General features: G+C 37.9%; 3 protein-coding genes and 1 long non-coding RNA gene across 8 annotated transcripts in view; 2 read left to right on the top strand and 2 right to left on the bottom strand.

The window, feature by feature from the left end:
• rnf114 (ring finger protein 114) overlaps window positions 1–684 on the bottom strand; it is a 9,425-nt gene extending 8,741 nt beyond the window's left edge. Inside the window, exon 1 of one of the 2 annotated variants that reach the window (XM_015364916.2) lies at window positions 438–684. In XM_015364916.2, the coding sequence (XP_015220402.1) occupies window positions 438–574 (137 nt within the window). In that variant the 5' untranslated portion in view covers window positions 575–684. The remainder of the gene's footprint in view (window positions 1–437) is intronic. The other variant, XM_006639525.3, reaches the window with a different exon arrangement.
• Window positions 685–1,560: 876 nt separating this feature from the next.
• spata2 (spermatogenesis associated 2) lies at window positions 1,561–10,963 on the top strand. Of its 3 annotated transcripts, none has more exons than XM_015364900.2 (3): window positions 1,561–1,646; window positions 4,173–4,881; window positions 5,498–10,963. In XM_015364900.2, the coding sequence occupies exons 2-3, from the start codon at window positions 4,564–4,566 to the stop codon at window positions 6,734–6,736; spliced, it is 1,557 nt and encodes a 518-aa protein (XP_015220386.1). In that variant the 5' UTR covers window positions 1,561–1,646; window positions 4,173–4,563; the 3' UTR covers window positions 6,737–10,963. The 3 variants fall into 3 exon arrangements, with proteins under 3 accessions (XP_015220386.1, XP_006639647.1, XP_015220387.1); XM_006639584.3 differs by lacking the exon at window positions 1,561–1,646 and adding an exon at window positions 1,657–2,925; XM_015364901.2 differs by lacking the exon at window positions 1,561–1,646 and adding an exon at window positions 1,657–2,929.
• Window positions 10,964–21,967: 11,004 nt separating this feature from the next.
• LOC138223286 (uncharacterized) lies at window positions 21,968–23,315 on the top strand. Its single transcript, XR_011181702.1, has 3 exons — window positions 21,968–22,193; window positions 22,928–23,022; window positions 23,151–23,315. It is a non-coding gene; the product is annotated as an uncharacterized lncRNA (long non-coding RNA).
• Window positions 23,316–37,259: 13,944 nt separating this feature from the next.
• Window positions 37,260–71,685, bottom strand: LOC102685475 (opsin-5-like). Of its 2 annotated transcripts, XM_015364771.2 has the most exons (7): window positions 71,109–71,685; window positions 70,293–70,336; window positions 47,470–47,557; window positions 46,786–46,948; window positions 46,179–46,306; window positions 41,713–42,047; window positions 37,260–41,550 (listed from the first exon to the last, which is right to left on the bottom strand). In XM_015364771.2, the coding sequence occupies exons 2-7, from the start codon at window positions 70,323–70,325 to the stop codon at window positions 41,071–41,073; spliced, it is 1,227 nt and encodes a 408-aa protein (XP_015220257.1). In that variant the 5' UTR covers window positions 70,326–70,336; window positions 71,109–71,685; the 3' UTR covers window positions 37,260–41,070. The 2 variants fall into 2 exon arrangements, with proteins under 2 accessions (XP_015220257.1, XP_006639589.1); XM_006639526.3 differs by lacking the exon at window positions 70,293–70,336.
• Window positions 71,686–72,089: the final 404 nt, after the last annotated feature.

Raw genomic sequence — 72,089 nt, 5'->3', positions numbered from 1 at the left:
TTTTAGGACGAAATCTAAAAATAAATTACCCTAAAGTAACGGGGGTTTCTGTGATTTGTAGTCCGACTGCAAATACAACACCCTAACATTTAAACCATTGACAGCGCTACAAAAAATACATATCCCACAATGCAGCACACTCCTTAGATGTAAACAAAAGTGAAAGTACAAGCGTTCATCATTCTAACATACAGCCTGAAAATACTAAATAAAATGACAATTGAGCATGTTAAAGCTTTGAATCCTGTTTCAAAACATGAAAACTAATGTTAGATGTATATATACATTTACTTTGCAGGCACTGTTTTATTATCACGGTTAGGAGACTAAAGCAAATGACAGAACTAAAACTAAAAACAGAAAAAAATGGGCTGTGGATATATCTCCACCCATATAAACAAATATTTTTAAAAAAACGACCATGTATTGAGACTCACGTATGCCCACACTGTGTTGTAACAGGCCGGTCAAAAATCTCTAGACACACTGGGCACACGAATTCTGGCATATCTCTCTCGCCATCCTCCGTGGTTTTCTTCTTAAGAACAGTATCTAAGCCCCCAAACATCGCCATTTCTCGCACAGCCGCTCCTGTTCCTGTCTTTTCCGTGTAAGATGCCACGAATATCGCGTCAGCTCTGAACCTGCTGTAGGAGGGGCGAATACAGCAAACTACATAGCGGCTGCCTAGGACATGGGCGAAGTGAAGACAAAGCGGAAATTGTAGCTCTTGACCATACCTGGCCAGGGTTAACACCTCGATTAAGGTTCATTTCTGGGCATATACATATTTTGCCATTTCATGAAAATAGTTGTTTTCAAGGAGATACTGCAGGAGTAATTACTGTATATCTTAAGGAGAACACATGATCTTATTTAGAATTTTCATTTTTTTTATGGATGGCCTTTTAAACTCAAAACCGTCAGCCAGTACTTCTGTTCTAGGGAAATTCTCAACATCTAGATACTGTATATATAAGACAGTTTCCCTGAAACTCTCATTGACGGCTTTTGAAAGTTAATATCACTTTGAACATGCATGCTCAATGCTTCCTAAAATGTTAACGTTCTGTTTTTATCTTAATTGATAAATGTTTGGGAGGCATCATGGTGTGGAGATACAGTAACTAAGTGTGGTTTCCTTCCATTGGGAATCACACATTTATGACCTACTGTAGGTTTCTGTCTCTGTGGAGTTTGAATGTTCAATGTCTTTGTGGGTTTCCTTGGCTGGGTTAACTACTGTCTCTAAATCAGGGGTCTTCAGCCCTGGTCCTGGAAAGACCCAATCCAATTATTCATATAGATCAGCCAAAAGTACCTGTTATTTAAAGATTAGGCACTCTTTTTAAGCAAATGCTCAATACCAGGTAATGTTTATAATGAAACACTATGCTTTGAGGGATGAAGGATATTCTAATCTCGGGATCCGGGTTGGGGACCAGAGGAAGCAGACCTCTTTTTCTGTGATAGATCCCGGGTTGCCGCGACCCTTGTCGGGGTGTATATAAACATTTTATTTAGAAAGTTGTTCTGTATAGCGCGCATACCCGGCGCCTGGTTTTGAGTTCACGCGCACGTGGAGTGGCGTAAGCTACGTAACGCATGCGCAGAGAGACGGTGGGGATTTCCAGCAGAATGCGAAGGTAAGGAGTGGGGAGAGTATGGTGGCGTCTTTTAAAAACAGCTCGGCTGGTTTAAAATGAAGCATTTCTCAGTGCGTCTGTTTGACTTGTGACTGCCAAAACGCAGTTCTGCCCATGCGGGCGCAGGGACTGGTTGCTGGTTGTACGCATTAGGGTTTCAAGGCGTTGTTTTATAATCTGTGTATGTAGATTCACTGAGGCGGCTGTAACCACTCTGTTGATGGGGGCCGAGTCCGAGTAACTGACAAGTCAAGAAATGATCTTTGCCTCCGTGTAAAAATGATGTTTGATGGGTCAGGCGTCATCATTCTAGACGACAGTAAGGAAGAGGGTGTGCGTGTAGTGGAAAACCGGAACCAGTCTTATTGGCTTCCTTGAATAGAAAAAAACATGTATAAAATAAATCAGATTTTTTTTTCGTGTTCGGGAATTATCTAAAGGTGACGTTTTTCTCCCCCAAGATGTTTCGTTTTACATCTGTTAGCTATGAATTTTTCTGCATTTTTTAGCGTTACTGTGCTCCGCTCGTTGGGCGAGTGAGAAAGTCATATCCGCGATTCAGTGGGCTGGGGGTGTGTACTCGCTCCGTGGACGGATTGCATGCACATCCACTGACGCTCGCCAGAATTGGAGACATTTCCACACACACACACACGCAGTATCGCACATCTTGGATGAGATTTTCAACGGCCTAAAAATATTAATAAAATGTGCCAGGTTGATGGGCTCAGATAATTATCTCGGCTCCCTGAAACCGATCCAGTTAAACAGCGACAGCCTGCAATTGCAGAATCGTATCTGCTTGATTGTTAAGGCGATAGGCTAGTTTCATACACCCCAAATTTTCTAGTAAAGGTTTGGACTGTTTCAACCAATAAGCGAGGCTGAAGTAAATTTTGAAAATTCACGCGTAGAAACTAGATATTTGGAATCAAACACCCATGCAAAGGACATGATTAGTGTGGAGCCTTATACAGCCCTAGTAAAGTCTGACACGAGGGAAATGCTCAGTTCTTCCGCCCGTGGCCTTTACAGAAGGCGTCTCCGACGCCTACACGTTGTGTGGTGGAGAGGCGATGCACGTATTGCGACCAGCCTCCAGGTCCTGCACACAATCCTTTGCTTTTTTTGGACTTAAGAATGTGCAGGGAGTCCGAAACAGCAGAGGTCCCCTTTTTGAAGAATTTCAATGTGAACGGTCTTTTTATGGACAAGGGTCCTTAGCTTACCCAGCCCTGGCAGTGGGCAGCCCAGTTGGAGTGAAACCTGGAGCATCACAGTAGGTATCACACAACCCTTACTGACCTTTTGTGGATGTTTCTCGGATTGCCCTTTCAAATTCATCCCGCAAAGCCCCGTTTTGTTATGTGCAAGGATACAGCACTAAACGTTAGCAAAAAACAGCCGTAGTGGCTGATGTGATGCTCGCAGTCATTCAAACGATTTCTGCCTTGCTCGCTATAGTACTGGGATGCATCCTGAAACATTGACATCAGTTGTAGTTTGAGGTTTGTTGTGCATGTCTTAAAAGAAGCAGGAGATATTTGCACATTGGTTATGTGTTTATGTTTTAAAGACAATATGTTCCTTGGGATTCAAAATATTGTGATGGCTTTTGTAAATTATTCTAGCACTTAAGGTGACATCAGGGGGTTTATAGTTAGAAAAGTGAAAAACACTTTATGCTTAAGGAGATGGTTATAAATACATTGTGCTTTAATACAATGGTACCAATGGACTTTTTATCTGAAAAAGATTAAAAGTTTTAACTTTATTATACCACTTCATGTTTTCAGTAACAGTGCTCATCAGGAACACCTCTATGAGGTGTATTTTAAATCCACAAAATCTGGAAACAGCAGATTTAAAAAGCCATGAGTCTTTCAACAAAAAAACAAGTTCCATGTTTTTCCTGTCCTGTAATTGTTGTTCTGTATCTGCCAACGTTTACAAAATGTGCCTCTATAAAATCTTTGTAAGATTTTTCCTTGCTCTGTAATGTCGCTGACCTATTCTAAGATTTACAGTACTTTCCAGAAAATGTGTTGTCGTGGGCTCTTATCTAGGCTTGATTTACACAGTGTACACACACTTTCACACCTGCGGAACCATTTAGATTTGCCTCCTCCATTACAGAGTTTCTGCCAGTAACAAATTCTCAGTGTGAAAGGCGGACATGTTGCAGATCTGCATTAATCCCAGGTGTTGGGTTTTTTTTTTTTAATATTGCTGCGGTGGAACCCTTGAAAAAATGTGTGTTCAAGATATTCTATAAACAAAAATACTAGCCGAAATGTGTCCATCCTTGCCGTTACCAGTGTGTGTATTCAACAGTGTGCAGGGAATGCTTGCTTGTAAATAAATCAGTACTTTCATGTATAGTCAAGCAGTTTATAGCAGCTGAGTAAAATGTGCTTGAGATCAGGCAGAACCTGACATGTTGATTGAATCCTAACTGGCTGTTACATTAATAAAAAAAATCTCTTTAAGTAGTTTCTTTAGGCATGTTTTTCTTCTGTCTTGCAGCCCGGGGAATCGTGCGGATGGTTAGCCTGGTCGGTCATCCCTCAGCGGCCTGTTATTCCCATACTTTGCACTGAAGACGGGGTTTACTTGGCATAGCCTCCGGAGCTTGGATTTCTGGATTCAGATAACCTGCTTCACACAATGTGAACGTGCACTCCGCTTCCCGTTTCACTGCTTATTCATGAGTGAAACAGCCCGGGACGTTCCAAGTCCAAGATCCCCATGGGAAATTCAAGGTGCAGCATCTCCTGCTGAACAGAAGAAATGTGGCTACCATGCAACTTGTGACGCAGCAGCGTGTCTGAGCAGGCCTTCTCCCAGCTGTCTTGGAGAGTCTTTGAAGCAGGGGGTGATTATGCGAGTCAGGCAGTGACCCAGCCTGCTGCTCCAAATGGATCCCAAGCTGCGAGAGGACCTGTTCAAGAGGTATGTGCAGTGCCTGGAGTCCAGACTGGAGGAAGGAGGCGATGGGCAGCAGGTGGCGGTTGAGACTGGGCTCCATGCGGCTGCCACGGCTCTACTCAGTGTCTACCAAGTGGATCCAGCTCAGCGGTTCCGGCTCGTTCGGTTCTATGAGGTGGCGGAAAACGCCCTACGCACCCTGAGGAGCTCCAGCCTGCAGGCCTTAGAGACGGCTTTTGCCACCCTGGAGACCATCTGTACCAACCTGCTGCTGTACCCCTGGAAAAAAGAGTTCCGCAGCATTAAGGTACGTGATGCCAGAAGACAAGGTGCCCAGCAGCATGGCGAGTGAACGGATAGTGATGCTTTTCTAGTTTTCTGTTATATAGTTCAGGCTTCATTTCTGGATGAAGCCATTTAGAAACCTACAAATCATCATTGAACCCCAAAGTTAGCAACTGTCAGTCTCTTGCTTGTTTTTATTCTAGCTTAATGAGATCAGGTTGGACAGCTGTGGTTAGATCATGGAATTGTAGAACAAATCAAATACATAGTAGAAAAAGTTTCACTGAAGCAAATTTGCTTAATAAAATTAAGATCAAGATCAAGGCTTTATAGCTTTAAAGCCAGATTTTTAGATGTTTTGAGCAATTGAAATTGTTTAAAACCATTTAGATGGTTTAAAGCGGTTACAAAATGTGCATGCATGAATTGTAGGTTTCAAACAGTATCTTATCTAAAACGAAATTGAATGCATATTCAGGTTAGCAAAGTAAAACTATCTGTGAAGAAATTATATTTTAGTTAATAGTAGCAGTTAGTCTGTCAGCAAAGCAGTACAGTAAGTTGAAGCTGTATAATCTAGAACTAGAAGAACCCATAGGCATGTCATGTAACGCTTTCTCTCACCGTGTTTATTATAGACCTTCACAGGCCCCTACATCTACTACCTGCAGTCAGCACTGTGCGACTCGGACCTGCGCTCCCTGCTGCGCTCCATAGGCTACACCCGAGATCAGGAGATGCACTTTCACGCTCGTGAGCACCCAGGAGGAGCGCCTCACCTCCGCCAGCTGGCCTTCGAGCTGTTTCTGGCCCGGGCAGAATGCCGTCTTCTGAGAGAAGTGGCCGTGCTGGCGGGCGGGGGCACGTCGGAAGTGGAAGCCGTGGAAATGCGACGGATGAGCCGCGACGACGCCGCGGGCTGCGCGGAGGCCCTGCGGAGGCGCGAGGTCCTGGCGGGAGAGGTGTCCCGGCTCTCGGTGCGGCAGCCCGAAGCGGAGCGCGCCTACCTGAAACGAGCCAACCGGACCTCGAAATCGGTGGACGTGACTGACGGCGCGGGTCACTGGCAGCAGGTCAGTAAGCCGGTCTTAAAGGCCTCGCTCAGCCTTCGGAAGGAGCCTCTCTTTGTGGACGCGGAGGAAGACCTGCAGGACGAAATCATCCGGCCCAACAGCTCGCTGCTGTCTGTGGCGGGGCCACACTACAGTCCTGTGGCAGATTTCTTTCCTGCTCAATCTCCCCTTCCTGAGCTTAGCCAGACCTACTCCTACCACCTCTCCTCCCTTGACGGGGTTGACCTCTACACAGATCGGGTCGGCTATCGCCCACCATCTTCCAGGCAGCAGAGTCGAGACGGCAGGGAGGGCTGGGGGACAAAGAGCCCTGCTGGGCCCTCCATGGGTATGAAATGCCAGGGCTGTGGTGTGGGATACACCAGCAGCCTCACCTCTTGTCAGAAGTGCGACATGATCTTGTGTCCCAACTGCCACGCGGAAGAGCCGTCCCCTTGCTGTGGATTGCAGGATTTCCCCAAAACCTCCCGCTCCAGTGACGGATACCTGCCCACTAAAGAGAAATTATCCGTCTATTCAAATGCTCACTCCCAGCTCTCAGAGAAGCCGCTGTCATCCTCCAAGCCTTTTACCGGTAAGCCAAGTTCCACCAGCAGCAGTGCCATCAGTGGGTCACGGTGTGGGTTCTGTAACAAGCCAAGCGCTACTCACACCTGTATGAATTGCTCCAAGGTGTCCTGTGACAGTTGCATGAACCTTTATTCTAAAGATGTATGTACCCGCAAGAATGCATACCATAACTTTGTGCCCAACCACCAGCTTAACTATAAATCCAGCTCCATATCACACTTGGTGTACCGGTAAATTGTATAGTCCTTCTCCTGGCAGCTCGTGACTCTTCAAGCAGAAGTTCGATGTTTAGATCATCCTGGAATGCCAAACTTGCGTCTTCGTGTTCAGTTTCATTTCTCTGCCTTGTGGAACTTTAGACCGAAATAAAGAGCTTTATTCTGTCTTTATGGGACCGACCTGCTGAGCGCTTTGCATCTATCCTGCAGCTCATACCCACATCTACTGTCACACCTATAGACTGCACAGAAAAACCAAGATCAGAGCTACATTAAAATCTGTCCAGTGAAATGAGAAGATCTGTCTGTTATCTTAGTCACACATAATGTGATTGCTCTGTGCATGTGGGAGTGGGCAGTCGTATATTCGCTCCTGTCACAAAATGAAATGGTGTGGCATCCTCCTCACAGTCGATGGCCTCAATCATCTCTGAAACATCGTATTGGTTAGCCTCCTGTCTGCAACACTTTGAGCCAAGTTCATCTAAACTCATTACACTGGATTTTTGTTTACTGCCTGTTATTCTCACTGATTCGGGACTGTCAAAAGGTTTGCCAGATGCACCGCTTCTCTGCTGTAATGTGAATTGCAGACTAAACAAAGTCTTTGACTCCATAGACAGTGTTGCACTGAAGACTTAAGAAATTTACTTTTTATTTTGTATTGCTAATTGAACAAAAAAGGCTGAAAGCCCCAAATGAGCTTCACTAGTACTGTGGTAAAAACCTGTAAATTGTAGAACACCTGGTATTCTTTAAGTACAAATATAAAGACTGTGTTGATCTCACTGTTTTACTACCCTTTTGTTTCCATTTTAACCTCATTGATACAAAAACAACATTTTTTTTAGTCTTGACAGTAATTTAAATGTAAAAGGGATAATGGGAACTGTAGTTTTAGTCAGAATTTCTCTGTGGAGAGTGGGCCATATGAGTGAAATTAATTTAAACAAGTCACTTTGCACTGACAGAAAGTACTTAATTTGCCAATGACCCAGCTGAATAATCGGTCTTTGGACATGGGTAAAGCTGGTCATTCACTGGAAGGACAACACACATTTGTTGGTTCGTAACACATTGAAGAGATTTGTAATTGTTGTATTCTGATCTTGCTGAAAATTGTATGTATAAATTCTGTCAGTGCTCCATGTTCAAACTTTGACTGAAGCAGAATTAATAAAACTGCAGTGCAGTCATTAGTTAGCACTAGAAATTTCCAAGAGCAGTGAGTGTACAAATATACAGTCTTTGCTTTTTTCTCGGCCTATCTAAAAAGTAAAAATATTATAATAATATTCTGTCAGAGTGAATAAGATAGTATTGCTGTGGAAATAACAGCTCTATATAACATTTAAGAGCTAATCCTACATACTGAGAGCTTGCAGTTTGTAACATTTCCTTCTTCTGTGGTTCTGAACCTCTCGTTGTTTTTAAAATAACCCCAATAAGTGAAAGGTTACAGTCTGTGATTCTTTATCTTTAACATATACATACACAGAGAGTCTGCCTGAAGCTTTATAAGAAGATGTCAGGAGCTTTCTGCAAAGCGAATGGTTCTGGGCTTTGGCAAAATTGTTCACTCTTGTCTTCTGAAGCTACGGTTTCCATTGCCTTCTGATGTGAGGTACACCATTTGTCTGGTTTTCTCCCCAGCACAGACTGCTGTAGTGTTTACAGTCTCCAGGGTTTTCTATAGTTACATGTTTTCCAGACAAGCTTGGACTTGATGTCACTGTTGAAACTGCAGTATTTCACATGCAAAGGGGCACAAAAATGTTTGGTGGCTGCAATTTGTGCAGGTGAGCTGTGGCATTATCAGTGTCACAAAGTGTCACAAAACAGCCACCTGCTGTGTTCTCCAGCACAATTGGCACCTTCTAACACTATAAGGGTCCGAACTCTGTAATGTCCTGTTTTACTCCAAAGCTCTGTGCACAGTTACAGTAAACACTTTAAGTTAACTTTTCCTTTAGCTTTTCCCTTTAGTGTTCTGAACACATAAGGCTGTTGCACTAAGTAACTACAAAGTCTCTAGGTGGCCAGGTTAAAGGGAAGAGCACTTTTAGTACTTAAAGCATGTAATCAAAGCTAAAGAAAGCCCTGGAGATCTTTAGCTGTAGAAGCTGGGAGAAGATCAGTCCAACTTTCACCTCTAGGAAAACATGCCTGTGTAATGTTTTCTTTAAAGAAATATAGTGAAAAATGGTGGCAGCTGTAACAGCGTGCCAGCCCACTTTAACTTCACAAAGCTTCTTCACTGAGCTTTTTTTTTTGTAACTGAGCTTTAATTACTGGCTGTGTTTACGGCGTGGCACCTGATACTGGATGTTTTTACAAAGCTGGACCTCTTAAGTCCTATTTACAGCGAATTCTGCATCACACCATTGAATTTTCATTCCTCTATGGCGTTTGTTTGCATACAGCCAGTTTCGTGGGGTCCGTTTGGTTGGAGGAGGCTGGCATGCATGGAGAATCATGTTGCAGGGGTGCACAAATAAAAAAAAAACTATGCAATGATGAACATTTTCAAGGCTGCTGAAAGCAGTGGCGTGTCGTTGAGCAGGAACTTTTGAAGGACTTTTAAATACTTTTCTGTTATCTGTTGTTAGTCTCTTTTCTTTTGTGTACTTTCACAGGGCTGTCAAGTCACAAGTTCTCCTGTCTGCATTTACTCAGCTGTAAATACAATCCATTGACTTTTTTTTAAAGGACAAAACAAAAACCTAGGTTTTTCAGTTGATCAGAGGAATTTATTTTATTCTGGATCACTGGAAATTATATTGCTATATTCTGAAGACGGGCTTTATTTTGTTTTGTAATGTTAACGTCTTTTGTGGCTCTGGCCCTTTGTGATGAGTTTTCTTTGGGAAAACTGCGTAACACTGATTTTCAAAACAAAACCTTGTGAAAATTAAATGGACACCTTTGTTTACAAAAGGCCCAGGGAGAAGTGCAAGTTGTAGTAACCAGTATTTATTTTGAACAAAAGGGCAATTTTTGAATCCTGAGAGTCGATGGCCAAAAAATACATATCATTTCCAAGTTGGAACACAGACCAGAATTCCTCTCTGGTGGTGAAGACTCGGTCAGCCTGCAGAACTATAAGGCCTTGCCATGGGGTAATTTGCCAGGAAGGGACCATGAAATGAGAAATTTGCACACTTAACTGGCGGTTCCCAGACTTCCTTTTCCCTTGTTAGGAGTATTGGTTTGTGGTTGTTTTAAAATAATGTCCTAGTAAAACTATTAGTCAGCCCCATTGCGATGACCCAGGCTTAGTCAACCACTTGACCACTTAGTTAATGAATACAGAGATAATCAATACAGAGATAATTGTTTTTAACAGATACTTTATTCCTTCTGTTGTGTGTGTGGTTTGTAGTAGCTGGTTATGGATGAACAAAATCCTTCTTATGAACAAAGTTTTAGACTAAAGAAAGAAGCGAATAAATGTGATGTGTACTCCTTACGCACTAAATTGAGTGATTTTCATTAACTTGAGTGTGCTTAAATAATTCTTGATTTCCGGTATTTGTGGTATCTTACAGGTATTTTGGTGTTGATGTATTAGCAGCTTACCTTCTGGCATGGTTTCGAGTCGTGTTTCTCCCTCCCAGTGACACCTCCCTGCACCCACATCCCTCATTTCCCATTAGCACCTACACTTGTATCATAAAGCAGGTAATGCTCCCTCTGCAGGTGAGTGCAGTTCTGCTCGTTATAGCAGGGTTTATTTCTAGGGAAAAAACAGCCAAATAATTTGTTAGTAATTCACCTGATTTTATAAAAATGCCAAGAATAAAACACTAAAAAAGCAAACTGACTCTTTTTTTTTTATTTTCATCTGAAGTCTGCATCTACAAGACACTATCTGCAGGAAAGTTCCAGGGAGCACCGAAAGTATGAGCCATCCTTAGGACAAATTGAAGGGTTGTTGCATTAACAGAGTCTCTATAGGAACAGAATTTTATTCCAAACTCTTCATTTATCTTTGTGAAGCATATTCACAAGTAATTTGTCTGACTGGGAGGGCCATGGAATTGTGAATCTAAATTATAACTACATCTGGTATCTGGATTTTTGCATATTGATGTTCAGAATAACGATCTATGCAAGCAACTTTTGTTACATTTATGATGAAGCATGGCTTATTTGAACTGTTAAGAAGACTTAAGAGACATGAGAGAGAATATTGTTGTATTCTGAGAGAATTATTACATTTGTAAATAAACATGCAAATTTATATATTTGTAAATAAGTGTTTTGAGCTGCTTTAAAGCTTTGGGATTATTGTGTAACAGCAGTTATGCTTTCTTTGTGATTGAAAAGTAATGTGGGAGTTGATCACATTGGGCTTCAATTCACTTTCTTGTTAAATTTTTCCAGTTCTTAATTTGTACCAAAAGAGGGCACCATTGCTTTCCTAAGTGCTATTTCCATGTCAGTTTTCAGATTCTCTAGCATTCAAAGTCAGTTTATCCTGATTTCCATACGATGGGAGATTAATTCAGGGACATAACCACTTCCTTTTCTTCAAGAAGTGAAAATAGATAACAACAGAAAAGTAAAACTACTGAACTACTGGCAAGGTGGGACATCTGCAACTTTCTCTTCAGCTGCAACAAATGCAAAATTTTAAGCATCGAAGCTCCGGAAACACAAAAGAGGATTTGTTTTTAATGCATCTCAAGAAAGCAGTAAATTATTCTTACGTGCTGTAGGAATAATTGTTGTATGAAGTGGTTAGGGGTATAGTCTTCAGTAAAAATGTCCCAGCAAGTTTTCTACAATGGATCTATGAGTTGAATGCTACTCATCATAGCATGAAGTGCAGCAAGTGGTAGATGAAGCAACCTGTGTTTCTGTATTATGCATGAGAACAGTTGTGGCATCACCAAGTTCCCTATGGTTTATTCCAGGCCTTATCCAAAATTTTAAACTTCATTATCTTGGTACAGTATGTGGTGTTGTTAAATAAACCCTAAAGAGATTTATGCCAGACCTGTGCTTTCTTTGTCTTACCTTTTTCAAATAAACATTCTTGTTCAGTGTTTTTAAATTTTATTGTTTAAGAGGCACTCTTGGATTTGAAAGCCTGTGGGTGTTTTTTATTTTTAATTAAAAAAAATTAAAGATAAACTTTGTGTAGGTTTCAAGGAATTAGTGTACCAGTTTGCGGTATAAATAGAATAAAACAAGTGACACACCTTACATCAACAGGCATGGTATCCTGTCTGCTCCTAATGCAAGCTAAAATTACACTGAACTCTTAACTGTCTCTCATCAGACTTCACTTCTTTAATTAAATGCTCTAGTCATGCAAACATAAAAGGTTTCCTGTCCTGTTGTGTTGGGTACACTAGTCTGGCATAGGGACCTAGTAAATGTCCTTGTTCCCTAGGCTGCTGTGTACTGTATTTGGGATGCCCGTTATAGAAAATGGTTATATTTGGCCGAGTGCCTTTGGGAACCAGATGTCAACATGTTTGCCAGTTCAGCTCAGATTAGTTCAGATTTTCCAATTACCAAATGAATGCGTTCAGAAGGTAAGTCCTACGATACTGGAATGAATTCTATGCTGCTTTAGATTTAAATGTGGGCCCAGTCTATTTTTGATATACTTTATTTGCTCTTTCACTTTGGAGCAGGTGTGTTAGAACCTGTGACTTTTGGCTCTATTCATGTGCGTGGCCTCTAGATAACTGCTCGGCAAGGGGAAACTGCGACAGTTCTTTTTGTACTCTGTATTTCAGGTTGATGTTGAAAATGGATAGTATCTGCATTTGTCGGGGTTATACAACTGAGTTCCTACAGAAAATACCAAAAAAATGTATTTTTATAGTGGGATCTTAAAGTTTTGGAAAGGTAACAATTTAGAAGATTTAACCATTTTTAGACTGGATCTACTGAAAAAGTTATACATTACACAGTACAATAACTAGCCAATAGGGGGCATTGTAGCCTAAAGTAGAATGTTCTATTGGCTGACTGGGTTTATTCTATAAGCTTCACTTACTGTCAGAAAAATATTTAAGCAGAGGAGGTGCCATTGCCAATGAATTTAGACTTGTGAGATCAATGTGTCAAGTGACAAGCAAAGCAATGCTCTACTGGTAAAATTATAAACTAAATATTGAAAAATGCAATCTTTAAGAGTGGTACTATTTTATGTACAGCTGAATGCTTCTACATGAGGAGTTATTTGGTTCTTAATGGTGGAGACAAATTGTGGTGTCTTTTTCTTCTAGATCACAATCATTTGGTAGATATTTTTATCTTACATATTACAATTCCCTTTTATGTATGGCATGATTAGATTTCAAGAAACATCTAGGCCTAGCTCAAGAAAATAAGCTCTTCTGACTGATTTAGTCTCGCTTCAGTTATTAACAATGTTATTTAAGTATAATATTATGTTGAATCAAATTAATGTCTTTCTATTTAAGGGGTGAAATTTTTTTTTATTAATGGTTCACTTGCTGAAGTGAAACAAATGACATTTTTGCACCTTCAGGATCTCATTCCTTTTCAATGCAAATTCACTGTTCAGGCTGATGTACAGCAAGCCAGCTATTTACAGCTGATGTTTTAGAGTTTGTAAGTTCTCCCCGTGTTTGCATGGGTTTCCTCCCACAGTCCAAAGACTTGCTAGTTGATTGATTGAGTGGAGCGGGTCGGCGCCTGTGGGTGGAAGGTTGCCGGTTCAAATCCCGCAGCCGGCAGAGGAATCCTATTCTGTTGGGCCCCTGAGCAAGGCCCTTAGCCCCAGCTGCTCCAGGGGCGCTGTATAAATGGCTGACCCTGCGCTCTGACCCCCAGCTTCTCTCTCCCCGTCTGTGTGCATTGTTTGTTTAGGAGTTGAGGAGTTTCCAAACTTGAGAAAAGTTGCAGTCCACACTATTGTGGGCGAGGCTGAAGGTAGAAATGACAAAGTGATCGTCTTTGTCCCCATTCTGTTGTAGGGATTTCTCTAACCCTTTCATCTTCATTGTTTCACCGTTTCCCATTATGGTACTCATTCACATTGAATGCCTTTCTGCCAGCTTCAAAGGAATCTTCTGTGTACTGATTTACATGAAAAATTCACAGTGCATATCGTCATGGATTGGTACTTGAATCATTTCATATGTATTTTTAATAAATATAGCAGTAGAGGCTATGTTTATACAGTACCTAGTAGTTCAGGTGGGTAGCTACGTCAGCATGCGTAGGCTGCAAAGGAACAAGTAATAGGTTTATTCCACGCTGAAAAAAAGGAAGAAAGAAAACGTTTTGGCCATGGAGCATTCTTCAGGTGTGGAGGTACCTACAGTACCTAGTGAATGCCACAAGTGACCATAATACTTTCGGTCAGCTAGTGGGAACCAGAGACCAGAGCCCATGGGAAACAATTTAGAGCAGCCACTCGAACCCCAGCTGCATGGCTTTGGGATGTGGAAGGAAACAGGTTCAGTCCCTATGGTGAGCAAATGTGTGTATTTCAGTACTTTATTCAACATTTCACATTCTTGATGTAATAAAAGAAAGTGTAAAATATATTCTTTGGTTTATGTGGAAGACATTTAACATGTTTTAGTGTTAAAAATATTTTTCTATGTTGCAAAACCATGAAAGTCAATTACAGTAAACATAATATTCAATGGGGCATTGTCTTCGATTAACACAACCCTGAAGGCCTAATTCTCTGAACTCAGGCAGCACTCGAATTTGTGCACGAAACAGTTGTGAAACCAGTCCATGAATGCTTGTGCAGTGACACAAGCCCCTTTTATTAGATTTCCAGTACACAGGCAAATTATTTTTATTTTTACCTTTCAAAGCATGTGGTTTTATGGCACGGTTAATCAGCACACCAGGGTATTTGGATGAATTGTCACTTTACCACTTAAGCCCTGGTGCAGTTCATTTGCACTTAGAAAAGCGTATTGTGAAACATTTGTTCTGGGTTATAACACTTCCCTTCTCTGCCTTTTGGAAGTGCTCTGGAATAGCGAACACAGCTTTGTGGGTGGCTGGTACGAAGTTCCCCTGATAGGGCCTGTCATATTTACCTTGTGGAGACTAAAGTAGTGTTTCAACTTGTCTCCTTTCTCTATGCAACCAACCAGCCACAGTAATCTGCACAACTTAGCACACCATTGGTGAATCAGAAGTCTCAAACAAATTACAGCCAATTAGCAGATCTGTTCATCTCTAAGCTAAGAGGTTCTACTGTACTTCCAATGGTTATAAACCTAATAATAAAAAGCTTAAGTTTATCATTGAAACATAAGCATTTAAACATATCGCTTTGCAGTTTTGAGTCGGCGACTAACGACCTGCTAGCGTGTAAAATTTTGCCATCTGAGCAATTCCCCAACATGTTATTGCAGGTGATCTAGAACTGAGCAAATGAAAATAGCACATTTTAAATACAGATGTTCCATTGAAAGAGAAGGCTGTTGGCATGCTGGGTTTGTTTGAATCTGAGTGAAAGAGGATGCAGTAATTAATTCTGCCCTCCCCCCCCTCCCCGCACACACTGCCCTTCAGTGCTCAATCCTGTCTTGTCTAGGGCACACATGTCTCGGAGAGTCATGAAAATTCAATTTCTCCTTCTGCAAAGTGTCTCTCATTAGTCACTGCTTGAACTACTTAGGATCTACTTGACTGCCCATCACCTTTCAAAGACCATATATCATCATCAGGGTGATGGGCAATCAGAAACAATCTACCATTATTGTCCTGATGACTGTCCTTTTTAAAAACTAACTACAAATGGGCAATGTTTACCTGTGGATGGATAAACAAGTATGAGATAAAAAATAACATTTTGCAGAATACATACATTTGATACATTTGATTTAAAATGGTCATCCCGTGAATGTTAGAGATGGTAACTGCAATCAAAGTGTGCTACCTCCATTTGTGGGTGATAATACTTGTTCTTGTCCATAACCTGGATTGAGCAGCAAACCAGGCACATAATCGGGCAAGGTTTGAAAGTGGAAACCAAAAGAAAAACACTGCATTATCCCCGTCTTGCATTCCAGTCAAACATTCACAGATGCCAAGTCAATTTCCATGCTTGCACCCAATTGAACAATGACTACAAAAAGGCATCCATTTTATTTTTTTCTTCAAGAGGCCATGCAATGTCAAAAGTGTGGTGTAGGGACAGCATAATCTGGGAGGGAAACAATAAGAAATGATTGCAAAGCCAAAACTGGAGTGCTTTCAAACTGCTCTTTCACAAGTCACAAACAATGGCACAATGGAAAGGCTTGTGTTTGCAGAGGTGTAATGACTTCTGTGTCTCTCTCTTGCCATGAAAGGGGCTTCAGCCCTACAGTATGTGACAGGTCTGCCTTCACAGGGATGGTTGGCACAAGGAAGAACTAAAAGCACTGACTCGTCAGGCACTGGACAATTGCAGATAATCTCTGCTGAAAACAAAGGGGGCTTGCTTATTCTTGCTTTTGCTGACTAAAACCATAGCACGTACAAACATAGTCACACACATACCAGACCTTACTGAGGGAAGAGAAAATCAATGCAAAAAACACTTTCAACACAAGATAAGCTTTAACTAAAGCTTAATGCAAATGTAAGATATGTAATTTATTCTAAGCATATACTGTACAGTGAAATACAAAAAGAATTTGACAAAATGGAAAAGTCAGTCATGACTGCATAAGAAATCAAACCCTGTGTTGTGACAAAGCAAAATTAATAATTAATTTAGGTGCATTTACAAATCCTTACCTAAACGAGCAACACAATGAGATGCGTGACCTCTACATGCAATAACAGTGGTTCTCATGATTTCCGGATGAAAACGCCTGTCTCAGGGAGGTTAAGTGGTCAGGTAGTGAATTTCAAGCAAACAAACACTCAACCTTGAAGACTCGGAAGCTTTCAAAGCAAGTTGAGGATTAAGTCATTGAAAAGCACAGATCAGGAGAAGGGCACAGAAAGTACCAAAGGCTGAGCACTGTCTAGTCAAGCATCCGGACATGAATGGTGCATCATACTACCCAGGATGTTTAATGCTAGCCAAAATCCACCTTTCAGCAGGACAGTTATTCAAAGCACAAAATCAAAGCTGCACTAGTGTGGTTTAGGAATGAGGTTAATGTCCCTGAATGACCCATTCCTGATTTGAATTGCATTGAGAATCTATGGTAAGACTTGGAAACTTCCATCAAAGTAGTTTGGCTGTACTTTCTGCCAAAAGTGCTTCCTCTAAATATTGATTTCAGTCTGAATACTTTTATTCAATCAACATACAGTAGATCTATTTTTCCTCTTTGGTTTTTGCTGTCATTTACTGTAATTCATCTTACCCCTAGAGGTATTCAGTTTAAGCATTCATGTTTTGAATAAAATATTAAGATTAAAATAATGGTATTTGTATCATGATGTCATTTCACAAATTGGGACACTGTAGTAATCATCTGAATACTACTGCAAACCACCATAGGTCCACATTGATGTTATAATAGATTTAAAAAAAAACTGAAATAAGATGCCACAGGGATAACAATAATACATTATCCCTTATGTATAACCCTGACACAGAAATCACATGGTGAAATTATGTTTGTGCCAGAACGCAGCTGTCCTTAAGGACTTGAAACACAAGTTTGCAGAACTTGAACAGATACTAGCTGGTATTGTTTCAGGGAATTATGAGTAAATGTGGGATAATTATAACCATGGAGAATTAAGAAATACTGACCACTGAGTTCACCAGCATGTTCATATGGAGTAAGCTCCTTCTCTGTGGCCAGAGAATTCCATTGGTCCGGTACAGGTGGAGCCAGTTATTTACACCACAGTCAATACATTTCTGACCACAAACCAGTTCAAACTCCGATCACAGCTCCTAAACATTTCTTAGTCCTTAAGTAAATGTTATTTATGGCTTTTGACAGGAACTAGAATAGCCCATAAAGCTGTTGTATTCACTCTTGATCCTGGAAGTTAATAATCCTCAAAGAGGAAAGACTTGGAAACAGTGGTAATATAAACCGTGAACAACTGATTCAAATCATGTCGTTAAGAGGATCTAGGGGGGAGTGAGTATTGGAAAGCATGCTGGCCCTGCAGCACCAGGAGTGAATAGCAGTGTGCTAAAAAGGGCCACGTTGCCGTTGGTGGAGTTGTTCATGTTTATTGTATTTCTCCACTACTGGGTCAGATTTTCACAGGGAGGCTGCCATCCTTTCTCCTTCCAGCAATGACTGGCATGCTCAGTGGAGTGTCTGTACCAATTGGCCATGCCAGCCTTAGGCTTATCCCTGAAGAGCAACTCAAGAGCCCCACACCGAAGAGTGCCAATCCACAGCCTTAAACTAACTCATGATAAGTCTAACAAACCTCCTTACAGCATTGAAGCACAAACTCTTATCTACAACTTCACACAGAGAGTAATAAGAAGAATACCGTATGCAGCTGGAGGCTGGCAAAAAAACATCCATGAAACAATTCTGAAAAACCCAGAGGTTGTACTAGTGCATGTTTGAAATATGTCAGTAAGATTTCCAATCCAACCTTAATAGCTATCCCGGAGTTTGATAATACCGCTGTAGAGGTTATGTTTTGATCGAGTGCACAGCTGTGGCAAAGATGCAGACAAAGCTTAAATCATCTCTACCGACTTTAAATTGATGTGGTTCCCTGAGCAACAGAGAGGCTTTGGTAAGTGACAAGAAAAATAAAAAGAATTCAAATCAGTTGTCACCTCCAAAAACCAACATAGTATGGATGTATAGTTTAGTTATATGGATACGTTTTAAACATATTTTAATGCCACAAGCAACCTGAACCTTTTGGAATGGCCTTCTGTGTCCTATGTAAAAAGAACTAGAATATTTTATCCAAAAGAAATGGAAAGCTGCCATATTGACTAAATTAAATTACTTAGCCACTCACTCAAAAAGTATTGGCTTTTATGACGCCTTCAAATTAAATGTGTTTTGAAGGGCACCTAAATAAGACATCATAATATTCCTGACAGTTACTAAAACCCGTTTCAGGGGTGACCCAGCAGAATAACTTATTAGATCTTTCTCTGGATGCCAAACTGAAATCTATGTGAGGTTAAATGTCCATCTACTTTGGCATATTTAACGTAGCACACCAGTGTAGTTTCCATTGCTCACTGGCTTTTTTGGAAAGAGAATTCACATTAAAAATAGCCTAGATTTTAAAGACACATGTTCTGGGTGAAATAATAATGTAGAATTGATGCAGTACATACAGAATAAATTGAGTTTCTACACTCATTTTGATGTCTTCATTTCATTTTAATCGTTTAATTTTTGCATGAAAGCTTCTGTGAAGTTTTGTATTTGCAATGCTGTTTCAGAAGAACATAAGAACAGGTTCCAAACAAAAAGAGGCCTATCAAGTTCATTTTTTTTGTTTGAGATAGTCACTGCTTACCTACATTAGCCTGAGAGGAACACTTTAGTGTTCCGAAGCTTTGATCTAAACTCATAGTGTTCCTTACAAAGTCTGAATGAGAAATGGTTTAAGAATACCAGAGATGTTTAGATGGCAGATGGCCCAGAGGAAAGGTAACTCCAGAGTTCCTATTCCCCTGAAATGGGAAGTGAAATGAAAGTCCAAAGTGAGTTTCCCAGTGTTAGGTACTGTATTGTACTGCACCACACAGAGCAGCAAACACCTGCAGATTTATCCTTGGAGGAAGTAAACATGGCTGAATGAGTTTCTGGAGACAAAAATACAGCCAAGCCAAGCAATGTCATGGACTGTGGTGAACTGAAGCTGTTGCTCAGAAGCACTACAGCAGGAACAGACAGTGGACCTAATGTAAAGGCTATACAAACACATGCTGTACTTTTTCATTTCTAATTATTTCTGAATGGCTGTCTGAGATGACACTCATCTCAAGGTACACCTTTTTATTTTATGATGACCTGTCAATTCACAATGATCATTAAAACTGTTAACATGCATAGAAGCACTCTACCACCTAGACTTTAATGGATCATACCCAGAGGCACAGTAGAATAGAGCATTCTCTTTAAATAAAAAATAGAATGTATTTTATGGTTTTCTTTATAAGACTTGACACTAATAAATTTTATATTGTCAGTCCTAGTGCTTTTTGAGTTACTGATGCCATAACACTGTGGGATTCAAGCCTGTAAACCACAGAGGTCTTGGACGTCAATGCCTGGAGGCAAACTGACAGCTAAAACATGGCTTGAATCTGTAGAAAATATACAGTATATACACATGACAGTGTAAAGTCTTAAAAACAAAGTAAAATGGTTTTGTAATGAACAACCAAGAACTAAAAGAAAGTACACTAGAAAAGATGTGTGATGGCACATCTTATGTTGTTGAATGAATTTCACTTTGTGAAAACGTGCCTGGCAATGAACACAGCAAGAAAAACAAACTTTCTTGACAACCCTTGCAGTAAGGATGATTGTCTTTGATCCTCTTATATTTAAGACCTCTTAAAGATGGCGGGTGGGGGCCATTCTCTGAGACTCTGGTGAGGTTTCAGCATGCGTTTCCAAGCAGAGTGGATGGGTCAGTGTTTTCCATGTCCTGATGTTATTGTATGGTTTTGACATGCTGAGATTCGCACTGTGGACTCTTGCTTCTTCTGGGATGATTCTAGGCAATAGGATGAATTTGATTCATATTTGGTGATGGAAAGACCACCCATGCTTTGTTTGTAGGCAGTAAGTTACACTTTCGTAAGAGAGATAAGGTGCTCTTTCTGCGCAGGCAGCCATGCACCTAATAGTCTGTCCCAGCTTATTTGTGTTTATGGCGAGTGGAAACAGATAAAATGTTCACCGACATGTGTGAATTCACTGCCTGTGTTGCTGAAGACTGACATCAAGGCCACAGGAAAGGCAGCCCGCAGAGAAGTGACTTGAAAATCACTGGAACCTAACTAATAATCAAAGAAAGAGTCCATGTACTACCAAGCGTATTAATTTCAATGTCTCTTCCAGTCAAGTGAATCATTTCTGAGTTAAATCTGATAGATGAAAACAAGCATCATTCCATTACATAGTATCTGCTTAGACTCCAAGGACATTCGAATGGCCTTGACAAAGGGCAACCACTCCCATTTGAACACTGTTAGGTTACGGAAAACCATTTCCTTCAGATTTATTTCACTTGTGTGTTCCACAAAGAATGGAGCCAATAGATAAATACCTGCCTTTTTATACAAACCCAAGGCAAAAATCATTAAAATGCTACATGTCCTTGCTTGAGACTGAATTTTATCTAATGGTAAAAATATAAATGTTCTTATTCTTTCAGAAACAATAATATGTACATACTTATTATTTTACTGTTAAAATACATGTATATTCGAGCAATTTTTATTTAATTAAAAACCTTTCAGGAAAAACAACCTTTCATGTTGTGAATATAAAGTAAATTCATCCATACTTTGTAATGAGCACATTAAAGGATAATACTGGCTTAAACCTAGACCAGGACTTCTGGCCTCAAATCCTTATGAATTCAGTGTCTGCTAATTTTTCATCAAAATGAGCTCTTAAATATTGCTTTTTCTAACCTAAATTTAAAAACTCACTAATTAGACATTGTACCTGTTTACAACTCTGCAGGTAAATGAGACATCTACATATTTTTTATTTGTAATCTGCACCTTTTTAGGAGTTGAAAACAATTAAAATGGTCTAACCTTGTGGTTCTCAACCCTAATCCTTGAGAACTCTCATGTCTGTCGTTTTGGTGTCCTGCTGGGCCTTTCATCACCAGTGCTAACTGGTGCCTGTAATTTATCCACTTGGTGACACTCAGCTTTTGGTTTCAAAAATAACTTAAAGAACAATATTTCCAGCAATGTCAGTACACAGAACTGTAGAATGCACTGTCTAATAAACTTACTAATTAAGACTTTGCTCTTTTACTCTGACTAAACTCATAATTGGAGACTAGCTCATAATTGGTAATTCATTAATGAAGACCAGACACAGGTGGTAATGAGACTGTATCAGACACTCTCCCACTGGTTCCGTGTTTATCCTTCTGCTTGAAAGCCAGTTGGATGTATTTCAGTTCACACACCTGAAAATGGCAGTCATGAAACTCATTAGCACAGGGGTCAAACTGATTACAAATAGTATTCAGCTTTTCAAGTGCTGAAAGCACATTTTAAAAAGGCCTTAAACAGAAAATTTAGGAACAACAAATCAGCAAAAAGCACTGGTGATGAAAGTCCCAGCTGTTACAAAAACCAGCAATCACTGCAGTATTCCGGGACCAAGATTGAGCACCACTGATTTTATCAATTACATTATTAGTTCAGTTAAACTATTAGTTAAATAGAGACTCCAACTGGAATGAAAATGATCAAATCCTGGGGGTGTGAACACCAGGAATTATGAAGCTCTGTTTTAGAATATTGACTTTTCAAGAAGGGAGCACAATTTATACCGTTCAACTTTCAGCATCCAGCACAGGTAAAACGAACCCACCAATAATTATCTAACTAAAGCAGGTGTTTGTTTAATCTAAATTACAAACCAAAGTTTAATTACTCATTCCTGATACGCAGCAAGTGGTCCTAACAAAGAAATCTCCTTAAAACAGTTAAGTCAAGCAATGTTGTAGTAATGGATATGTATTACAAGCAACTATATTTCTGGGGAGCTTGTGGAGGTGTTTTTCCCATGCAGATTTAAGTGTTGTATGCCATCAGTTACTGTGAAATTAATGCAAAAATCTAGTTCTTAAGAGGAAGCAACTCTTACCATAGAAACAAAAATGTTTCTACGACAAATTGTGAGCACAAGCCAACCAACATCATCGACTCTGACAGACTCGGGAGTAATTGTATTAGTGGGGAGTGTAGAATCAGTTTTTTTAGCTCAGTGATCCTTATAGCTCCTGTTTGCTTCATGGATAATTTTTGCAGCATTGTTATACAACAAATGCTGCTGGTGACCTTGCAAGGCAGGGATGTTGTGCTTGCCTAGACAAACACTGATGCTAAATCAACTGCCTCTGGTGCAGCTTCATCCCACTACAGGCACAAAGCCTCCAACGCCAGACTTTCCATGGGGGAAACGCTAGAGTTTCCATGGGGGATGGGGAGGGAAGTCTGTTCATTTATTCTGCCAAAGCTTTAATAAATGAATATTTGTATTATTATTAATCCTGCTCTCCATACATTCATTTTCTAACTGCTCTCCAGTTAACCTACCAGTATGTCTTTGGACTGTGGGAAGAAACCGGCACACCCAGAGGAAACCCAGGCTAACACAGGGAGAATATGAAAACTCAATGCAGGTAACACCCCAGGAACTGAACACAGGGCTCCAGGGTTGCAATTAGTCATTTACAAGACTAATTAAAAAGTAACTTAGTTGAGCATCTTTCATCGTGGACCAAGGGACACTTTCTTTTTCCCATTGCAGAGATCAGATGGGAGGAGGTGCAGAGCTGTGTTGTCAAGACTTTGGTCTGTGGTACTGTACCTCCCAGGCACATTGGATCTAAACTCTATAGAAATGTGTGCAAAATATTATGCTCTCTTCTTGTTTACCCTTTTTCCTTCTGGGTAATTAGAGGGACACTTGTCACTTCCAATATGGCACCTTTTGTAAGACTGAAAATTACTCACTAGTCTTTTTTCAACCAAAAAAAAAAAAAAATCACAATGCATACTGCATGTAACCAGTGTCTGCACTGGAGATGTTCAGCATTATGCCTGATGCACTTATTTCCTCTGGAGGGCTGATTTCACTCTGGAGCATCTGTTGGAGTCACTATGAATTTTAATCAGTTTAGTTCTGGGCAGAGTTGTGGGCATTTTATCTGTTTTCAGTCGATGGGATTATTGCTGGTCTTGTGTAGAAAATCAGGGAATTAATTTATCATTTCTCTCTGTGCCATCATTCAGAATATGAGAAGCTCAATAATGTGCTAGCTGACAGTGTTGGGGACTGAAAGACTTTCATGGTGAGACTAGGATCCAGACAAACAGAACCATCCTGAGTGTGTCAGAGAATACTAAATTGTTATCAGCAGCAATACAATATTCACTTTGTGGCAGACAGTAAAACTGTACAGTAAAAAAGTATTCACTGTTCAGAGACCTGTATTTGAGATTTACCAATAATGCTTTGCTTTTTAAGATGCAAAGTGACAGTGATTGAGGATAGACAATAACTCATTGTCATGCTCATCATAATGGTGCAATGTGAGTGTATTGGAAGGTTAAAAAAAATAGCCTATATGCATCTTCTTACCACTAAAGTAATCTTATAACTGGTTGCAATTATCAATGAAGCACATTCTCTAGTAATTAAAACCCAATAGTAAATGAAGGTGTCAGGATGGCCATCTGTTAATTGAAAGCACCTGTAAAATTAGAATTAGTTGAAAAATTAAAATCGGCTATTCTGAATGAGTAATCAGCATACAGATGGAGCCAAATTCCATGTGGAGTGAAAGAGCTGGTGTCATAGGCTCTACATAGAATTAGCCACACCTCTGGGCTTATTATGAGGATTATAAAATCTACTGGGATGAAAAGGATTTCAGTCTGTATTTAGTCTGTCCCTGGCCAAACAGTATCAGCTGGAAGTTAGTGATAGGGGAAAACGAATGATTTTGGTGCTGGGTGAAAAGTGATATACAAGAGTTCTGATGCAGTGTTTATTAAAGTTGCTTTTAACTAAGTATTAAGAGTTATGCCACACGTAAGAAATAGGGTGAATAGGAAAACACTTTTGTCAGTGGAATGGAGTGAAAAAACAATCAAGAAGGAAGCAATCTTCCTTGAGAGGGGACAAACGTTAAATCTAGGATCCTAGAGGGGTTCTGAAAGACAAGGGTAAAGCATTTAAAACAAAAGATGACTCGCTGGCAGTGTCTGTCATTTGGTGCCGAGTGTGCTGCTGTTGTCACCTAGGGGCAACGATGAACAGGCTTACAAACACTAACATTATGTGAAGGGAAGCCATTTTTATTGCCCGTGCTCATTATGCATTCCCTTACTTTATCTTGCTAATAATGACAACATTAAAGCACAATTTTCTCCATACTGAAATTCAAAAGGGGCACCAGTACAGCAATAAACTCATGCATTATCCAAGCAATGGTTCCAAACAAGTTTCAGTGTTTTCAGAAATTTCATGGGTCTCTCTCCTTCACGTGTCTCAGACCCATGTTTCACCCTCAGGACCTAAAACTTTTTGCAGCAGCCACAGGCCAGAAATTAAATCAATCGCATCAGGACAGTTGGGCCCAAACTGCACTCTTCAGCAAGGGCCTATACTGGGTAACCACTAGTGAGCCCTGGGAATGTAGTATTGAAATACAGTGCTCTGTTTAAGAAGTGTAAGGTTACAGCTCTATAAAGATGCAGCATAACAGTGCCCCAGTGTTGAGACAGAGTGATTGAAGTTTTGATGAACACTGAAACTAACTGTATACAAGGCTAGTTAGAATTGCAGTTTTCAGTTTTGTTTCATTTTTTTTAATTGCAGCCCCTTTGAAGGAACTCTTCCTGTACAATTCTAAGTTAGGAAAGAAGTGATGTAATTGTTCTAGTAAAATGACCCCTGTGCACATTTCTATTAGCAGTGTACAAAGCTTACCCTTCAGTAATCAGTCGACATTCTGTAACATATGAGCTTAGGAGCTTTGTTTGCCGAAGGCAAATACTGGGTCAGGAAACCAGGTTACTGTGGGGTTTCTACATCATTTGAATTGTTACACAAATCTTCACATAAACCAGTACGAGCCTGAAATTGTCATATATTGTGTTTGGTACCTCTACGTAACAAAAAGAGAGGATTATGTCTGGTATTCATTATTGAAAAAATTAACAAGGAAGACGTATGTGCTGTACAAGTACAGTATTCTATGTGAAGCGGTTTTGTAATGTATCTTACATAACTGCACGTTATATAAATCCAAAGGCAGAGCCAACACAATGTATTAGACTATACAAGAGTACTGGAGCAGAGAGCCTTCAAGTTATGGGGGATGGTTAGTTGCCTAAGAGGCAGATAGAGAGTAATATAGGGAGTGCAGGCATCAAATGAATATCAGGTTCCAGCTGGAAGTGGTGTTGGTGGGCCAGAAAATGTCAATGTTGCCTTAAAGGAAGATTTTTCCAACCAGTGCTCTAGTACTCTGACCGGAGGCAGTGTGCACAGTGTTGCACACTCCACACATCTATTCTCTTACACAACTACCTAGCCAACTTGTAAAAGCTGAACCCTGTTTTATTGAAAAAATGGCCAGATGAGATCAGTTTAGCTGGCTTAGTTATCAGATGAGTTGATTGGCTGGTTTTCATTAGTAACCTTTCTTATGTTCTTGTTATCCTACCAGAGGGATATTCAGTAGAACTTCTCAATGGAAACTAGGGAGGATAATTTAATTAATTAATAGGACATCTTTGATTCTTATTGGACTAAGAATTTATCAAGAATGTCGAGAGTGAATTGTAAATAAAAGCTAGAGTGTAAAAGTGAGTTTTAAAACGGTACTCTCAAACCTCGTCCTAAAATGCACTTATATTTAATTTTTTTATTCTTTTTAGTTTCTTGTTTAAATTGCAAAGATGATGCATAATGCAAGGCAAGGTAAAACATAGCTATTGTTCATTTTCTGTTCAAATTTCCTTGAAGATCCTCTCACTATTTTTTAGCTATAATCATTTTTGGTACATTTTCATCAGCTCAATTGTGTTGTGTTCCAATCTGTAGGGGTTCATGTCATTAGGCCTCCAGACTCATTGCTGATGCTTTTTTTGCTTTGTTCTAGAAAGGAAACATAACTAGAATGGAAATGCTAAAGCTTTTGGCTTCCAAAACAAAGAAATGCAATTTGTTACTCATTAAACTACTTAGAGAAATACATCTCCTGAACGTTTCTAGACTGTTGTTGAATAGTATTATATACAGTACTGTGGCTTTTAAATTTAAGTGCTTTAGCTTGAAATTGTACTTCTTATGCTCATTGAGAAAAACAATGGGTCTGAATTGTCTTGGGAGCTGACCACACTTAAGATACTGTTCTTCCCTTCTGACTCTGTCCTGAAATGCTGTTTCTTGGTTTTGTCTTTCTCCCACTAGAGAGGGGCTCACATGTACTCAAACAATGCTCTTACCACTCCCCTGGGCTTCTGGTGTGGGAAACAAAAGCAGAGAGTGTTCATCACAGCAGTGCAGAGCTTTGCTTTCAAACCCCATCTGTATTATTAATGATAGGTCAGTGTGATTAATGTGGAAAAGATTGTTTTTTGCAGTATTTTAACTTATCACATTTGCTGATGGTCAGTCTTTTGATTTGAAGAATGATCTTTTCGCCTCTTCCTTCTCCCCTCCGGTTCTTGCTTGACAAACAAAAGGAGAGAAACATTTTCTTCTGCTCCCCTTAAAATACTAGTCTTGTCTTTGAAGGTGAGGATAATGTTTTCCTTAAATGACCAAATCCAGTGGGCTAGAGTTCAAATGCTGTAAATGAGTACTAGTTATTCAAATGAATTTTTAATACATACTCTTTTCAGCTCCTTAATTCAGTGAGAATTTTTCATGGGCTATATTTTGATCTTTTAGCTCAGTCCGCTAAAAATACAACTTTGTTCCTTTTGCAACTAGAACAGCACTTACAGGGACTGCAGAGTATCATTATTTTCCCCATCAATATTGAAAAGTTAAAACCTAGTTCTACAATGTATTATTCTGTATACACAGTATAAATGTAATTAACCTTTTTAAAGATGACTCATTTCTACAGAGAATATTTATCAATATGATTTGAGAAATATCAACAGCTGTGTAATGCTTTTGATTTCCCAATGAATGTAGCATGTAGATCTATTTTTGAAACGTTATTAATGAATCTTTAAAATCTGGGATTATATCCTCTGCTTTATAATGTGCTGCAGCTCCAGAGTGTAGTAAGTTATGACAATTATCCACTTAGCTTTGTCTGTAGAAAGTCTGGAACAAGTGGTTTCATATTAATTGTAGGGATATTTGCCTACAAGGTACCTTATGATCTGATCTGCAGAGAGACCTCTTTAGAACTTCTGAAAGGTTGTTTTAATTAAATTTGTTGGAATGCCTGGGAAATTCTATAGGTTTAATCTGCCATTTACACCTGTTTGCTTAGGTCATATTGGTCTAATAAGAAACAATTGGTTTCCTTTGGCAACTGTAAATCCAATGTCTCATTTACACAACCTGGAGTTCTGACCTGGAACTACTGTAATTTAGTATCTAGTACTGTACGTATAAAGTATGTATTTTTTTATCAATCCATCCCATCACCATCTTCTTGAGATGACCCACAATTTGCCATCAGTCTTAACTTCTGAACTGAGGTAACTAGCAAGCATTGTCCCTAAGTGGGTTGTGATTCTTGAGCTGCTGTTGTCCCAGGGATGGTTCATTCCTGGTAGATACTGTAGGTAGGTATGTTAGGTCCCTTTTTCAAGCCATAAAAAAAAAAAAATGGGCCACCATTTTTCCTCAACCATCTGACACTGGTAGTGGAGGTGATGTCATCTGGAGTGGCCCTGAGAGCTGTCAGGAAGGAATTAGCTACATCACTTGCACCCTACCTGGGGTTGGGCCTGGGACCTTCCGGTCAGGAGCTAGACACCCTAGCTGTCTGAGCTACGACCGCTCCAGTTCCTTCCTGTCCAATCTTATACACTTTTGGTTTTCAGCAAAAATGGCAACGAAGTCAGTCTTTTTTTCATATCTATTTATTTAGATGTTAATATCTTTAAGAACAGTTTATTGTACAGGTGATTTGAAGAAAATAAAATATTTGAGAGTTAATCTGCAGAGGAGCTAAAAGCTGTGAGTGATGTTTTATCTGTATAAGAACTTCTTTGATTGCCTGTTGCAAATTGGAGATGGTAAATTGGTCTGCAGTGTTGGGCAAGTGCTGTACCACTGAGGAAATTTACATTGAGCCTACTGATGTTGGCTCAATTTCCGCAGGTTTTTTAGGAACAGACTGTAGCAGCTACACCTCTTTTAATAAGTGACATATCAGAGGTCACACTAATTGGTGTTGAACTATTGCTGCGGAAGATTGTTTTAATATGCTGTTGATAGCACCATCATTAGCACCTAGCTTGAGTGTCTTATATCACATCAACATGTGGCTCTTGGGTGACAGAACATGTTGTAGTGCAGCTACATGACTGTAGAATGTGCATCAAGAACATTTAGACTCCGAGAGACTAGACATTAAGTTTTCATTTTTGATCTTAGTTTTACTGGTAAATTGTATATGCTAGCTTTGTTTTAACTGTTTCCTCTTGATCTGTACTGTTTTGTGTTTGTACAGTACTTTATAAACTCTTATAATGAAATGCAGAGAGCTTTACACATATATCAGTAAAACTGGAATAGAGAAGGGAGAGTTGGATATTTCTAACTGTGATGAAAACAGAGGACCACAATCTGCAGAAAAATTGAGCTTCAAGTACTGAAGAAGCAGAAAGAAAATATTTATCACAAGGGCATTCAGTGTGAATAAATGAATAAAGAAAAGGAAGAGGCATTTGAATCTGTAATTGGTACTACAGTACATAAGAACTAGTGTGGTTACAGATCAACTCATAGTATGAAAGGAGACAGTTCAAGAGCAAATTGATTAATAACTGAAACACCAAAGCATGAACACTAGCACAAAGCATGCCTGGGTCATGCTTTGTGTGAGCTGGGGGATGTCACTGTGAATGCTTCTTATACTTCAGCTGACTCATACCCACTCCCTGTAGCCTGTAGACTCCTCTATAAAACATCTGAGCACACAAATTGAAAATGGATACCTTTAAAGAATACCCTTCAATTACAAATTTAAGCAAATATAGTATGTATGAACTGTATTGTACAAAAAATGTTCATTACACTGTAGAGAGGCAAAGATAAGACAAAGATACTTGACAAAATGGCAGTAAGTCACCCTCATCTGATCAAGTTGATGTGTACACAATTTTTATAAAGAACATCTCAAGTGAACTTGCTCTCTTCAACAAAAAAACAATACAAAAATAAAATTAAATTGCAGCTGGAGTTTATTTAACATCATTCTCTTTTCACAAAACCTCAATGCTATCTTTACCAACAGAAATATGTGAACAAGTTTGATCTCTTTGTTTTTGGATTTATAAAAAACTGCAAGGCCACATTTTACCAGATTTTTTGGAATATTGAGGAGTGGATAGCTTGAATGAGTTACAGACCATTTAAAAGATCCCAGACTGATCCCAGAAGTGAACTGCAGTGTTTTCCAAAGGACTGCCAGTTTTTTTTGATTATATAACAAGTAACAAACACCTTCCTGTGGAGATTAGAAAATACGCCACAGATGGAAGCAGGCACTTTTCCACTTTTTCAAAAAGAGGATAAAATGCAATTTTCTACCTCCATTGTAGCTGAAGCTAGTTTTCTATATACAGGAGGGAATGATTCCTTACATTTTAAAAAGCCTTGACAGCCAAAGAGATAGAGAAAGAAGAATGATGGGGAAGATCTACACCCGATGTTTATATACAGTATTTGCCGAATGCCCTGCACAGGGGAGTGAGCCGAAAACCATAAAGAAGAATCCAGAGATGTTTCTTACCTTGCGGATACCCTTGATTAACAATGAGTCTTCAAGGACATTCAGGAAAGGTCAAGACAATTATTTAAAATTTGAAATAGTTGAAATAAAGAAATTGTGGTAGTGCTTTACTTGAATTAGGCAAAAAATGCCTTTATAAACACTGCACAATGCTATGCAAGAACATGCATTAAAACCATTAAGCAAAATAAAATTTCCCATGTACTGTACATACCAGTATCAGTATTTGGCTACAGAAAATCCTTGTTAACTCTTAAGTCCTTCATGGTGTCTTTCACCATTTCCTTTTGACTGCTCTGTACCTGAAGGTGTGCTCTTAGTATTTGACTGAAATTCTCTCTTCATGAATGATTTTGGGCCTGTAATGTCATTTGCACAGATGGTTGTAAAGGATGATGCATATTATTTTGTCAAAATTGTGTAGTGTTAATGAAGGAGTTCTGACACTGTTTTGTTAGCCTCGTTCAAAAAAAAAGTGTTACAGAAGAGGGTTGTGCCATAGAATGGGCTCTCAGTGAGCAAGAACTAAGGCCATACGCCATTCTTATGAAGGGATGTAGTAGGCCTTTGCTTCAGCAATGATGTGTGATAGTTGATTTGGACTGCCTGGACACTGTGATGCTGGAGTTGCCCTGGAATTTTTGTATTGTGGACTGTATGTGCTACAGAATATACAACGTGGTCCCAACATTCAGGAGATGCTGACTTGGTCAACAGTCTTCAAAGGAGGGATATACAGTAATTGAGAAGGTATTAAAGGGGTGCAGGAGGTACAGTATAGAGTATTCTTTTTAAGGGCAAGCCATTACTCCACCTGCCAAGCACCTTCTGTTGCTGGACTGCAGTTACAGATAAAAAGTTGCTAATTTCCTACCATCCTCTGGAAATAAAAACATATACTATATATCACAAAAATACTTCAGATGTGATTTTGCACAACTGCTGTTAGTTATGCAATAAAAATACAAAAAAAATCTATACAGCTTATTACTTACAAAGTTACAATGAGAAGGGTGGGGACGTATTCTTCTTGTACCTATTAAGGATTTTAGTTAAGTTGTCTTGATGTGAGACCTCTAGACCCGCTGCCTTTTCAAACAAAAAAGACATCTCCATATGCGCATCTTGCAAATATTTATGCAATCCGTTCAGCCAATTACTCTTGCATTTCTCTCAGGATTGTGTTTTCTATATGTATATGGGGTGTAATTCTTCACACTTTTTACTGACCTTCTGAAGACTTTACTTCAGTTCAATCAAAGTTACATTGAACACCTGTCACTTGAGTTTTTGTCTTACTTCCTGGGAAAATTCCTATGTAACATACAGTATGGGTTGCTCCAATACTTTTTGCATATTAAAATCTATTGTTTTTGAAAATTGTCACATTATAAAGCACAGGGATTTGCCTCGTTCATTATACCTCACTCATACCTTTGGCACAATCGCCATAGAATCTTCTGTCTGGGCAGCTATAATGAGACATTTCACTTGCAATAGATTGAGCTTCTCAATGACAGGCCAGCTGAGAGAATCTCCATGCATAAAATTTTAAACATACTATGAAATCCTAAAGTGATTTAAAAGCTGAAAGTATTTTCCCATGTTGTATTAGATGGTGCCATAAGACATGTTTAAACAGAAGGGCATACAGTTTACTTTTAGAACAGAATATCATTAAAACAACATTTTAGTTCAAACCATTTACTATAGGTTTTCATCAGCTCAAGAAAATATTGCTACACTGGAATCAGTCCAAAGAAGGGGCATCAAAACTAATGCCTGGCCTTGAAAAGGATACCACACACACAGACAGGCTCTTGATCAAAGGAGATTTTAAAGGGATTTAACATAAGGACAAAACAGAAAAGTATTGACAAAGTCAAAACACAGGACATAGTGAACTTGTGAGCATTTTTTTACAGTTAGGACTGAAAGTCCTTTCTGTACACAAAGAGGTGTTGCTACCTGGAATAAGCAAGCCAGATACATTGTTGAAGCAGGTTTCCTTCTATCATCAAAGAAAAGGCTGGGTTAGGTCCTTGGATCAAACTGCCAACAACCTTGTGAGTAAGATGGTCCATCAGTGGGTTTCACAGTATCTGTAGTACGCTATTGTTGATCATTAATAATAAAAATAAACACCACTGTATGAGTTGTATGATGTGTGGTGCAATGTCTTTATTTAAATCTGCTTGAAAGAACGGTTGATAAAAATAATGCATTGATATTTGAAAGGGTGTGTCATAGATTTATGTGACAAACTACATTGTGGAGCAATGAGGTTTGGTGATCATACAATTGAGGCTAGATGGAAGATGTTCTGGTGGTACTGTTGTCCCTTTGAACTTCTGTATCGATCAGATCTAATACCCTAGGAGTATACTGTGCACCCTGGTTAATGCCTCGTGTTGTAGGTGCTACATGAGAATGGGTCTCCTTTGTCATATCTGTAGTCAAACCACTGACTTTGCTCCACAGCTCCCATTTTACAGTGTAATTGTTTGAAGGAGTCAAGTAAACTTATAAACATTCTATATGTATGATAGCATACAACCAAGAGCACCATTGACTCCTTGTTATAGCAGAAGGGCAGACAGATGTATTTAGCACTAAAATGTTTCTCAAGCTTACACAACTGGCATGTCATTTCTCCTTGATTTTTTTCATATGCTAATAAGATGACAAAGTACACCTGAAGTGAGACATACTGTACCATCAGAGTTTGCATCTCGTTCTTACAAAAATGTTCTTTTTACATTCAGATTTTGGAGGTACGAGCAAGTAAACAAACAAAAGTGGAAAAATCTAACAGCTTCAGAACATTGTCAGAAAGAGTAACAATATTCACAACTACACTAAGAAGTCAAATTCATGCAGACATGAAAGCATAAAGAAATATCACTAAAGCGAGACAAACGGGCATATTCTATAATGCAGGAGATGAATGCCAAGCCTCAGACACACAGACATTCCTTATAAAATCAGCCTTTTGTCTCAGGAACCGATGCAAATGTTTCAGTGAAAACAAAGCTGAAACCACTAAGAACTCATTTACGCATTTGTGCTGGTGAAGAGAAATTGCATTAAAAGAGATGGTGCCAATTTATTCAAAACATCATCAGATGTGTTGAGAAGACGGTCTGCTGTTATCACATATTTTACACTCTTCCCTAAACAAAATGTAAGCCTGTTTGCATTACAGTTTAAGGTTTAGTCTCACTTGTGGGCCTCCTTTTCAGTGGCTTGGAAAGTGAGCCACTGTGGGATGGTCAAATTTGTGGAAAGAAGATTAACCCCTCAATGCAAATACCAAAAAGAACCTAGCAGCACATGCTGCAGATAGCAAACAAGATCGCTGGTTCTTGTGATCTAATTGGATTTAATATAGCTTAACATTGTTTTGTGAATTAATGGAAGGTCTCCCATTTTGGGGAAGTCAGGTTAGTTAAAGGTTAGGTTAATGAGATGTTTTTAGGTGCTTAAAAACAAAGCATTCAGCAGCCTCTCTTCAATCTGAAGAGAATCAAGATTTTAAATTTTTAAATTTCTCTAAACCCAGGCTGGGACCTTTGGGAATCAAAGAGACTAGCACTGGTTGTGTCGCATGTGTGCTGGTTTGTACAAGATGACTCAGAAGGTGCTCATTTAAATTAGGAAACAGAGGATCTACAGCATATCCATTTTTTCAAAACTGTCTTAGGAAACATCCCTTGGGGTCTGTTAATAATTGATTGCCTTCTTAATTGAATCTTCTGTAATAGGTTTATCTAGTGACATTTTATTGATGGTATATTTTATACACAGTGATGTGATGAAAGAGAGTACAATTACAATTCTATGGTATTGCATATTAAAACATGTCTGACCCTCATCATATTCAGTCTTCACCGTCCTAACAGTAGATACATTTAACCTCATGTGATAGATACAGAAATTTTACTTTGTCATTATTAAACAAACAAATCAGTCAACATTCAGTAGCCTAACATACTGACAGATTCTGATTTTGTATACAGGTGGAAGCACGTCCTGATAATCAATTAATCATGTCGTTTGTTTAGCTGTAACTGAATCTAATTACCCTCTTAACTGATATGGCAGCACATACTTTTTCACACAACGCTTCAGAATGTTGACAGATTTTTTTTGCGAGCAACAGGTACAACGCAGGGTACACCCTGGATAGGACACCAGTCCACCACAAGGCACGCACACACACACACCCACCCACCAGTTTCCTAAGAAGTAAATTAATCTAGCAGCGTGTCTTTGGTCTGTGGGAGGAAACCCACATGAACATGGGGAGAACATAAAAATTCCATGCAGATACAGTAACACCCCAAGTCTGGAATTGAACCCAAGGATCCAGAGAAATGCCACCCTTCTTAATTTTGTCTCTTTGTTTTACATGCACATTCATCAACATTTGTACAGTATATACTGGTCTATGTACTGTACTGTATGTCAAAGCCAATTAAATTTTTCATGAAATTTCCCACTCTTGTAGAACTGACCCAAATAAGCCAATAATAAAGTCCCATTATGTCTTTTGAAATCGGCTATAATTTTAGATATTATCACCATTGCTTTCATAAATGGTGAAATGAATCTAGAAGCTCAAAGAAAAAGACTAGACTAAACTTGAAATTAAAACTCTATTAAATGCTCCTGTGATCATTTTAATATTATGAGTTTGTGACTTTACTTTGCGGTACTATAAAAATGCAAGAATTATTATGATTATTTACGATAGCTGGGATCTAACATCAAGTCTGTTTTTTACACAAAAGAGTCCTGTTTTTCACAAGGACAAGCTCTCATTCCTGAAGCAGTATAAGGTTCAATGGCTATCATAGGGAGTCATTAAAACATAAAATTTACTGCTCTGGTTATTACACTGAACAGGGCTTTGCTAGTTGCCGCTCAAGCAAAAATGCCCTTCCCTGCATAACTGACTTTGTCCAGTTTTGTCACGTATCTGTACTTATTTTTTACTTGCATACATTAGTTAAGCTAGTATGTTTAGCATTCAAAGCACCGTTGAATGTAAGCTGCAACATTGTTTAATCAAATCAAGTAGACATGTCAGGTGAAATAAGAATTTATTTTTCTGATCTTCAGGGTTGGAAGAACTCCAGATTGTTTATGAGATCTAATGTTCAATTTATCTGCTTAGAGTGGAGTGTTTTCTTTTCATCTTTAGGACTGACAGGTGATGCAAACTGCCTGGAAGCTCTCTGAAGGTGAGCGAGGAGATGAGCTCCGGCTGTCTGCAAATTTGTCATAAATCAAGCAAAATCTGCAAAATAATTGTAGCCAAGTGTGAAACATATTATTAATGTAATGAATGACTTCAAATTTTTCTGGTTTCTGGGGATGTACATCATTGCAAACAACAAAATATCTCAGTGTCTAATAATGAGTAAGAAAAAATGCTTTTGATTTGATTTTCTTTTTACATTAAAGAGACTGATGTTGCAGCTTTTCACCTGAAAAGAAAGTTTGAGACTTGACACTACAGTCAAGATCTAAATAAGCTAGTAACAGAACAGGCATTCACCACGACAAAAAAACTACAAAACATTCAGCTGTGTTCTATAGCTGGGCATAATATTAAACATCCATTCTGCTATCATTTCAAATCATTTATGCTGCAAACTGATAATAGCTCATAATGAGCGAAACGCCCTGAGATAATTGATTAACTTTGTGACGTTCCAAGGTAGGCATGGTTCATTTCTACAGGTTACAATTGTGTCAATGACTTGTGCGCCTTCTCATTTAACACACTGTAATTTCAGGATTAATGGTGTATTTTCAACAGTTTAGTTGGAAAAAAGCATCTCAAAAACTCTATGCATACCATAAGATAATAGATCATAACGAATAAAGAAATAAAGAAAATTGGGGAGGGATGATGGCAACCAAGTTTAACTCGGAATCTTCCATGACATGACTTCCAGAAAAGCTATCAATACCAGTGAGCCTCTCTCTATTCCTTGTATTTATCTTTCCGCATCTCTTTTCCAGCTCGTCTCCACCTGTTAACTTCCCTCTGCTTGGGAGTCTGAACTTCCTAGTCCGATTTCTTCAGCCAAAGGTTTTCATGCTTAATTTCTCTGTAAATATTCCCATTTGCATAGTCTCATTGGCTATCTTTATTCACCATGAAATAACAATTCATTTGCCTAGAAACCTTGTCATATTATATAATTTAATGAGTAAGTATTGTAAGTTATAATTTAACTCATACCTATTCTAATTAGTCTAACAAACAACAGTTTAAGAGGCCTTAAGCCTGACATCTCAACTGACTTTCTCAGTCAGAAATGTTATAATCGCATATCATGATAGCTTTCTACAGATCTGCCTAAAATATATGGACATGATTTGCATTGTTCGTTAAAGCTGGGGAATACAGATCAACCATAAAACCATAACCTTTTTTTATAACCTGGAATGACTTAAATATTTGTCTGCATGGATAACTATCGTGTATACAGTATGTCACCTTATTTAATTTGTTTTATTCAATAGGTTGTGTGATTGATACAGTACATTAATAATGAGATTACCATAGATTATCAAAGCATGAATTACAGTAGAATACTGTATTTCAACCAGTCACATCATGAACAGTATTGGATATGCACAGCTTTGATAAGCCTCTCTTCCTGTCCTTTCCCAGGGAACCTCATGTCGTGACCTTATGACTGTTTATAGCCACAAAATATCTGTAAAATTTCCCCCACACCAACTCTTTGAAATAGTTATTATTCCAACTATTTGAAATAATAGAAATAACTATTGATAAACATAACAAGATGCACAGATATAAGAATGACAGGGTGGGCAGAAGGAAATATAGACAGAAAAATAAAGGTAATCATTTTTTATAAATGCATTTTTATTTTTTCAGAAGTTTTGTAAACGGTTCGTCACAGTGTATTTGAGAGCGCAAAAATAATACAAATGCAAAGTTTGTTCAAACCTTGTTGATAGTTATATGTACAGTACTTTACATCCTGAACAATCAGATGTGTGTATTATCTTACAAATAGAGTTGCTAAGAATGTAAGCTTTGCATGTAATCAGAAATACCTTGATCAATATGACGTAAAGATGTTTACAAAATGAACATTTAGCATTAACATACCATCGAGGACCAAGGCAAGAAGATTCACAGTAATGCATTACAATCTGCACAGACAGTCTAAGCTTATAAAACTGCACACAACATACCAGCTGATTAGAACAGAGTACAGAATGACTCTCAAAACATACCATTTCAATGCTAATATAATGCTTGTAAGATGATTTGCTAAGACATGTTAATATTACTACACAAAGGAATGATTTCAGCATGTGGCAAAACATGGATTGTTTTTTTTCTTTGCCAAAATCCAAATTTAGGTTTGTGCAGAAGATTTTCAAAATCTTTAGTAATGAGTAAGCACAAAGAAGATGACCGGTTTCCAATATTTTATAAGCAAATCTGGAACAGGAAACTAAGAAAGGTACCAGTTTGGCAGCCATTTACCCAGCTCCTGGGGTACAGCGAGTCCCAGCTCACAAAAGTCAGAGGTGAGTTCTGAAAACATTTGTCGATGTACAAATAAGATGTTTTGGTAGTGTAGATTTTATTGTGTCGCCAATTTTCTTACAGAAATAAGTGATATTTCAAAATAAACACTTGAGTGTTTTTCATTAGCAACATCCCCATGCTTGGTATTTCCCAATTACATTTAAAGTTTGGTTTTGCTGCATGAATATACAGTAACACACTATGCTTGTCTACATTAAATCTCGTCTGCCATGTGTTTGTCCAATCTTGACTTTTGTCTAAATTGTCAACATTACTTTTTGGTTTTTATAGTGTATTCACCTTCCATACACCTGATTCATGACCTCAACTAGTTTACCAACTATACCAGAATCTAGATCACTAATATGAATTAGAAAGACAAGTGGTCCTGGAACTGATCCTTGTGGTACTCCACTAATTACATCACCCCAGTTACAGCAATCAGTCCTGATTTGTGTCCCCTGTTTTCAATATTAAACAATTCTTAATCCAAATACACATCACGTTAAATGTATATGCTCTGAATTTGAATTATTAATCTTGAATGAGGAACTTTATCAAAAGCCTTTTGAAAATCTAAATGTTATACAATTTGCTTGGTTTGTAACCATTACTGCTGTTTCTTGTTCAGAGAACTCCAAGAGGGTAGTTACACCAAACTTACCTTTTCTAAAAGGATGAAAAATCCTTTAATTGCCTTTTTCATTACCTTACATTGAACAGAAATTAAATAAAACTTATTGGTCTATTATTTGCTTCAATTCTGTTGCACTGTTTTTGCTAAAATAGCGGTTTTAAATGAAAAATATACTACTCATGTTTTGAGTGGCTGCCAGAAAAGCTTTTTTAAAAGCACATAACACTGTATACCATTGTGATCTGTTATGAGAAATAAACCAATAAAAACCAAATAAAAACAGTTTCAAAAGAGTTTATCGGTTTCACAAATTCATGATATCTTTTATAACCACACAAGGAAATCATCCCAAAAAGAAGGCAATGCACAATAAAGGAAGAGAACAGAAAACAAAATCAAAATGTTTTCTCCGAATTGTGAAAAACAGCCAAACACAAGTTTGGGATTACAACATACAACCTGAAGGTCCTGGAAGAAAAAAAAGCTAACTATTCATTATAGATGTACATTAAAAAGCATGTATTAGGTCTTTATTACTGAATAGTCATTAATGTACAGTAGTTTGCCAGCTAAGTATTTCTAACTATACCTTAAAATTGATAACTAAATAATTTTTAATTTAAATCATTTTAGTTGCTTTTAAGTGCTAGAACATTAGTCTTACATGTACATCATGTACAAACTTTGAGTTATACACCTTAAAGAAAACATTATTTAACAGTATCTAGGATCACATTTTAGATTTGTACACATTGTTAGGTAACGGTTCATTTAATTCAACATTCCTTTTGACATGGCAAATGAGACATGTGGGATGTTATAAATGGACAGCATTCAGTATGTCATGGTCACGTGTGACTTGTTGAAAACCTCTTTTCTTAGTGTACTGTATATTGCATGCATTGAAGTGAAGCAGAATTACTGTAAATGCTTGCATCTCTGTAATCTGTATCTCTTTAAATTACTCCTGAGTTATTTTACTTACATATATGGTATATACAGTAGGTATGTAACAAAAGAGGTATTTGACTTAATGAGAAAAATGTATGAAATGAAATTAATTCAGAGATTCTTAATAATGTTAGCAGATATGTGGGTGCACACTGTGCAAGAGAAATTATTCTCATCCCCAACATTTGAAGGAAATCTAGGAAGAAGATGAGGTAAATATAACTAAAAATAGTACTAATACTTTCTACTCTGTAAAATATATCATTTAAAGTGCTATAAGAAAATATATTCTGCAGTAGTGCAATTGATGATAATTGCTTAGCAGACACACTGATTTACACAAATTTAAGTGCATTGCCTTGCCTTTTAGGAGATAACAGAAGGAAAAATTAATCTTGGTACAGTGACTTACTGTAGGTCTAGGACAAAACCCTGTACTGTATTTGTCTGATTACTGGACCTACTTTCCCAGTCACTGGAAGCCCTGCTCATTCATACAGTACTTACCTTAAATACATACAGTACAGTATGTCCTTGAAGTCTACAATACAATCATAATAGGAACAAATTAATCAAGCTACTTAATCATGAACGGACTTCAGCACATCGATCAATTGCTTCAATTGAATCTGTTTCTAAGGGTCAATTATATTTATTCCCAATAAATTAAAGGGCTATTTGCATGCTTATGCCAATAGACTTGCTATTCATACAGCAGATGGAAAGACTTAATTATTTCCGTTGAAAGAAATGTTGCATTTTTAAATAGATTGAGCAATAGCCCAGACTTTATTGAGTGCATTTATTAATACACTCGAACATAATAACATTGCTTAAAATGTCCTGACCTTAACATAGATTTCCTAAATTAATTTATGGTTCCACTCATTTTGATTAAAAAACAAATTTGTTTTTGTCTTGAATGCAGTCTCTTCTCTGCCTGGATTTCCTGTTTTATTTGTTTAGACAAAATTCAGGGTATTTCTCCTGCTCTGCCTTCAAGCAAGGATGATTTTGTTTGGAAATTTGGATTACCAGAACCGGTAATCATAGTTGCATGTTAAACAGCTATGTTTTGTAATCTTCAATCCTTTGACACTCAGCTCTAATGATTCATGTTCCTTCTGAAATATACAGCCTCACAATTGTAAAAAGAAGATACCTAATATATTTAGTTTAATTCATTAATTTAATTTAATTTAGCTGTTCATTGCAGTAAAAGTTTTTTTAATTAATTGATCCTATCTTTTCACCATTACAGTTCAACATGTCATAAATGTCATAACATAATTAAACCTCTTCTAGTTCCTGACATATTAATTGCACTTTTGTTTGCTCCTTTTACCAAGACAAATGGTTTCATATGAGACAAAACATGAAGTCCATATATGACATTTTCTCGCTGGGATAATGGTCTGATCAAAGGTATGTGGCACCCATGCTCTGGGTATTTTTGGCAGTATCACTGACCCATGTCCATATGTTTGTCTGGTTCGTGATGGCCTGGCTCCTCAGATTAACAAAGACATCCCAGCCTCATTACAAGAACATATTAGAGGATCTCTTTCTGGAGGTTATAGGTCAGTTGGCTGATGGGCACCTCACTGTGACTAGAGCCTGCCATTACTCGGGCAGTCCTGTGCAGCACCAGCTGCCCTGTGGGGATTCCTGTATCAGGGCACTGCCGGCAAGCCAGGTGGCTCTCTGGCAGCCCGTTTGAGAGTCGGGTAGAATTGCTAACATCCTTGTTACGTTGTGCCTCCTTCTGGACTGGCCTCTCCTCACAGCTGCATGTGCAGGTACACAGACGCCGACGACACTGGGCGGCGTCCCGACACAGAAATTTGCGGAAGTTCGGTTTGAACAGCAGATAGACCACAGGGTTGTAGATGGTGGAGGACTTGGCAAAGATCGCAGAGAGGGCAAAGGCCATGGGCGGCACCACATGGGCATCGCCAAAGGCAGCCCACATTGCCACCACAGCGTATGGGCTCCAGGCTGTCAGGAAACCAATACACACAGCGATGGAGAGCTGACCAGAGAGAACAAAAATGATCCAGGTTAATGACTTCAAGTAGATCTCTGATTTTAAGCATTGATCATTACCATTAGCAACATGATTTAAATTGTATTTTCATATGTACCCAAAGGGTTTAACTTCCCTCACCCGCCTCACTACACCACTCATACTCACCTTAATGATGAGGTTGTGTGCAGTGCTGGTCTTGTTCTGTGGGGACACATGCTGCTGCACAGCCTGCCGGGAGCCCCGTACGGTGAGCAGGATGAAGGTGTAGGAGGTGAAAATGATGGTGCAGGGCACCACGTAGCAGAAAACGAAGAGGAAAATGATGTATGTCATGGCGGACAGTTCTCGGTTGGGTGCTTTCCAGTCGATGCAGCAGGCTGTTCCGTAGGGTTCTGGGCCATAATTTCCCCATTTGGCAAGCGGTGCTATGGCAAAGATCAAGGCATAAATCCATGACCCCACCACCAAGAGACAGGCGTGGGATGAAGAAAACTTGCTACCTACCGGATAGAGAATGGAGGGCAAAATTAACGGGAAGCTTCACGGTCATTTAAAAGAAAGAGGTAATTCCTTGACAGCAATGTACAAAAGCATACAAGTACATTTCTTTTTAGTTTTATGCTCACATTTACACTATAAGGCATCCTTAAGGATCCCTTACATTTTTATGTGGTACTCAGTTGGGCTGTAATCAAGCTAATATGATTCAATATGCTACTGCCAGCAAATGCATAAAACCACTTTTTAAGCTGTTGTGTGACACCCCCATCAAAATAGTTATGTTTTATTAGAAAAATAATCATTATCAGGTTGGATGAAAAGCATTAGAAGAAATGAAAAATGAACCTTTAAATCTATTAAAATGTGAACCCAATTAATTGGTTACTTGAAATGGCTGCTTTAGAGTTTTTTAAAATATTAATGATTTTAAACTCAGCTCTGTATGTCCTTCCATAATATATCATCTTGTTTTATATTGTCTGCTCTTGCTCAAAATTCATAACTTAGTACAGTACTGTATATGCATCCAGGGCTGCACTGCAAAAGAGTCTGTTTTTGTTACACAAAATGATTTGATTGCTGCCTGATTCATTGCCTATCCCAATTTGCTTAATCAGTCTGAAATTTCCATGAACGCTATCTCAGCTCTGAGTTGAAAATACAACCAGAAAGGATGGAGCTCCTGTTGTGGAGTGATGGCTGGTGAGAGATAGCAAGTGCATTTAAATAGTGTTTGTTCGGTCTGCCCTGTGACTTGGGCCATAGAGTGACAGCCTGCTACACTTCAGAGCAGTGCTCACATGTGCAGATTAGGTGTTACTGATAAACACTTACAAGGTGGACTGATTCCAAAAAGCAAAACCTGTATCAAAGGGATTCTGTTGTCTGCCAGACACCCATTGTCACAGCCCAGCCAGCTGTGTTTCTACTAGTGATTGTTAACCTGGTGCTTCAAAGAAAATAATGGTTTATACCACGAAATGGAAGGAACTCTCTCTTAGTGACACAGCCTGGGTTCACTCTTGGCAGATAAACACACATTTCAACATTTGCCACATACATCCTGCATCAGTTGATAAAAATATTGTCAATAATAAATAAATACACTAATACTTAATCTCTGTTTTGCATTCTGTGAAGCCTGGATTGTTTTTAAAATGTCCTTGGGATAGGGAAATAGCTAACATATGGAAATAAATATTTGTAGACAAACAGTAAAATTGTCTTCGTAAATAGTACATTTTGGTTCTTCTAAATGCTTCCTGATGGAATTAGTATTTGATTTTGATGTGCCTGCGGGGTACTATTGGCTGAATTAGTTCATTTAAATGCCAAACCTATTGTCAGTTCTGTATTGAAATCTGAACCTCATATTTTTCAGTCTAGTCATTGCGTCCTTGAACGCTGTGTTAGGCTGGTTGGTGGCTGATGGACACTGTTACTCATTACAATGCTTTGTTATTGTTTTTGTTAAAAAGAATTCAAAAGATTCAGATTCTGGATTGAATTTCTCTATATCAATATCAAAAGACCAAAGGAAAGCCCACTGGGTAGTGTGACTGGGTAGGGAGACTTTAATCAGAGACTAGTAATTTCCAATTTTTTTAATTAATTGAGGTAAAAGGTTGCCAATGAAGGTGATGAATAATGGAAAGATAGACATCTTGTGAACAAGAAAGCCTTTTCTTTAAAGACAGAAGAAAGAAACATCAGTCAGCAACAGTTGGTATACAGAGATACTTTTCTTAGCTTGAACGGAACTTTGAGTTTCACTTCAAAACCCATAGGTGTAAAGGCGCTCTCACCATGAGACTTTACTGATCTAGCCCAGCTTTTGGATTAGACGGCCTTGCTTGTGAGCTAACCTCTTTTAAAGGGAGAAATCCGCTTGCTGACAGATAAAGCCGATTTCTCTAATACTCTTGTGAAGAATGTAAACCCTGACTTAATCCTTTCTCTTGGTCTCTGGAGTATCTCTATGCTGTCTTCTGCTGTCTTAACCCCATATATCGACTATAGATCCTGCTGCTCTGTTAAATTACCTCAAACCCATGTAACCCCAATCACAAATTATGCTCCATTGCTCTGTGAATCCCTTTTGTTAATGACCAGTAGCATAGCCCAGACCTGAACTAGTAAAGTGAGGTCTGAAATCAGGACTGCAAACGTTAGCCTGTACTGGCTGAAACAATTAGACCAACAAATGCCTACTTTAAAATGGCATAATACAATGTTTTGTTCTTAGTTTCTGCCAATTAAGATGCGTTCTATTCAAAGATACTAGACTAAGGACTAGACTACACTTCATGGTCTTTTGTAGGTTTCATCTGTTTCAATCTGATATTTCTTGAGGGAGAATTGCATTAAATGTACAATTTAAGTAAATTAAAAACTGTAATTTTGACTCTATATGCTTAATTAATTGTAGATAAAGAAAGCTGATCTAAAGTAAAGTGTTATCTTCAAAAATATGTACACTAGCTTGAAAAGATAATGTTAATTATCTCAGTTTCATTAATTTATAAATGTGTGAATCAAATTAACACAAGCAATTACAGCATGGAAGCACACATTCGATTTTTATTAAAACATCTAAAATATTTACACATTTTTCATTATCTTGGGCTCAAGGTGTGGGTTGCTTCTGAAGTACAAGCTCATAATATTGTGAATTATAAACATGGCAAGTTAATAGTTTGTGTGCTCATTTGAGCAGCAAAAGCATACATTTAAAGTCTGAATGCATTTTATTTGCTTCAGACACGTTGGTTCAAAATAGTTCTTTAAACTAGTCAATAGAATATTGATTTCACTGACAGAAAATGTGTTTTTTTACAAGGGAAATCATAGTCATACATGGAGTTACAAATACAAGCTGAATTTATGAACATTCGATATGAACTAGAAAAAATTATATGTAATGTCACGTATGATTACATAATAAATACCAATAAAATCTTTCCATAATATTTCCAATAGCTTCACTTTGAATTTTAATATAGTAAATCTACTAGTACTGTAATTAATCCATTAGGTTATGTTTTGGGGCTTTGACAAGATGATTAATCAATCACTTGTGCTGTAATTGGTAATTGGTTATAGTTGTAGTTTAAAAATAAATATCTGTCTTTTAATGACTTAGAAAATTATGAAAGGGCATTATGATTTAAGTTTAATATGTATTTTTTTATTGTGTTTAAATCAAAGGGTGCCTGATACAGGATCTAGTCTAATTTGTTGCTCACCTTCACATAAATGTTCAAGCTCATTACAGCATTTTGTTCTTGGAATATTGATTTTATGTCCTTAAATATCTCTGAAAAAATAGAAGAATTTAAGTTCATTTTAGCCCTAATCTAGCAACTAAAATCTTCTAACACTTTTCTATTGTGCTTCTGGAGGTGAGTAGTGAATAAAACCTGGATGATGAAGGTGAGCTTGTTCACAATACCATAGTTATGTGTCCCTTTCAAGACTTCAGTGCTTCATCCTGTTCAGTTACTAAAACAGCATCATATGGACATTTAATGTAAAAAGGTATACGCTTTTACAAAATCAATACAGATCTGAAAACATAATGTGAAACATTTCTTTCTTTGATTTATTAAGGTACTGTATAAAATAGGGCTTTTCAGATTTACCCCAACTATCATCTTTGCAGGTATCCAATCTTTTTCAAAACAAACAGAAGCCTTGCCTGTGCTCTTTTAAAGCCAAAAGGTCTTACCTTTGGTCTAAACCAAAGATATTTTGGTTCATTCTAACTATATCTTTCACCTAAGTATTTCTTCATTCTAGTTGAACATACATATGGTAGTTTCCATGTATCCATATTCAGAAATGAGTTCATTGCTCATTTGTCACAGGCCGTGACAATCTGGTGGAAAGCAGGACTGTGCCTCAATGGAAGCCAGTCTGTCACAGAGACAGTACCATTTACTATTTTACAGTCTGCAATTTAATAACGGTGGGCAAGGTGCTGAAGTATCATTGTGAACCATGTTTTTCATTCACAAATGGAACAAATACCTCCATTTTCAGAGTATGTGGTGGATATTTTAAGAACCTGTAGAAATAAAGAAGGTTTATGCTATCTCACCAGTTTTTGATTTGTTTTTTCAGAAACCTACCATAGGTGGGGTAGCAAACTTTTAGACAGCAGACTGAGGAGAGAACTGTGAGGTTGGTGAGGCTGCATAGCCCAAACAGAACCCCACAGAAAGCATAATACAGGCAGGTGATCTCGTCAAACAGCCACCTGCACAGACAGAAGAGAACAGTGTGAGTTACAGTGAGCACCCTGCAGTAATCACAAATCCATTTAGATCGTGTAATGGGTTAAATCTTTTCCCCCCAGTTGTAAGACCTGCAAGATTGTCTCTTGCCTTTACCAGGCTACAATATTCTTCCCTGCAGCTCAAGTGATTAGATGCAAATCTATAATAGCTTTTTAGTCAATGACTTCTAATCTCCAAGGCTTAATTAAGAAAGAACAGCAAGGAGTCTGATTGTAGAACTGGTTTGCAAAGCGTTTAAGAAAGTATACATATTTTCTTCTGGGCAGACAAAGACAATGAAATCCTGTAATGAATTATATGAATTATAAATTTGCACAAATTATTATCACTAAAATACTCAAGTATGTTTCACATGAATTAATGAAGGCATTCCATCCAATACCCACATTTCTTTTTCCAGCAAATGCTCTGTAAAATGAGAGGTACTTTGGGGCCCTACTTGTGTGCAAAAGCGGATGGTATTGCCAGAGGGAAGAGTGTCACTGTCATTCCTAGGTCACTTATGGATAGGTTGATGATGAAGAACTCAGCTGGCTTCAGGGAAGATTTTTTGCGATAGGCAACAAACAGCAAGATACAGTTTCCCAATAGAGAGAGAACACCTGAGGAGAGAAGCAGAACAATCGAACAATTAGAAACAAGCAATTTTTAAATGCAGGACCCATGGGTCACCACAACTGTATCTTGGTTACATTCTGATGTTCTCCGAATTTAAAACCAGAGAATGGCAATCCAAACCTGTTATATGCATACATTTTGTATTATTTAAGGTTTCATGCAAAATGGCACTAATTATCAGAAGAAGGACCATGATCCTTTGTTCATGATCAGCCAACAGCATCCATGGCCAAAGGGAGCTTGTGCTTTGTTTTTCAGTATTAAAATTGAGAAGAAATACAGTACATGTATATACTGTAACTACATTTATATCATTTATAAGTTCCTCGGAACAAATGTCTCCACCAACAGCAAAATCTCCACGTAACACGATTTATTTAGTCTTATTTATTGGTTTATTTTTGCTATCTGCCAAGTGCTACTTCTATATTTGGACAATTCGTATCTAGGAAAAGTTGAAGACTAGAGCTTTCCCTGAATCAAACTACAGTAGGTAACAACTTACCAAATACGGAATAAAGCAATCCCATGAGGACATCATTCTCCTTGGAGACAGTGGAAATGAACAAAGCTGTTTCGGAGGCATTTCCCATCTAAACACACAAGAAAGAAACGGAGAGGTAGGAAGAGGAGGCAGTCAGTGTCTTTATGTTTAAGCTCTTTGTTTCATTTTGGAACCACAATCACTCAGTTACTCTTTCAATGATTTCATATCCTTTCTAAACAGACCAAGATAAACAATGAAACAGACATCATTTAACCAGGATCAGCCTTCAACAAAACCACAGCAGCAAAATTCTGATGATCAAAATGCTTATATTTTTCGCAGAGGATTGAAAGTTTTTAGTCAAGCAGCTGGAGTGCGATTACTGGAAATATTGTCAGAACAAAATCATACAGTTAAATGGACTCAGGCTTCTAAGCAAATAATGAGTATATAATTTTTCAATTCTATTTGTGTTCCAGTTTACAAAAATCCCTCTATTATCACAGGTATTTATTTTCAGCATTTTTCATTTCCTTGATGGATGCAATAAAAATAGTGTTGCATATCTGAAGAAAACAACATTCCACTGTATTTGTATAAGTGGTGGAAGGTCAATTAAGAATGGTTCATGTGTTTCCTGATGGGCGAATTCAATCTCTGTAGTGTATTGGTCCAAAATGGTATAGGATGAAAGCTATATGTAAAAAAAAAATGCAATATAAATAACAAGACATGATCTCGAATTTTGAGTACACCCCTCTAGAAAAACTACCTAAAGTTATCACAGACGTGGAAAGCAGTCTCCCACCCCAATGGCATTTGTCCTCAAATCTTTAATTCAAGAAAAATTGCATAGCAAGAAACAGCATATTCCCAGACTGAGCCTGCACTGTTGAGATATGCAACTATAAAATGTACTGATCTGTGATGAATAGAAAGGATATTGCAAGGGAAAATCCGAAGGAGACACAAATAAAAAAGCAGCACATGTGAAAAACTGCAATAGTGGCAATTGGGTTCTTAAGGAAGTACGTTAAGGCAGTCATCTTTCTGGATGTTTTAAACTCATTAAAATCCTAAGAAGGATGATGTATTCCTTTTTGTTTGTGTGACTTCTAGCATTCTGTGGTCTTTATGGCTTATTTCCTCCCCGGTAAAACAAATTAATTGTCATTGCTGAAAACAAGAATAATCCATATTAAATGTGTGCTAGTGCAGGGAATTAGTAGCCAGTGATTTCTATTTGATATCTTGGGTCAACAATGAGAGTGGGTTAAAAAAAGAGAAAATAATTCAAAAAGGACCTACTGTGTGCCTAGTTTCAGAAACAAAACTTTAAAATGTGACAATCATGCTGAGCAAGAAAGCAGAAACAATCAGCCTAAGAAAAAACCTTTTATTGATACTTCCTCTCAAGGGTAACTGCAAGAAGGCTGAGCTGTCCCCTTATTTCTGTTATTGTTGTGTGTGTGGACCTCAACTATGACATTTACACCAAGTCAGCTCTCCACACAGGAGCACAAAACATCCTTGGAGCCAGCCACTTGACAGAATTATATTTATTTCCCTTAAGAGCAGGCTTGTCGGCCAATGCGATAAATCCATATTTTTATTATTGGTACGGTTCCAGAAGCCACTTTTCTTTTTCTGCATTTTTCTTTTTTTCTTACAACACCCAGAGGGAGATCATCATAATTTCACAGAGTCCAAGCACACAAGCCAGAGGGATTGATGACACAGCACTTGAACAAATATAATACCACAGTGAGCTGAGTCCTGAGGTTCTGAAATGCTTGGAGTCCAATACAGTGCGAAGACAGTGAAATGCTTGCTGGATTAAATGGTGTGTAAATTAAGTGGGTTGCAGGAATTACTTGACATTTCTGAGGGCCAGAAAGACCATGCACTACACACATCACAAGGAGGAAAGACCAAAACATTCGACACTGGGATGAAAAATGACCCTTGAACAGAAACATGGGTGGGTTCATGATCTCTGTCTGCACTGTTTTACATTCCTTAGGGACTGCAGTGTCATCTACAGTGTTTGTGCTTGAAGAGCAAATACAGCACACTATGGTAAAAAAACGCTACAACTGTTCTTCACATACAATTCAACTCCTGTTTGGAGATTTGAAATAACCAGGTAATTTCTAGAATTCTGTTTGTTTGTAGATATCAGAAAGTCAGTAAGATATCAAAAGTCATCTGTGAGAAACACAATGTGCTTGGTTGCATTACCATCACAATACCAATAGTTCTGGCGGGGATGTATTCATAGAACAGAGAAAAAAGCAAAAACAGAATGTGTCAAGATGGTATCTGGGTATCTCTCATTGTACTCCCTGATCTTTTCAGACATTGTGCACCAGAAAACTGGGTGTAGGATATATACAGTAGATCTTCTAGGCCTCTATAATGAGACCTCCCTGCAACATGCCTTGATTTTTCTCCATTGCAGAGGCTTTTAAATTAAATGATTCAACAGAGTGTGATTTCAAAGTATGGGGATTATGAATCCCAGCTCTTGTAAATGGGTGAGTTTTGTAAAGTCCCACGCATAGAAATATCTGTCCATCCAGTTTCCCAATTGCTTCTTATTTAATGCTGCAATTCCTATCTCTTCCTTCATGCCTTACAGTTTATGCTGGGTTTCACATTAGTACGTATTCCTGTTTCTAAGGTAACCCCACAATGTCTCAACAGGGCCTTGTGGAATGGAAACAGAAAGATAAAAAGCCCTCAGTCAGAACAGTGACACTGCAAACTTCACATAAGAATAACTGTCATGTTCGTTCATCCTTTAAAATCTCAATGAAACCGATTTATTGAAACCAAGCAGCAGTGTACCAGAAGGAAAAAAAGAAGGAAATAGGACAAGACTCTGAAAGAGAAGACAAATCCTGAAAGCCATTTCTGAGGACATGCTGCATGTGCTATTTAGAATGCAGAGGCCAGTCATCCCTTTGAGAAAAATGATTCTGTGTTATGAATACGTTTGATGCAAAAATAAATTGATTTGTTAATAAGGCACAACTTTAATCACAATTTGGCTGGAAGCATTAGAACCATTGCTCTGCCTTTGCAAGCGATCCAACTTCATAAGCTGGTAAAGTTTGGCTGACAGAAAATTGAGAGTGAAAGCTTAAAACTAAATAGTCGAATTGATGAAAATATATTTTGAACAGGAGAGGAGACAAACTGCTAAAATAGATTTAACATCATTCCGCAAAGAGTTAAATGAAAGTGAGAAGGAATTTCTAATAGGTAGAATGGTTAACCTATGAAAAAAGACTGATGTAAGTATTCTAGCTGATTCATCAGTAAATGTAGCCAGGCAGTGTGGAGTGACAAGATACAGTGCCTTGCGAAAGTATTCGGCCCCCTTGAACTTTTCAACCTTTTGCCACATTTCAGGCTTCAAACATAGAGATATAAAATTTTTATTTTATGTGAAGAATCACCAACAAGTGGGACACAATTGTGAAGTGGAACGAAATCTATTGGATTTTTGAAACTTTTTTAACTAATAAAAAAATGAAAAGTGGGGCGTGCAAAATTATTCGGCCCCTTTACTTTCAGTGCAGCAAACTCACTCCAGAAGTTCAGCGAGGATCTCTGAATGATCCAATGTTGTCCTAAATGACTGATGGTGATAAATAGAATCCACCTGTGTGTAATCAAGTCTCTGTATAAATGCACCTGCTCTGTGATAGTCTCAAGGTTCTGTTGAAAGCGCAGAGAGCATCATGAAGACCAAGGAACACACCAGGCAGGTCCGTAATACTGTTGTGGAGAAGTTTAAAGCCGGATTTGGATACAAAAAGATTTCCCAAGCTTCAAACATCCCAAGGAGCACTGTGCAAGCGATCATCTTGAAATGGAAGGAGTATCAGACCACTGCAAATCTACCAAGACCTGGCCGTCCCTCTAAACTTTCAGCTCAGACAAGTAGAAGACTGATCAGAGATGCAGCCAAGAGGCCCATGATCACTCTGGATGAACTGCAGAGAACTACAGCTGAGGTGGGAGAGTCTGTCCATAGGACAACAATCAGTCTTACACTGCACAAATCTGGCCTTTATGGAAGAGTGGCAAGAAGAAAGCCATTTCTCAAAGATATCCATAAAAAGTCTCGTCTCAAGTTTGCCACAAGCCACCTGGGAGACACCCCAAACATGTGGAAGAAGGTGCTCTGGTCAGATGAAACCAAAATCGAACTTTTTGGCCACAATGCAAAACGATATGTTTGGCGTAAAAGCAACACAGCTCATCACCCTCAACACACCATCCCCACTGTCAAACAAGGTGGTGGCAGCATCATGGTTTGGGCCTGCTTTTCTTCAGCAGGGACAGGGAAGATGGTTAAAATTGAGGGGAAGATGGATGCAGCCAAATACAGGACCATTCTGGATGAAAACCTGTTGGAGTCTGCAAAAGACCTGAAACTGGGACGGAGATTTATCTTCCAACAAGACAATGATCCCAAACAGACAGCAAAATCTACAAAGGAATGGTTCAGAAATAAACATATCCAGGTGTTTGAATGGCCAAGTCAAAGTCCAGACCTGAATCCAATCGAGAATCTGTGGAAAGAGCTGAACACTGCTGTTCACAAACGCTCTCCATCCAACCTCACTGAGGTCGAGCTGTTTTGCAAGGAAGAATGGGCAAGAATTTCAGTCTCTCGATGTGCAAAACTGATAGAGACATACCCCAAGCGACTTGCAGCTGTAATCGCAGCAAAAGGTGGCTCTACAAAGTATTAACGCAAGGGGGCCGAATAATTTTGCACGCCCCACTTTTCATTTTTTTATTAGTTAAAAAAGTTTCAAAAATCCAATAGATTTCGTTCCACTTCACAATTGTGTCCCACTTGTTGGTGATTCTTCACATAAAATAAAAAATTTATATCTTTATGTTTGAAGCCTGAAATGTGGCAAAAGGTTGAAAAGTTCAAGGGGGCCGAATACTTTCGCAAGGCACTGTACATACAGTACAGTAGCAGAATGTTTGGAACAACAGTAAAATTGTTCAAGCTGAGCAGTGTACAGCAAACTCATACAATGGCATCTAGAATATTTAAAGTATAAAAGGATATTTCACCACTGAAGCTTGGCATTAAGAATAATACCTGGAGTAATAAATAAGTCACATAAGAAAAGATGACAAGATTTATTTTTAGCCTGCAAGAATAAAAAGAGTATGAAGGAACAGAGTGCTAAAAGATTCTGGTAAAGACGTGTTAATGGATCACTTAAGCATAGTGTTGATGGGGATTAATTAGGTTACCAACTAGCTGATAAAAAGGACAGGTCCAAGTACCTTCACAAATTTATGACCTCTCTCACTTTCCTATTCTAATCTGTTTATGCATTCCTGGGAGTCCCCTTCCATTACACTACACTGTAGCAGTTCACCTTCACCACGAAAACATACATGTAAGACTCATCAATTATTGCACTTCAAGACCGTTCTTCGATTGTTTATAGTACAGTTCCCTAGACTTTGTACTGATTTTGGAAGGACAAAGGCACGTCCTTCTTAATAGCCTCTGACACTCAAGCAAGCGACACTGCATTGGTTTGAAACTTCAGAGGTTTCAATCATGCCTCTAAAGTGAGTAATTAACAAGAATAGGAACATTTCAAGACTCCACAATACAAATTATATGAATGACTCTTCCACCATCAAGAAGTGTGTTTATACTGCCAATGCTCTAATTCATTTTATTAATTATGCAGCTACATTCAATTGTGAGCATGACTTTTGTTTTTAACTTGTACTTAGAATCAAATAAACAAAGGAACAGAGATCTAAAATTCACATTGAGTTTGTAAAGGAAAGAAATCTGCCCTAACTGGAGCAGAAAAAAAGCCATTCAGAAATAATTATGAAAGCAGTTTTTCCACATACAATGAGCAACACTATCAAAACCCAATCCAGATAACGGGGAACACAAGTAATGAAAATTAAATCATTAATGTGTAATTCATTGACAATGACAATGTTTCATCACATTCTACAATTACTGTAACAGTGCAGTTACTAATAATGTACAGGAACTTAGATCATGACGACCTGAGTTTACATTTTATCCTAAAGCAGGAGCATAGAAAGGTTTAACACCTCATCAGAGCCAAAGGCAGGAATGAGTCACCCTTATTGTATCAAACCCTTACCTCATGTGCTAGATAACCTACAAAAAACACTTTAGATTTAAGCATTACACCATTTCTGAATACAGTACATGCTGCGAAGTTTGGGCATCAGCCCCTGTTGTTCAGTAGTAACCTAACATCCAGATTCAAATTAATTGAAGCAAGCTCAAAGCCTTTTCTCTACTGGATATAGACAGGGTTGTAACATTGAATATTGTAATGCAGAAAATATCAAGAAAATTCTACACACACTGTAGGATCAGAGTAAACTGAATTAGGAACTAAATTTCTCCCAGAAAATATGCTGAATATAGATAAAAAACTGATTTTAAAATGTTGCCAGTAAGGTAATAAATATATACTGCAGATAACTACAGGTGAGTATGAGAGGGATTAGTATGTCTTTGCAATGCATTTGCATTCATTAGAGTCTCTCACAAAAAATACTGGAATTATTCCAAGCACATTCTCAAACCTACACTCTCATTCATGGTCTTGGCATTTGAGCACTAAAATACACCATCAAAATGAGTCCCTGTGTGAATGTGTCTCTTTACGACAACAAACTCGCATCTCAATTAATTCATCTAATCCTTGTCCCTGGGGGTATTTTTGACACCAACAAATGACTCTGTTGGCACATAAACAACAAAGGCTCATTCTGAAGATAGTCAAATTGATCAAATCACAGGCAGTTTCTGCCCACACACTACTTGTTGTTTTGCTGCTCTGCCAGAATGTAGCCTACCTACATACTGTATAACTGACAGCCTCAGCAACAGGGCCCTGTCAAGAACACGCATGGTGCATTTAACCACTGATAAGGGATGAAGAGAGAAAGATGTGAAACCTCAACCTCAGGCTGGGGAAATCAGATGTACTGTATACCAGAAAAAATACAGACGCTTTTTGCAATACATTGGAGCAAGGGCAGTAAAGCAGCAATTAGACGGAAATGAATGGAGCAGGTTACCAAATTATTTCTTATAGCTCGGTGAGCTTGTAACAAAACAAACAATCAGAAAAGGTCTAGCAAGAAACTAAATTCAAAATGGCAGCTTCAAAACTAAAGGGGTATTCAAACAATGAGGCTTTACTGGCTATATGTTTTGCACTGAAAAGAATATTTATTTCCAGATCATTAAATAGTTATAACTGAGTTGTGTAATTAAAGATCTTAGTACAAGTCTATTGTCTTGACTATCTCCCCTGCTCTTGGAAGATTTTCCTCAGAGTGGTACTGTAAATCCTAGTAATGTACTGATGTTCTTGAGGTTGACCAATTAGCCAGGTACAGTATGCTGTTGCCATTAGTGGAGTTCCAGAGATATAGGAATCAAGTCTCTTGTAAGGACATTAACGCCATCTTTTTTTCTGAAAGCACGGAACATTGAAGAAAAGGCCTGAATTGTATTAAGAGGATAAAATTGTTTCCACCACCTTGGAAATCATGGATTTCTGTTTTGGAAATAACATTGAAATAATAAATTGGTATTGCTGTATTCTACAGAGTGATCTTTATCTCAGATAGTAAGCAAATGCACTATATTCATATTTATTCATAATTTATTTAATTTTCAAGTTTGAAAGTGTGGCTGAACTGAAAGGTTACTGCAACTTTTATTTTTTGTACTTCTTTTCTATTTAACCTTCATTTAAATCTTTTAAACATTGTGATACACTAATTAATGAAGAAAAAGATGTCCTGGGATCAAATCCAGATTGCATGAGGTGGCAAGCTTTTATGTCTAAATGCAGTATGAAATCATAGCTGATGTGCTCCTCCAACACATGCACCAGGGATTTTTGTTCTACTTAAAAGTACAGATGCATAAAATGATTATATGTAAAAATGATAATACATAAAATGATTATACAGTAAGAGGCAGAAAAGAAAAATATATGAATTAGGTATTACTTTTAAAATATTAATTTTTAATGACCACAGCTGTTCTGATCTGATTTTTCATAAAACACTGTATGGCAGGAAAGGGGAAATAAGCAGATTTCCTGCAATGGTTTTTCATTGCTATCATCTCTGCCTACATATTGTATTTTGTAGCATCAGGTAGTTCCTAAGGGCAGACTTTGAAAATTTGACATTTCCAGTCTAAGGGATATTAGAGCACGTTTTTGAATTTCATTCAGCCTGCACTGATATATTAAACAATGACAATGTTAAATAATTTAAGAAGGTTTAAATTAGATGGACTTCCAGTGACTCCCTACCAAGATGGCAACTTTTATAGATTAAGTAGGGAGCTGCTTCAGCATGCGAATATGTAAAGGTTTATTCCATGCTGAAAAGAGAAGAAAGGAAACATAACTTTTCAGCTGTGGAGCTTTCTTCGTGTGTGAAAGTTTTTTATTTAAAAAAACGTTTATAGATACTGTACAGTTCATGCTTCCACAGTCAGCCCTTATGTTATACTGTATGAAAGTGTCTATTCTTGTTCTTTCCCACATCTGAAGAATGGGATTATAAATTGTGGTTATGTGTCTACAATATATTCTTGTGGAGTGACTTAACATTTTTTACTTCTATTTCATCTCCTCCTCCTAAGGAGTGGGTTATCCTTCATTGCTGTGTTTTTCAAGTTTTTCTGTGAATGCCAACTAATAATACAATATACCCTGGAATGTGTGACTTGAATTCACCCATCAAAAGAACTGAATGCTGCGATTTTATTACACTGTAAGGACATTCAAATCCCTTTACTTCGGGGGACCCAACTCAAGTCTGCTGATGTTTACAGTCTTCAAAATAAGTACTGTAAAGTCATTGGTTTTCCTTGTGTGCTGAATAAAACAAAGGGGTCTCTTGTAAAAGTTGACAAGACAATAAATACTACTGCCTATGGTTTTAGCAGTGATACTAAAGCTTGCATCTGTTAAATGATGGTAATTAATTTGTCATAAATATATAGCATGTACTGTACTCATGTTGACCCGTTCTTCCACTGTCTTCTATTATTCCAGCACTAGACCTCTCTTCACAAGTACTTTATGTCTCTTTTGCTTCCTTCTGCCTCTATCATTGGAAATGATTTAAATGCTAAGCCGGTGAATGAGTGGAAGAGACCCAAACAAAGGCGCTTGGTCGGGTTGAAGCGAGGGTCAGATCCAGAAAACTTGGTAAAACACAGTTCCTATCCTGGGCAAATCCCGAAGACAATGATGTAAAAGCAAGCAGGGGCCGAAGCCAAGAATAGAAAAGCCAAGTAGGAAGTAGAAAACACAGCAGAGGTTAGGAATCCAGACAAGGCAACACGAGAAAAGAGGAACAAGGACTAGAGAGGCTCTGAAAGGGAATTCATTGACAGGGCCCAGAGCAGTGTCAGAGCCGTCCTTACAGTAAATGTTCTGCACCACCTATTAGGGGTGTGGATGTAAATTGCTGGCAGGTGATGAAGATTTCCTGTTGGCACATGTTTTCATGGTAACCAGCATTGAGTGACAGGTGAATGAGAGGAAAAGTGACGGCTTGTTATGCATATTGAATGAAGAAAGACATTTCAGAAGGCCAGGTTTGAAAAAGAGCAGAATGTAGCCGCTGCCGAAGACATAGTTTTAGGACACCCATACCCACACACAGTGTCCTGGGATATTTAGTGGCCAAGTAGTCAGGATCTCTGTTTAACATCTGCAAGAAAACGAGCAACTAGCCTCTACTGATGCCAACAAAGAGAATAATCATGTTTTACTCATTAATACTCAGCAGAGTAATAAAGTTTTCCAAGACTTTTGCCCTCATCTCTACACCTCTGCAATCTCCAGGAGCTTTGGTCAAGATCACAGAATGCTTACACATACAAAACTAACCTCAGTAAAGTCATAGGCAATCTGAGTTTCTGACTATACTGTTAGCACTATTAAGCTCAACTATAAAAATCTTTTCGGAAGCATTTTCCAAGAGCGTGGGGAGATACAGTACTGTATATGTCACTTCATTCCACATCATCCCAATTAAACATTCTTTTTAAAAGGCTGATTCTTCCCCGCCCCAGCCTTGATTCGATTCTGGTTGCTCACTGGCTCTGACAGACATAGCGCCACTTTCTAGACCGCAGACAACTCTACCATGGCAATGGACTGGATCCTCCACTGCGGCTATATTTGACACTGTCTAGATTTCAGACAGGGGTGAAATCACTTCTATAATTGCCTCCAAAGTGGCTCCAATTACAGAGTTTGTTACATCAGCATTCCAGCTGATCTATTTTGCCCCAAAATATGTCTGTGTATCCATAGTGTACCCAGTACCTCCCTACAAATGTTTTGCAGAGTGTCCTATAACACAAAAAATTCCACCGCTTTCAATGTGACTGCTATTAACTGTGCAGGTGACCTTTTGACTGGTCCTTCCCAATGACAGCTCTCAAGTTGCCATTAATCTTCTGTATAGAGTCAAAAAGATCTGTTTTATAAGGTTTAGTGGTGGAGATACCCTTAAACTCTTGAATCTTGATTGTGTCCATAGAATAATTTATGTTAAAGGAAAGAAGTAGATCACATTTTGGTCACGCAGCGACTGTGATAATGTAGTCAGATACTGTTTCTCATATTCAATACTCTATTAATTAGACCCCTTTTGTGCATTTTTTTCTGTAATCTCCCATTATTTATAGGGTTATACTGAGGTCTTGCACACTAAGTACTGGTAATAGAGAGTAGGAGTTGGGCCTCTGCCAACAAATTAACTGGCTTCAATGTGAAGCTCTTTCAGAACACTAGCCCTAAATGTCACAGTAGATCTTGCAAATCAAAAACATATTGTGACTGCTGGCTTACCAAAAGAGTTTAGATGGATGTTAATATTGATTTCTGTGCTTCAGTACATCATAACAATAATGCCTTATATGTTTTCCTTAATGAATTCAGAACACTTATTTTTAATTATCATTTTGCCCATACCAGTTTTACTACATATAAATCATATGAAATATGATTTGGTACCAATTTGGGATAACCATAATTTATAACACCAGCTCACCAAAAGCTTATGTAAAGGCTGCAGGTTTCCACTGATATAATTGCACATAATCTGCAATGAGGGTCACAGAAACCCAAGGACAGCTTTTCAGAAGCCTGGATTTGAACTTGAAATATTCAGGTTGCAACACTCATCTTGTACTCTAGGTGAAGACTTTGAAAACATAAGGCATTGGGCAAATGTATCAGTTATATAAATTAAAAATAAACCAACTACAATTTCACTTATGAAGTCAGTTTTTAACATTCCTTTGTTTTATTGTTCAATGCATATTCTGTTCTGTATATAATTTTACGATAAGATTTTTTTCACCTAGTCATTAGCCACATACTGCATGGCCTGGATCCCTCCAACAGCACTGCACAACTTGAGCAAGGTGGGCAAATTAGAGGGCATTGTCTGCCCTTCCTCTTTCTCTCACTTTAGGAGTAGTTGCTGCTAGCCCATAGGAAAAAGAAGTAATTGGTGATTCCTAATTGGATTTGTATAAAACAAAAAGTACCAAAGAGAAACACTTGATCATTTGACAATGACACTACAGTTTTCAATGTGGTTATACACCATATGAATGAACTATTCATACGTTCGTACTGTACTATACAGTATGTTGATGGATTGTTACCTAAAGTCACCTGGAGACTGGAGAATGGTCATAGACAAAAACATAAGATGGGACAAATGTTGTGACACAATTTATAAAAAGGCCAATTGAGACACTTTTTTCTTAGGTGGCTCAGCTATTTCAAGGTAGAACTTTTTGAACAGTTATGTAAATCATTTATTAAAAGTGTCTTACATGTTGTCTTTCTTATTAAAATATACCGTCTCACTTGTTGGTTTGGCAGCATCAGCTCTGTTAATTGTAATATGCTGGGAAAATTACTGAAAATTAGCAAAATAATTGGGGCAAATCACACCAACTTAAATATCCTCTACAAAGAAAAGGTTGTGAAGAAGGCCAGTGATATGGAGTGTGTGTATCACCCCATACATTGTGAATTTTCACTTCTCCCATCTTTCATCTCCACTACAATATCTCTCTCAAACAATCTAAACTAATTCTCTTTTCTCCTATGTATACTAGTGTGCTGGTTTCTCTGTTGGTAATGTTTGTTTTTGTATTGAACTGCACCATTAAACAAATTTCCCCTAGAAGATAATGAAGCTCGAATTGAATTGACTTAATACCTGCTAACATGCTGGTAACACTGAATCCACACTTTTAGCACTGTTGCAACTGCTGTTTAAATTATTATTCATTTCCTTGTTTAAAGAGATTGAAAACCGGTGACTGAAATCTGAAAAATTTGGATCCTTTTTCATGCCATGATTCTACAATCATTTTGAAACAGTTTTATCTCGTAGTGTGCAGCCACTGATAAATAATTCTATGCAATACGCAGGGTTTAACAGCTCCCTGGAGGCAAATGTCAGGACGTTGTAGTGTTCACTCTTCTCTGGGAATCATTAAACAGAAATCATTGTGCACAGGAATTTGGACAGCAACATCAGACAGAAAGAAATGTAAATTTTAAAATATTTTCATTTGAAAAATATTATTTTGCAACTTTTTAAATTTTCAATGAACTAGCTGATGAAAAACACAGTTTAGTTTAAACAACAAACAACTTCCAACTGGGTTATTATTGTGGCTCCACAAAACTGTACTTTTTTATGTGAATTAATTACTTCAATTTTCAGTTCCTGGCAGAGCAATATGTCAGGTAAAGGGATATCAATTTATCTGTCTTTATACTTCACAACTACTCCACACACAAAAAAAAGTGTTTCAGTATAATTATTTTTTTCCCAGCTTTCAGCACGACATCCTCCCAACAAGTCATCACAGAATCAAGATGTCAAACTGATATAATTAATTACTAACCAGACACACGTAACATTGAAACCTTTCAAAATGATTGTAGAAATTACTGTAGTTAGGACACAGTGACACCATCTTGTCAACCTTTCATAAAGATAAATGTCTTTGTTACACTTGTAGTGGCAGAAAAACTAGGATACAGTTGGATGGTTCTGGATCTAAGCAGACTTTTTAGTGCACTTCCAGTAGGAATCAGATTTAAATGAACCGCAGTACAGTATGTTCTCTGTAGCATTTAAAGATATTTTTAAAAAACAACTCTTTTAATCATATAAAACCTGTCTGCTGTGTTTATTTCTTGAAATTTCAAAGTACAGAAAACCTAGTTAATGCAATCCCCTCTATATCATACAGCAGTAATCCTTTAAAGCAATTCACGGGCTGTCATTAATACTTTCACATCCTTGCTACGTGGACATAAATATTTAAAGAAAATATCCGGGGATGAAAAGAAAAAGCATCAGTTATACTGTAGGCCTTCTTAAGGGCAAACATATTAGGTGCAGTCCTAATTAAAATCATATGATCAGAACAGTTTTCTTCAATCACTGCCTCCTATAAGCCACTATAAAATCCAAACTTGTTCATCTATCACTATTATTAATTAGTAAATGAGACCTATCAGTCTCAATGTGATATTCTGTTTCTTGTATCTGAGTATCTGAGAATGCCATATTGTGATGCATTTCCGTGTTTTTTTTATTTTTTCATAAACAATCTCTTTACTTTTTTAAGTCACTGTATATAAGGAACAAGTGTTAGATGGATCTTCCTCTGTCCGATATTTCTTTTGGAGTTGTTTTTACCCATTTTACCCACAGAAAGGGTAACATTTCTCTTTTCCAGAAACCATTACCAAAGGTGTGCCTACTATCAGTTGGATATTTATTGTTTAACCTGTGGTCGAGGACAAAATATATCCAAATGGATAAATCATGTATAAACCTATTATTACTGAAGCTAACTTTCATTTTGCCTTTTTTAGGTGTGCTTCCTTTCAAGTATTGTTTTGTACTGGCTCACCTTCCCACCTTCTTTTTGAAGGTCTATATGCTTTAATGGAAACTACATTTCCAAGGGTAAGCGTTTGATTGCTACTACAGTATCTTTTTCAAGGTACTTTAACTTGCAGTGAACAAGAAACTACATTTTTGCAGTCATTGGTACAGTCACTTACATCAGCAAGCTAGGATACAGACAATATCCATGTTTCTACCTTTCCTTAAACTTAAACTTATTTTTCATCATTCTTTTCCCTCTGTCTCAGTGATCTGGCAGCAATGGCAGAAATGTTCCCTGACAAAATTGGTTACCTGTCAGGAAATAATCTCTCAGTTAAATATATGCATGGTGAAGGTTTATGTTATACGTTCACAGAGAAATGAATTATTTAACCTAAATCTCTGAAGCCCCAGACAGTTTCCCTGAAAGTACAAAGCTAATTTTCATAGTGATATCCGTGACAATAACTGTTAAAATAAAGTGTTAGGATTCTGAGAGGATTCTGAAAAAAAGAAAGCAAATAGTCTTGTGCATGTGTAAGCTTTCTCTGTAAATTCCATGCTTCCAGTAGTGACCATTGTGAAGCTACATTATAATCATTTTCAAGAAAGACAGCTTTGTTCTGCCCTTTTCATATTTAACTGGCTGAAATGATAGTTTCTTTCATTGAACTTTTTCTCTGGTTTTGGTTTCTCATCTGCTCTTTTTGTTCATTTTATATACAGTAAATTAAACTTAAATCTTCGTGGACTCAGGGTTCAAAGAACTGTCCTCACTGTCACATACAGCACCATAGAGAAATGCTTTGCTCTTCATATTGCACATAAGAGCTTGGTAAGACATTAATTAAGGTGACAATTAAAGAAGGTTGGTCAGGGGTGGGTATTTACACAGTATATATATATACAGTAGTACTGTATATGAAATCTGATACTCACAGTAACCTTTTACCCTTTTTCTTCAGAACAAAGGAAGAATTTTTATAAAGGAGAGGGTTAGTCTAGACAAGTTCATTAGGCAGAAGAGCAAAGCAAATACAGCCCAAACATTCGTTTTGGATGGGGAAAAGAAAGGATGGGGAATTTGATGTGCACAGTGAATTGTTTTGTCAGGGGTGTCACGTTCATATATGTGAAATGTTCTTAAAGCAGATTGTGGTGACGTTGTTTGTGTAATTGGCCAATGCGCTAATTATTCTGTCCCTTAAAAAGACTTCCAAGCCAGCTGTCCAATTATGGAAGCAAGTGTCACCATTGTTTGAATTCTGATACAGCTGTACGCAATCTCACACTACTGTGCTCCTTTGCTCTCACCTCTGATGGCTAAGAGTTAGTTGGCAGCTGTATGAAGGTGGAAGTTAATTCAATGACAGGTCCTGTTCTGTCAGTCCACCAGCCCATGTTCCCATCAGTAACTTTAGCCACATTTTAAGAGCAGAAAGACCACCTTCAGATTCTCTACACACTAGTGTGGACAAAAAGTAAATATTTAGTTATTTAATTCACATGATTTCATTATGTTGCTACACCGCAAAATGTATGCAAAGTCTAAATTTATTCTTCTGTCCTAAAAAATGTATAGCGTGCAGTCTTTGTGGATATTATTAGATATCATGCCTACAAAAACAGGTTTCCACTTCCTAAGGTATCTTTAGTAGCTCCAAATTTAATGTTTGTTACTACGCTGTCCCTGCCAGCAATTCTGCAAAATTCTGGTTTAAGAGGGGGGCATTTAATCCTTATCTTCACATTTCTATCTGATCTGCTTTGACCTTTTTACTGTACATTTCATCCATAACACATTCAGTAGATCATTTCCATTTTCAAATTACTGTTGCATCTTCCTATACAGCTGGTCTCAATGGACTGAATATGAATTTAAATAGAGCAGGAAAATCTCAGAAACTTTTCATTAAATGATCAATTATCTGCAATATATTCAGGATGCAGCTTATTATGGGTCACTGCCTATGTTCATCACAGCTCATGTCATCTATATGTAACCAATGAAGTGTCACATCCAAACAAATTGTGCAAAGCTGTCAGAAGTCTTTCTAAATAATAAGGAAAACTGACATTTCTGCTTGGAAACTGCATTTTATATGTAACCTCACTTCTGTCCCCCTTATGAAAATGTCCTGTGTTACTAATGGAAGAAGATACAGCATATTTACCTCATTTGTGGTATTTTGAAACATTATAACAGAGGACTTACTGTTTACGTTTACTATGTATGACAAGAGTTTATTACTCCTGCAGTACTGCTCCTCAGATAACTTTTCTGAGGTATTTATCCTATGATAATGCAATCCATATTAAAAGTCCTAAAATATTTTTATGTTAATAAACCTGTCCTGAAAGCAAAGCACTGGTATACCAGCTCTATAGAACTACACTGAGTAATTACTAGTAGGACAGGTTTAAAACTTACATTAAATATCTATGATTCCTCATGAATTCAATGATTGTTTTGCAATAGCCATTTGCTTCATATCAAGTTAATGTGACAATTGACCACAGCATATCTTGGAATATTCTGATTATACTGAGCAGCTGTAGTTATACACCATTAGTCCATGGGAAGGACATAAGAATGTCTGCTGTGTTGACTTTGTCAGCGCCCTTGTGTCTTTTCAATAAATATATCATGTCCTCTCACAATCTTCTCTGTTCTCAGCTAAACAGGTTCAGTAAAGCTGCTCAGACCTATACTATTCCTGTAATATTGTGTTGGTCTGATAACGTTCCATGAGCCATTGTGTAGTATTCCTGTCTCTTGACATGAAAGTCAAGTGATGATTTCTGTTGGACTATGACTCCATACTACTGTGAGCCTTCGAGCCCTACGAGAAACATGTCTTTCGTATAATGGATGGATGATAGAAGTGACCTTTCTTTTTTTCTTTTCTCTCACTAATCCTCTTTTTTATATTTTTGTTAGAGTCATCATGTAAAGGTAATACATTCCCTGTTCTTAAAGGAGAATGCCAAAAGGAGCACTTAAGTTTACTTATTACTTAAGTGTGAGGGGGGAGGGGGCAGTACTTTAATTGAACAAGTCAGGATCTTGGCTCCTTCTTTATTAAAGACTTTAAGCTGCAAAGGTTTAATGCAGAATGTAGGGGGATGCTGCAATGCCACATCGTACTTTTAAAAGATTGACAGATATTTATTTTCATAACATTACAGTACAATTGCTGATTTTATTGAAATTGGCTGATTGGTAAAGTACTGGTGTAAGTTAAATACTTAATCTAAATACCTCATGTACTATAAATACTTTAAAAATATATATTTTTGGGACTTAATTTATATTGAAACAGCAAATTATTTAATAAATACCAAAGAGAGAATTTAACATATATGATCAATGGTAATTTTAACATGTAGAAGAAGCATTAATACTAGAATCCCTGTAGTAATCATTCTAATTGTTTTTGGTTTATGAATCCAATCCAGTTCCATTCAGATTTAATAGAGATCAAATGGATGTGCAGTGTATCAAACCAGGAAAAATGTTCTCACTGCAAAATTCCAAAAGTTGTATTATAAAGCTAATGTATTCCTGCATATAAAGGGGGAAACTACAGTAGAATTATCACATTCATCACAACAGCAATCAGCTAGCTAATGTTTTGCCACCTTTTATCCATTTTAATGTATACAATCGCAGCATTTGAAAATCGGCATGTCAATAATTATTATGGAGCAATTATGTACAGTCAACTTTAGGTGAATAATGATTGCTAGGAAAGCATGCCATTTAATGTCTGTGCATATTGTTATATTTAATTATAAACCTTCTTAGATATTTTTGGTACTGTATGATTGGCTTGTGTAATTGCCTCCATTGTACAATGCAGTAACAGATTGCTGTTTTAGAATGAAATGCAGCAGGGTAATAGCAGTGACCTAATTACATGGACACCCTAGCAAGATAGAGTCTGTACAAAGAGCCTGTCATGTTTTCTTTATATCCTCTTAAATTCTTGATGGAATAGGGTATTAGAAAGTTGAGTTCCACATTAAAATTGAAGTAAGTTTAAGGTGTTGCTCTTTAATACCAGAGACTAGGAATTACATTTCATAAACAGAGAACGAAGAGGGTTAAATATGGCAATTAATCTAATATACAAAGTGCTGAATGCAAGTCATTGTGCACATTGCAAGTAGGAAATTATCTTATATGTTGGGTTGAGCCCAAGAGTAGATCTTCATTTTTCTTTAGTATGCCATAATCTGCTGGGCAGCTCAATGGCACAGCATTTAGGATTGCTGTATCACAGTGCTGGGGTCCTGGGCTTGTTTTCTGGGGTGTTGTGGAGTTTGCATGTTCTCTGTTTGTTTGCATGGGTTTTCTCCAGTGCTTCTGTTTCTTCCCACAGTCTACAGACATACCAGTACTGGTACTGTAGGTTAATAAGCTTCTGGGAAAACTGGGCATAGGTGTGAGTGAGTGCATGTCTGTGTGTGCCCTGCAATTCACTGGTGACTGGCGTCCCATCCAGAACGTACCCTGCTCTCAACTCTCCAGCTCCACTGCAGCCCTGTATTGAATAAAGTGGTCAGAAAATGCATGAATAGATTTTCTAAGCTTTCTCGGCCAAACGTCTGTACTTTAAAATCTCATTTTCATCTATAACTGGGATCATCATGAACTGTTAAATGACAGGCCACTGTATCGAACATCTGGAGGCAGTATTATATTAGATAAGCAGCTTGAAGCAAAGGGCCATAATAAAGCTTGGGAAAGGCTGAGCATGAAACACAAGCAAAGCACTTGTCAAAGCACTCCACTGAAATACAGACCATGTGCCATGTGTCATGAACTATATCCTTCCACCTTAAACATCCTTTTAAGTGAAAATCTGTACACATTAGCCAGCCAATCACAAAAACAAAAATCTTAGCAATCTTAATAACAATTGGTGAACTGTATACAGTATGTTGTTATGTGTTTGCAAGATATTGGATTGTGAAAGCAAGGGACTGGAGATTAACATATAAATATGTAGAGTATGTCAAGGATAGATAGAGGTCATTGTGATATATGATATTCAATTACTTGGTAATTAAATGCAAAGAAAAAACATAATTGCTTTCATCACATTGAATTTGCTTAGTGTAAGACATATTTTAGTATTAGGAAAAATAAAGATGAAAGGTAGGCTACTGTTGTATCCTGTTAGAATCAAAAAAACTATTATAATTATTATTAAAACTATGATTAATTAATTCTAAAATTTCTAATGGCCGAGCCAACACATTTTAATAATTTTAATACACAATTTAAACATTTAGGTTAAATCACTTTTATTCTTAAAATGCTCAACATACATTTCCATAACATTTGGATATGAAGTACTGAACATTTCATGTATGCTTCCCTTTTACATACCAACATTATCATCTTTTTGAGACATTTGGATTAATTTAAACTTTAAAGTATTATTATTTTCATTGTGTTATTAATATTAATTGGGCAGCACTTTACCATCTTACATTAGAGCATTATAGTATTTTACATTTTTAATTTTTGCGAAACCTTAAAGTCTTTAACCCGTATCGTCTTTGAATTTGTCATTACATTGCTGTATGGGTGCAGGTAATACATGGTTTTAAACTATTTTTAAATGTTCACCCATACTTTTCTTCGCTGGTACTCAGGTCACTGTTAAATGTGGAGCAAGATTTACAATAAATGACATTTGCAATGCTAATCAATATAAGTTTAAGAACCAAGAAGTGAGCAATTATTGGATCGTTATTCAAAGTATCGGTGTGTCCTAAAGATAAAGTCATCCTTGCAGGAAACAAAATTGCTTGTGTGCCTTTGATGAAAATTATGGAAATGAGGCCATGACTTTGTGTTAGCTTAGCAGTGCAAACAAGCCCTGTTTCAGAAATTCAGAGCAACTGCTAAATTAGCTATTATAGAATCCTTCATTTTGTTTCAGGTTTTTTACAGAAAGATCGGGATTTGTACACACCCTCTCATGAAGAGCTAGTTCCTCACTCAGACTTTTGCATATGCAAAGGAGACACAGGTCAGCATAGATCTGTTTGTCATTTGCCTTACTTTATCTCCACAATGCCATACAGTGAATTGACTGGAGGAGTGATTTAACTTTATTGCCTATGCTATAAGCTTGCAGGTACCCCGCAGCTCACAGCTGCTTTGCCCTAGAAGCAGAACATATTCAGGAAGACTCAAGCCATCCGACTAAGGAAGTACTTGTTCATTTGGGTTAGCTTGTGGCATGTTTTAATGAAAGACTTGAAGCATTCATCCATTTTCTAAATGCTTCTTACATTTAGAGAAAGGTTGCAGAGGAACCAGAGTCTATACCAGCAAGCAATGGTCACGAGGCAGGGTACATTCTGGACAGGATGCCAGTACATCACAGGACAGACACATAAACATGCACACACTCACACAAGGGCCAATGTTCCCAAAAGCTGATTAACCTACCAGTATGTCTTTGGACTGAGGGAAGAGACCAGAGCACCCAGTGGAAAACCACATGATAATGGGGGGAACATACAAACTCTACGCAGATAGCACCCCAGATCCAGAACTGAACTCATGGCCCCAGCACTGCGAAGCAGCAATGTAAACCACTGCACCACTGTACTACCAGCCTTGAAGATTAGAGTTATTTATTTGAAAAATTTAAATTTAACAAACAGATAAACCTCTTAAGCATCGTTGGAACATGAAACAAACCCAGCCATGTTGTTGAAGTCCAAGAATGGACCAGATATCATCCTCTCATTTCTTATGTTCTTTTAATTCGGGATATTCACATTTGACACTATAAACATCATGTTAAATTCTAATTGCAGATCAATTGGAAGTTAAAAAGCTCATGTTTAAACCCCAACTCTATCTTTAAACCCCAAATCTATCCTGTCACTTTAAAAGACTGGCTCCATGTTTAGGAAATTGTTATGAGACAAGAAGTGCTTTACATTTGAATGTGAGTTTAAACAAGCTGTCTTGCATCTTGGCCTCTTCTCCCTAGCAGCCTTGGGCGTAAGAAGATGGCAGCTGCTTTGCTCAAATTTAGAAAGACCTTAACATGGGTCACATGACTGGTTTTCAGTCTCTGCGATGAGATGATGACATTTTCCTTGGTGACAGTATGGTGGGGAAAAATATTCTTGTAATAAGTAGTACATAGGAAATGCACTGGTTGTTTTTACGTTTGTTTGCAACTCTTAAAAATACATTACTGGAAACGAACAGCAAGGCTTAAGACTGCACAAAGAGTAGTTCATTCACAGGACAAGCTGCAGACCCAATAAAATGTGAAGTGTTTAACTAGCAAGCACTTAACTAAATTGCTTTTCATAGCTGGTGTGAGAATGCGCTTTGGTAAAAAATGAAAACAAAAAACAGGATCATGTGTCAATGCAAGCCGTTCGAGCAGGTCAAAGACGAGTCTAAGCTGTTAAGAGACCTTACCTAGCAGGTGTCACCAGTGGAGGTTATATTACAAATTAAGTTTAATTTCTTTTCAGCTTCTGTGCCAAAGTTTGCCTTCTTTGTGTGATTTACCCAGTAAGGAAAAGCTCCCAAGGATAATAGAATGTGCTCTTTTAATTCAATTTGTATTATTATACTGTGATAAATTCACTTATTTCAAACAATGGCAGGCCTTCAGGCATGGTAAATACACAAAACTCTATGAATATTTTTGTTTTTATTCTAATACAATAACTATGTCAACAAAAACAGAATCACTGGTATATTCCTGTTGTAGGTATTTCTGTCTGAAGCTGTTTAGAAATGGGATGCTGCATCTTTGCTTAATCTGATCTGATCTGAAGTTCAGAGACAGGGTTTTTTTTTTCTTTATTAATTGTTTGATTCAATTTCAAATTGAAAATTGATCTAACATAGTATTTGTTAACACAGTATTTTGTATTTGATCAGATTTACAAACTATACCAATAACACTTAAAACTATTCAGACATTTCACACAGAAGCAGTGTTCAGATTTGCATATCCTGAGATAGAAAGATCAGACTTTTGTGAAGGATAACGATCAACACAGAGCGAGAGTACTTTACAGCATGATGTGGCTGGGTAACAATTGTGGAAGTTCATCTGCCTCTGAAGTGCTGTTACCTAGCTCAGGAAAAGCCGTTCTTTTTAGGGAGAAAACCATTAGATGCAATGGGAATAACAATAACTGGATTTTCATATTTCATGAAACTATTTTTTTTCTTGATTTCCCTTTAATGCGTTAGAAAATGTAACACTCACTTCCTCTTGCACAAAGGTCTTGTCTCCTGCAGTGTAAATTAGACTGAAACACAATGTTTCCACCTACTGTACATCATCAAGAGCTACAATATGTTATTTGCATTTCAATATTTTAAGACTGGAAAGAGCACCAATATCATTCTACACTGTTGCCTGCTGTTACTGTATGTGAAAGGAGATACCACAGTGTAGACTGATTTTTCACACCAAATACAATCTCATATTTCAACATTAGGTGACAGCTATACTGCATATGGTGTCCTCTGTAATGGGTGTATAGCATAATCAACTAGCTCTCTGTCCTATGTTATACTGTATCAGCCTAAACGAGGCTGGCATTATATTTACACATTCTTTACACTACCATGCTCCGTTGGAAGAAAAATAGCTATCGACACAGGGAAGAGCATGAAATTCTGAGCATAACCCTTAAACTGTCACTCATGGAAATATCATTTAGACAGAGGAAAACTAATGATGCCTTAAGCTGCCACTTTACTGAGCCGAAGTTTAGAAGGTGTTCATATTTACCTTTACAAAATTGTGATACCCTACAGCAAGCATGTTTCAACCACCTGGTCAAACAGAGGAAAAGTGGAAGAAAAAGACAGCTGGTTTTAAAGTGAGCAGTATGAAGCAAGTGACGCTTTATGGCAAATGCAATGCTATCTGCAGACAGCACATATACTGTATCACAATGCAATGACATTACTACGGTATGCAATTTGTTACAGTAGGGTTATGTTTCTTATGGATTTCTGTAATCTAACTAATTGACACTTGAGTATAAGGTCTCTATCACATGCCACACATAGTTCGACCCATCTCTTATACAACCCTAGCTTACAGTAAACTCTGAGAGATTTAATTTGATGTTTTGAAATACTGTAATTTTTAAGAAACTCATGTGATACAAAAATTAAAAGCTGGTGTTTTAGAACAATATTCCAGGACAATTATAATATTCAACATCTTATATAATTTAGTGTCTATGCATTTTTCACACAACTGTACACTACTGTTAAATTTGCTTAAAAATGCCTATTGAAAAAAGCTTTCTTGTAATAAAATCTAAAGTCAAAGAGGCTTTAGGTCAGTATTCCAGCAGTTTATTAAAGTGACGGGCTGGAGCAAATACATTTGGGAAGTTTTTAATATTAGTCAGATGTGTGACTTAAAAATAGCGGTGAACTTGAAGAAAGGTGAGGAGACGGATTTGAGAAAAGTACAAGGTGTCAGCTTTCTCTTAGAGCTCATTCTCACAAAGGAGAAGAAAGGTGTAGCAATATGCATGTCTAGATTTTAGAACGGGTTTTTGAGTGTCCATCAAAACAGCAGTTTTCCTACCTTACTGGGAAAAGACGCCAGTCCTCATATAAACTCATGGATGACAAGCAGTGTCCAGAACTTATGTGGTGTCACCAAAGGTAGAAGAATGATCTTCTCATGAAAGAGAAACAGAACAGAAGAGTCACGCTGTCATTGTACTGCCATTGGTCCCTGTGGCCGGCTGCTGGCTCCTCCTGGGGTAGTACAGCCAGAGATCAGCCGAACGCAAAGTCACAATCCAAAGGCGAAGATGCACTAGTCAGTCTGCAGATCTGCTGCTCTGTTCCCTGTGCCTCCCTCTCTCGCTCGCTCTCTGTGCCTGTCTCTCTCACGTTCTCTCTCACTGTGTGCTCCTGCATCATCTGACAAGAATGGCACGACATGGTCCGGCCTGAGGTACATTAACCCTTTAACCTCCTCAGCCAGCAGGCAATCCTGCCTCAGCTCCAGAGGTGACAGGTATGTCGTTAGCAAAAGACCAAGGAGTTCCCTTTATCTTGTCGCTCTTGTGTTCTTATTGTTCCATTATCCTTTGTAGAAAATACAAAGAAACAATAAAAGTGAGAAACGGTTAGGACAAAAGGAAGAGTAAGGTGCTGGCTGTGAGGTGGGAGAGTTGGAGATGTATTTATTTCTGGGTTAAATTATTAAAGTGAGACTGAGTCGTGTCAGTGTTGGTTAGCCTAGTAGCTAGTCCATCAGGGTATCAGAGGGTAGAGGGAAGTAAAGTGAAATACGCTAGCATATACAGTACAGTACAGCACTCTCACCAATGTAATTATAGTGATGCTTTTTTATATTTCTGTGTTGAACATAAAATGAAAATCTGCATCTACCACCATGGGGGTAATGCTTGTATCTTTTGGCAAACTGCAATATGAATTGCTATTTTGAATAAAAATAATAAGCTTGCTGATGCCTTTATCCACTACATCACACGTTCAAAACAATTCCTTTGATGTACAAATTCACACACTGAATTACAGACTTGACTGTGCA

Source organism: Lepisosteus oculatus, chromosome 16 (assembly GCF_040954835.1).
Source record: "Lepisosteus oculatus isolate fLepOcu1 chromosome 16, fLepOcu1.hap2, whole genome shotgun sequence".
In the NCBI taxonomy this organism is placed as follows: Eukaryota; Metazoa; Chordata; class Actinopteri; order Semionotiformes; family Lepisosteidae; genus Lepisosteus; species Lepisosteus oculatus.
The sequence above is the reverse complement of the archived record's forward strand: the minus strand, read 5'-3'. Positions and strand labels throughout refer to the sequence as shown.

Coding starts and splice junctions, on each gene's coding strand:
- LOC102685475 (XM_015364771.2), bottom strand. CDS start 70,325: ATGCTTGCTGTAGGGTATCACAATTTTGTAAAG. Junction 42,048..46,178: donor AGTTTGCTACCCCACCTATG/GTAGGTTTCTGA, acceptor TCTATCCGGTAG/GTAGCAAGTTTTCTTCATCC. Junction 41,551..41,712: donor CACACAACCTCATCATTAAG/GTGAGTATGAGT, acceptor CTCTCTGGTCAG/CTCTCCATCGCTGTGTGTAT.
- spata2 (XM_015364900.2), top strand. CDS start 4,564: ATGGATCCCAAGCTGCGAGAGGACCTGTTCAAGAGGTATGTGCAGTGC. Junction 4,882..5,497: donor AAGAGTTCCGCAGCATTAAG/GTACGTGATGCC, acceptor TGTTTATTATAG/ACCTTCACAGGCCCCTACAT.